This window comes from Triturus cristatus, chromosome 6 (assembly GCF_964204655.1).
Source record: "Triturus cristatus chromosome 6, aTriCri1.1, whole genome shotgun sequence".
NCBI classification, from domain to species: domain Eukaryota; kingdom Metazoa; phylum Chordata; class Amphibia; order Caudata; family Salamandridae; genus Triturus; species Triturus cristatus.
Genome location: NC_140589.1, coordinates 579678925 through 579751013, shown reverse-complemented (window position 1 = coordinate 579751013; position 72089 = coordinate 579678925).

Sequence of the window (72089 nt, the reverse complement as noted above, 5' to 3'; positions counted from 1 at the left end):
GGCCTGATAACAATGACAGTGGGACCGCCTCCAACAGCACGTCGGTGGCGGTCCCACCGCCGTCGTAATCGGGTTTTCTGCTCGCCACATTATGATGGCAGGAGGATGGGTGGCGGTCAGAGAGACTGACCACCATAGATCTGACAGGCTCAACGAGGCCGTCGGTCCATCAGAGGAGCAGCAATACCTACAATGGTGGTGGTGCCTGCCAGACACCACCATATGAATTACAATGTTCCCTTCTGCTGGCCCATTCAAAAAGGCACACAAAAAGGGACATTGGGGGCCCGTAGCAGGCTTCCTTTCCCACCAGGGCCTCCCCTTTGGGTTTTGAGGGGCACCATAGTATCCCTGCATCATGTGGCAGGCACCCCATGGTGCCTGCTAAGTAGTGCAGAGATATGTGTTATGTCGATATTTTGTACTGCAGCCGTACAAAATATGGACATTGCGACCGCCCTTGTGGTGGTTGCATCCTAATGCGCCCGGCGGGACCTCCAACTTGAAGTCGGGTGGTCTCATTTACAAAAGGATGGCGGTCAGACAAAAATCCGATTCTTTACAGTTTTTTCAAATGTAAGGCGGTATGATCTGTCCCTCATGTAACAATCCACCAGCCCAGGTATTCATCTAAAAAAAAAATTACATTGGAAGTACCATTATATTGAATGTTTTTGGATGGTCAAGTAGTCTCAAACCCAAAATTGCCTTAAGTTTCACAATAATACTAATTGTTAAGCAAACTATTTTGCCACAGATGACTATCGTAGACACTATCGTAGACACTTTAAGGGCCCTATTATGAGTCTGGCAGTCCGAGGACCACCAGACTCATGTTGGTGTGGCAAATCAAGCCACAGCTGGATCGGGGGTCCAGGCTCCTGCTTATGACCTGGGCAGTCGAATCGCCCTTGGGCTGTCGACTCCACCAGGTAACCGCAGTTCCCTGGTGTTGGAGCAGCGGTCAGAGGCCACAGTATGCCGTGTTCCCGCCAAGCATATTACGAGTTAACTCTCTGCCAGGGTTTTCATGGCGGTTCCGCCACCATGAAAACCCTGGTGGAGAGGAAACAAAGGAGGCCCTACATGGCCTGCTGTGCCTCCACTGCACGTGGATGCACACATGGAGGAGGCTTAACATGTTACCCCTGTGTGCATGCACATAGGTTCCAGCACGGCACGCCACCTACCTGCCGGACTACTTGTAAGTCGTGAACTGGCAGGAGGGCTGGCGACCTTGGGTGGAGCAGTGGAGTGGCGGTTTGCCCCGCCGCCAAAAAGTCAGAATCGGCCCCTTATTGGAAGTTGGCCACAAATAGCGGCAACTATGTTAGAAAAATGTTCGGTGGGGACCTAGACCCATTTTCAGGTAATTTGCAATGGAGTGGTGTTATGATAGAAAGGTTTGTTGTGCCCTGATGTTTAAACTTTGTATATAGTTTAAAAAAACATACTTTCTTCTGCATGACAAGGCAGCGGGTTGTAGGAGATGAGGGCTACAAGTTGATGCTCAGAGAAGGTCATAGTTGGTGAATGGATATTTTTAGACAATACAAGGTTGCAGCTTGTGTGGATTGGTGTGCAGACTTGCCAAGGTCATCCAGAGGACTGGAGACCGAAATTCAATGGTTCGCATGTCTAGTAGGAGCAGCCCGAACAGGAACATTGAAAGTAAACAGGACACCACAATTAACACTTGCGGGTAGGGACTCACCCCAAAAGAGTACACCATAGGGTAAACATTATGTTGACTTGTTAATGGTTATGTGGTGCTCAAGGTAAAAGTGCCCTTGCAGCTTCTATTGTGGATTTAGACACACAGCACATCACACAACTGACCCTTCACATCACTTCTTTTTCCTGCCTAAAACACTGCTAAAATTGATTAATTAATGTGCCCTCTGTGGTCAAGGAGAGCAGATCCTGAGCTGTATGTTTCATACTCCAGTACAGCAAGTGATATGAGAAAGTCTGTTGTGAATCAAAGGTTTGTGTCTGCCACTACTGATTATGTGTGGCTGTGTCTCTTGACATAAATGTAAACTAGGTGGTAAACATTTCCAGACTATCCCTTAAACAATTTGTGCTGCAGGCCCTATGTGTCATAAAGTAAACAATCACACAGTTACCCTCACTCTTTCAATCTAACAAGGCAAATGCATTTCCATTTATGGTAAACCTGGGTGGCCACACATATTTACATAGTGGAAAATAAGCATCAGCTCCAATTTGTTCAGTAGAAAGAAGTTCTGGGCCAGGTATTCTGACATACAGAAAAGAGCCATGTTCAACTATCATCCAACATGCTTGTGACAGAGGTGGAACCTTTTTAAGTTTAAATACTCCAGAGCTAATACAAAATTATCTTCCTACCACAGATAACAAACCACCTCTACAAACCCAGCCCTTTCTTGTTGCTGTGGAAGGAGTGTTCGTAAGTCATTTAATGTAACCCCTTTACAATTAAAGTGGATGAAAGGTTATGCAAATCAATTCACTTATGCATGTTGTGGTTGCCATAGTTCACATTATGTGGGTTGATGATGCCAAAGTGTCATTACCTGTGCGAATATCACAATTAAAGAGATGTGCTGGAATTATTATCTGTAACTCATAATTATCAATCTTTCTATCGGACTGAATGGAGCAATATTGCTTAGATTTGGATTATATGACATAGAAACACAAAGAAGCGCAACGGAGTCATTATTGTGAGTTTACTTCAAGGGCCCATTACATGGGGCGCGATTATGATGTCGTCTGGAAAGCAGTCCAACCGAATCGGTTACAAAATGCTTTCCGAATGACTTGAATCTGGGGAGTCCAACCGACCAATTATGGTGTGTCCAAACACCGTTCAGCCGGACTTCTATTGGCTTTAATGAGAGCCTGTGTTCCCAACAAGAGTACAGGCTCCCACTGAGAAATGGGTCGGTTGGGGAAAACCTTGCACCCTGTGACAGGCCCATGGTGCCTGCCACAATGCGCATGCAGGGAAAGGGGGAACCCATGGATACCCCCATGGGCCCAATTCGGAGGGCCGCAGGTGAAGGGGGACCTGCTATGGGTCCCCAAAGTCAGATTCCGGCAGCCGATCCTTGTTGAAACAACCCACTCGGGAAGCTGTCCGAATCCAACATCCTAATCGCTCCTCCGGAAACGTGGCCCATAGACCTGTAAGAGTCGCTCAGAACAACCCCGTTACACTGAAAGCCGCTTGGAACCAAGTTGGACAGTTCACGTTTTCAGGACATCATGATCGGTCATCCAGAAATGTGTCAGAGTCGATCGGTGACAAGGCTTCGGATTCGGTTTTGTCCGAATTGGATGCCATTCAGAGCCTTTCCGGACGGCATTCTAATCGACCCCCTATTGGTGGATGACCCTTTACATTCTACCATACATTGTGTTACAGAAATATTCCTATATACTTACACAGATTTTGAGGGAACCACCTCAGGCTCCAAGAGCCACTCAAAACTTGTAGCAAATATATATTTTCCAGGTCTTGTTCAAGTTTTGCATGTGTAAATCATCCTGCAGTGCACATAACATAAAAATTGGGAGAGGGCATAATGATTATATTTTGCACTATGTGAACAATTTATAGGACAACAGCTCTGCTTTATCTTACTCGCAAAGTATTACTCTGTGGTTTAAGTCTATTTTTTTCAGAATATGAATGACAAAAGTATGGAAGCCATGGGTGAGCCGAAGAATGCCACATATCTTATTAATTGATATGCATTTTAAAGTTGACACTTTTATACAAGACAGCACTGCAACTTGCCTTGCACCCAAAAACATCAAAATCATAACAGTAACATTTTCAACCTCCAAAACATAAGAAAGATTTAATTAATTCTTAGTATATGTAGTACTTTATAGAATGAAAACTAAGATTACAGTGATTTCCTAAACTATACATAGATTATTACAAGTGGAATTAGCAGGGTGCTGCTGTGACAGGCGAGGCAGGAACATGCAGCATTGCTGGAGCGACTGTGCTGCCTCAATTATACAGCCCACATAGTCAGGACACATTCAGAAACTGACAAGAAGGGTAAACTGTTGGCGTGGCTTATCTGCTCTGAGCGACCCAGGTGCCCCATTTTAGCCATACGCCAGGCCTCAGGTAACTGCGTGCACTTGCAGTGGGAAATTTACAAGGCTTTCATGCAATAATATATGTCCCAATATCAATCCACATTTGTGGCTGCACCAGAGGACATGCAAGCTTTCTTGGAGCATGTGTTGCTTCCCAGCGGTACATTCGATCAGCACAAGCAACTCAATGGGAAAATCACCCTTCACGAGATTCATGAGGCCGTTAGGGGACTAACCACTGGGAAAACTCTGGGTCCTGATGGAGTACTGCTTGATTTCTATAAAACATACACCACTTTATTGATCCAAAACTGAAAACATTATACAATAACTCCATGGCTGCCTCCCTCCTCCTGTCCTTATTGAGCGAGGCTCTCCTAATTTCGCTGCCCAAACCATGCAGAGACCCTGAGGAACCCACCTCCTACAGGCCATTAGTGCTATTCTACACAGATTACATGATTTTCGCTAAAATCATGGCTGACAGCCTAGCCCCTCTGGTTCCACAGCTGGTAAACCCAGACCAGAATGGATTCTTTCCAGTCAAAAACACCTCCCTGAATACACAGAGGTTCTTTTGGATCCTTGAATTTGCCCACCCTGATTGGCCATAGTCCGGATGTCTGGTGCTAGACCTGGAGAAGACCTTTGTTCCCTGGAATGGGCCTATCTCTTCGAGGAGTTCTCCCGCTATGGGCAGGGGACACGTTTCATCCGACTAGTCCAACTGTTGAACACAAACCCAACTGCCAGGGTCAAGATGGGACATCTCATATCTGACCCCGTACAGATTCACAGGTGCACCCACTGGGCTGCCCATTGGCCCTGCTACTGTTCTCCCTAGGAGTGGACCACTGGCACACATCCTAAGGGATGGGGACCTACGATGGGGGAATTCCCTTAAGCAATGGACAACATTCAGTGTCCCTCTATGCAGACAACATGCTTGTATATCTCAAGGAGGTCCAGAGCATTCCTGCCCATATAGCCCTTGCACTAGCCAGGTTTGCAGCAGTTTCTGGACTTAGGGTTAACTGGAAAAAGTCTTGCCTTTCTCCCTTTGTGGCCATGCCCCATTAGATCTACTGGATGGTCATTTGGACCGAGCAGTTACAAACCTGCGGTCACAAATGATGTTCTGGCAGTCTTTGCCGCTATCTGTGGCGGGACACATTGCTTTGTCAAAATGTTCATGCTACTGCGACTCCAGTATTACTTTGCCAACTTTCCCTTTTTTTGCACATTCAAACAATCCCTGGGAGAGTTTAATTGAATATGCCTCGCACTGTGGAGTGGCCATAGCACAACTATACCTCCCTCCTGATTGAGGTGGCCTGGGTGTACCAAACTTTGAACATTACTATTTGGCCTCTTAGCTGCAATGGGTGTACTGATGGATGGAGGGACGACAAATGGAGGACAGGGCATTTGATTCTCCCCCATGGGACATGCTTCAAGTATATATACCAGAGCCGTCCTTGATGTGTGTGGCGTACTGCTGCTTCAGATGAAGCCTCTTTCTAAAATACTCGACGAAGCCTTATGCACCAGTACTCCTGATCTTGGGCATGCCGTGTGGTGTGGCATTCACCTCACAGCTGGAACTTAAGCCTGATTATGAGTTTGGCAGGAGGATCGCCAGCCCACCATGGCAGAGGTCAGGAGCATGCCGTCAGGCCGGCAGCATCCTGACCGCCGTAGTACGACATCACCGCGGGGTTTGCGGTGTGTCAGAGCTGCAGCCACAGTAGTGGCATGCATAGGCTCTAGGAGAGAGACTGAAGCCAATGCCAGCGCATTGCTGCGACTCTTCCAAGTCGGGTGCACTGTTTCCATGCACCATCTCATGCATGGCAAACAGTGCGCGCATCAACAGTGCAGGCATTGGGGGGGTACAACATGGGTCCTGGCCACGGTCCACAGGGGCTTATTCTCCTTAGGTCCTTTTTGTGGCCCTTTACCTTTCTTTCTGCCGACCTATTCATGATGGTGTCCCTATCTTTAAAAGGCTGGCAGAAAGACAAGTCATAATTCCCACAGTGGTGCCCATGCCGGTCCGCTAACATTAACCCCCGCTGTCCCCACGGCCGCCACCAAGGGAGCTCAGATCTTGGCAGTGGCGGCTGTCGTTCCACCCGCATTATAATCCAGCAGTCGGACCGCCAGGTATGTGGGCGGTTGGACTGCTAAAAAGCGACATCAGTTCCGGAACTTCTAGTGTCATAATTCGACCCTACGTCATTGGCACGGTGCAGAGATACAGATGCTTGGTGACTTGTATGGTGATGGGGCCCTCCTGCGTGTGGAGGAGCTAATGGCAGACATCGGGCTACCCCCAGGACAATTCCTCTCATACAAATCCATCACTCTGTCACTGAGAGCATACTGGAGTGACATGCAACAGGAGCCAGTCATACACTTAACACCACAGGACATGCACGTGATTGGGACATGCCATAACCTAGTGCATTGGCTAGCCAGCTCCATGTGCTCCCACACCGCTACCTCCCTTGCTGCATTGCACCAGCACTAGGACACAGACCTAAGCGCCGACATACCGACCAGAAGTGGCAGCGCATTATAGAATATCCTACTCTGGTGCCTCGCAATGTTCACTTCCACTTTTTACAGTGTTATGTGTTACATAGTAGGCCTGGGCAAAAATTTCGTTCCGTTCGCGGAAATTGCGATAATTTGACATTTTTGCGTTCCGCGGAGAGCGCGAAGATGTCAAAAATTCCGGTTTCCGCAGCTTGGCGATAATTTGTTTCTTGCTCGCGCTGTAAAATGATACATTCTCGCGCGCGCGCGATCGCCTTACCTGATTCCCTGCGTTCGCCGACAAGTTTTCTTGATCCGGTCGCGTTCTCCATGAGATGTTGTATTGTTTTTAGCCATTTGCGCTGTCTCGCGACAGTTCGCGCCCGCAGTGACGTCATGCGTCGCGCGATCACGTCTTTCTTCTCGCGATCATGCACCGCGAGAACAACTCAAAACAAGATGGCCGCGCCCGCAAGCAGCCACATGGGTAAGTTGGCGACCCGCAACCATGCAGAAAATCGCGCGAACATGCCGGAAAAAAACTTCCGCATCTTCGCGATATTTCTGCTTGTTTGCGATAATTTTAAACATTCTCGCGATAATTTGCGAAGGTTAATTCCGCAAATTCCGCCCACCCCTATTACATAGGACACACCTCACTTCCCAAAAAATTAAGCAATACTTCCAATGTACTGATGCAACCTGTCCAAGCTGTCACACAGTAGATGCGGACTTCCTCTACATGTTCTGCCCATTGCTTTCTCAGTATTGGCATGAGATTACTGCCCTACTAGCTAGATGCATGGAACACGCTGACCTACATAGCTGGAGAACCTGCTTTTTCGGACATATGCACTGTACCAGGAGAAAAAGGACCACTGCTTGGTTCATAGATCTAGCAACTCTTCTTGCCAAGCGTTAAATCACACATGATGGAAGTCTCCCACTACTGTGGCTTTTCATAAGTACATGGACAAAGACGGAGAGCAGGGCACTACACTAGGGAGACACTAAGGGGCTGCACAAATATCCCATAGTGGCTGTGTGGGAGACCCCTGATAGAATTTCAAGCATTACGCAAGACAGCGATCAACCTTCTACACCTTTATCGGAGGTGCACACAAGTGCTCATGGATAGATGTTCGGAACCCAAGGCAAAGTGGATATTATATAGGCTTGTTCCCACATGCAGGTATGCACTGTTGGGGTACTGGAGATTAACCCCTGACTTCTGAAGAGAGGTGCAGGTTTATGTAAACTAATATAGTTGTTTAAAAAAAAGAAGATTTATATCTCTTAACTCATGTTCATGGATCCAAATATCTGGTATTATTCACACACCAATGCTCAATAATATCAGAATATTAGTCAGCAGCTTCTGAGGCATAATTAGGAGCTGGACTAATGTTGAGCCATGCTTATTACAACGTGACTATTGTTATGAATCCACATTGTTTCTGATTCATAGGAAATGTTGTACAATTTATTGTATACAAGAAACACGTAGTGAAAAGGGTTGAAAAGAAATTGATACAAGTGGAGTTAAGAATGTTGACATATCATGCACATACATATAAGATAAATGTAATTTATTGGACCCTAAAACAAAAATAAATTAACTGTTACCAATGCTATTTAGAAAACGGTCTAACAAATTTCTGTACGAATGGATTGAACCTTGTTGTTGTTTTAATTATTTATTAAAAGGAAGAGTATACCATTTCAAAATACGTTGGCCAAGAAACACATTTAAAATGTACTTCAAGACCAGTCTGCTAAATTTGCCGCCTATATTTAACAAGTGGCAAAATGTCCAGTTGATCAAATAGGAAACGATGTAGCAAAGCCAAGTTTACATTATGTTATTCTAATCAATATTGTTGTTAAAATATTAGACAAGCACCAGAATCTCACTTGTCTCACTACAGTGTGTCAATGATGATATAAAGATCAATTTTAAGAACATTGGTCTGTCATAGGTGGCTTCTTGAGGTATGTACAAGGCTATGGAGTCGTTGCGATGAACTGGTAATTACATTTCTTTATATTTTAACTCCAGGGACTTAGACATAACTGTTGTTCAGAAAGAATATATGTAACAGTGAAAATTAACTTTAAAATATATTTTTCAGGCACCAGCAATGGAGGTGAGCAAAATAATTATTCACAGTTCTTCATTGTACACTAGAATCTTGTTGATTCTTTACCGACATATTCTAGACTGTGGGGTCTACAATACTTGAAACAATAAATAGAGACAATAAACAACCAAGGTTGAGGTCATCTAGCCAGAATTAAATGTGCTCTGAGCCCACAATGAGCAGGAATCAATCATTTGATGAGACAAATATTAAAAACAATTCTGACACAAGCAAGATGGAAAATGACCATTCACAAATACATTACCATGGACAAATTAAGAATAACATTTTTATATGATCTAAAATGTTCATTTAAATGGAATATATTGATCGTAAGCAACCATGCTTTTGTTGTTACAATAAACACTTTGCAAAACATTGGCTTTACATTATAGGAACAGCAGAGACAACAATGTGGGTGGATTTTGATTGACAACATATTAAATAGGACAACAAATTAAGTGTACCAAACAACTACTCACATTAAAAAAAAATGTGAGATCTTTGAATAATGACATTACAATCAATTGGCGTGCACCCTAAATATTGAAGTTACAATATTGATGATACTAACAAATCAAAGACAGAATATCAAGTGTATAATTATATCAAGGTAAGTAATATCCTTGGCACGGTATACCATTTTTAGAATCAATATATTTATGAAAATGAATAAAATATTGTAGTTTAAAATATTGTTGTTTTGAAAATCATTGTTTATATATCTTTTATGTTTGGAATGTTTATTATGTTCATTTTGGAATTCATATTTGTAGTTTTTTTAAGACTTGTTTAATGTTTTTTAAAGTATATTTTTGGTTGATTGCTTCTACATTTTTACATTTTTTAATGGGCTATTATGAATATTTTGAGCTTGGGTGAGTATGATTTAGAAATTAATGTGCTTACATATAGTTGCATTTTTTTAAATTATGTATTATACCTATAATGTCTCATTTTTTGAGGTTGTTGGATAATATAGAGGCTTTGGGTAGGATGTATTTTAAATGCAAATCATACAAGTTAAATGGAAATTTCTCAATTAAACAAATATGAATTATAATTTCTTTTGTTAGGATTGTTTTTATTAATTTGGGGGATTTGGGTGCACAGTACTTTTTTTAATGTGTATGTGTTACAACAAAATATGTTTTGATGTAGATGAATTAATTTTATTTGTAATATGGTATCAAAAAAGAATTATATTAAAACATTAATTTGAGTGTTATTTTTGGGTAGTTTTTAAAAATGATTTTTTGCTTTTCCAAATTACATTCAGTATATTGTAATATTTCAATAAGTGATTTAAAAAAATTGCAAAATTGTACTTCAATAATACTTTTTAGCAAACTATAAAACATCTTTTATTATTTAAATGTGAATTGTTTTTAAAAATGGTTTATTTTATCTTTAGAAAATCTGATTTGAATGATATAATATATGTTTGCTTTTATATAATTTAAATTAAACCCTCAGTTTCCACCAATGTAGATTATATTGAAGTGGGGATAGTAAATTGAAACCTTTTCATGTCCCCCAATGTAGCTAAGGCTGTTTTTGACATCTTTCAATGGTAATATATTGAATAAATAAAATGCACAATTTATATTGTGGTATATACTTTTTGTTTTATTTATAATAAAGCAAAAATAATTGATTGCAATTTTTATTTAATTTGCAAGTGTAGTTCATTTTCATACACATTTATATTATTTTTTACATAAAGATATCTTTTTCATGTCAAGAAACAGATATGTGTGTATAGTAAAGATATTGAAAATATTTACATTTTATTAATGATACTCATAACACTTAAACATTATTCACACATTTATAATTTTAGATGGATCACATTAGTAACACATGTTTAGATTTTGGACAATGTGTTCCTTATTATACATATTTCTTTTAAATTTTAGACAAAAGTTTAACTTTTCCATTATTAATGTACACATACTATTTAAAATGTTCATACATAGAATGCACAGAACTTTTGTATTTAATACTGAAAAATAATACAACATCCTTTTGAAAATAATACTTTTATCTTTTATTATATTGCCATTGATCTCTATCAATTTTCTATTTTTTTATTTCTATTTCTATTAATATACCATTTCTTCAGCGTATCTATAGGGTTTTAGTCTTTTTTTTCATTAGTGTGAGTTTGGCGCCATCATGGTTGGAGGGGGTTCACAGTGCTGTAGCTTAAGGTAAGGTAAGACTTTTCTCAATTTTACTCGTCCATGTAAAAGTTTGTGATAGTATTTAATGTTAATTACTGTTTTCCAGTGCAGTTAGTTGTGCTCTGGATGTAGGTAGCCAAGCAAATACAAAGAGATGTTGGATGGAGCGCTGAAACGTTTCAGACACTAACCCCTAATCACAGATCTGGGTTGAATCCATCATTGGTATTTAGCTCACTTTGTCACCTGAGACCCAGCCATATACAAATCGGTCTTGACCCTGTTCCTTATGGGAACAGGGAACAGTCCAGCCCGAACTGCGAAGCCAGGTTTTCCCTGGTTCCTATACAACATGCATCTTGCCTTGTATTTTCTCAGAAACTTTTTAAGACTAAGGGGCTGATTACGATGGTGGCCGGACTAAGGTCCGCCCGCCATCGTAGCTGTGTTTGGGACCCCCCGCCAGACATGCGGAGGTCCCACCACTGTTGGCTGCAGCACCGCACGCAATGTGAAAAGTGCATGCACAGCATTTCCCTGCACTACGTGGCAGGTACCACACAGTGCCTGCCACTTGGTGCAGGGAAATGACGGGGGTTACCATGTGTATCCCCAGTGCAGCGACACCTCCCCCCCAAGGGGGCCCATAAAGGGCCTCCAAACCCAATCCCTGCCAGCCTTTCCATGGCGGCATCGCCGCCATGGAAAGGGCTTTCTGAACCCACATCCTGATCTGGTGGACGGTGCCTGACAGGCATGACACCATTTCAGGAGCCTTGCACCGTTTGCCAGGCAATCAGTGCGATTGTCTCTGGCAGAATACCCACTGCCATCCTAATTTGGTGGTGCGTAATGAACTTGGTGATGGCGGAAGGACCGCCATCATAATGACCCCCTAAGTTACAGGCTACTTATTCATCAGCTTAATGTATTATTGTCAATGTTGAATGTATATATGGGCATATCTTCAATTTTTTGTCTGTTGGGGTGTTTTGATTATTCACATTTGCTAACCAATTATTTCTGAAAATATGCCCAGCATTTTACCAAAAGGTGAACCTTACTAATGTTAAAAAACTATTTTTTCTAACCATAAATGTCCTATTTAATGCAAGTCCTGTTTCTGGATCTAGCTGCTACCCTTATGTTTCTCTATTGAATTAAATCTATGAAAACAAGCATCACAATGTATCAGGAAAAAGCTCTTTTTTTAAAATCTCAAACTGTTTTTGAATCCTGAAATAACTATTTTAAAATGTCAGTAACATATATTGCTGTCAATAATGTGCACATTCAATATGAGATAAGTGAAGGGCTCAAATATTGCTTAGAAAATATTATATTGCTTCAGTTGTGTTTTGGTAATGAATAATTGCATTGTGTGACAATAGAGGATCATCTTTTATCTCTGGTTTATCAGACATTATCTTTCAACCCTTCCCTCTTTCTCCACTGCCTCATGCCCCAGGTGGGTGGGACAGAATATCAATGAGCTGGGAGAGAGATTGCTTGTGGTGAAGGACCTTACTCTCCGAGTGGAATTCTCATTATTGACTACCTACATTTCTCCTAGAAGTAATTAATGCAGCTCAGTAGGTCTCTCAATAGGTTACCATTACACAGTATATACTCCCCAGGACATATTCATTCTTTCCCTTTTCATCTTTTCTCATGATGTGGCAGAGAAAGGCATTGCAGGCCAGTCAACAGACAAAAATGATTAGGACACTTGTTTGATAAATCCACCCATTTCTTTCACAGCTAATCCTCATTCTTAACTTGTATTCCTTCAGCCTACAAGTAGCTGAGGGGTGATAAAGGACTATGAATGGGATGAGGAAGAAGGTAGGTGGCTGGTTCTAGCCATCAGGAATGCTAATTTCAAGTCTCCAGGCCTCTAAAATGTTCCATATTTTTCTTGATACAGCTTTTCTTTGATTTAGGTGTCTAATGAGCAAGAGTATAGCGGCCAGCTCTCCCAGCCGTTTGGCTCCTCAGCAGGTGCCATGGCTCAGGCACTCCCTACAGCATCACCCCATGAAGCTTAAGACAGACACACTGCCTGCCATCCCATAGCCTTCTGGCTACTTTCAGCCTCCTGGAATACCCCTTGACAAGGGCACCTCCAGCCAGAACTGGTCCACAGAATTTATAGAAGAATCCTCTCTTCCAGAGACACCAGCATGTCTGCCTCTACTGTCCACAGAGGTTGTTAGGAGGACACAAAGCTTTCACTCCAGAGAGGGGTTTGTCCACATGAGGTCTCCTTCATCGTCTTCTATAGTTCCATTTTCTTCTACACGTTTCTCCCGTGTGCAATGGTTTAAATGTGAAGGCAATAGTTCTAGACGGTGGGAATCTCTTCCCAATACAAAGATGCCACATACCCACTCCACCCTGATAGACACTTTATAAGAGAAACCAATTGGCTACTACATCTATTTGGACTGCAAGAATCAACCTTTTGTTTGTAACAACTCTCTTTTGGACTTAGTTCTGCCCCTAAATGCTACTTCAAACTGGTTCCTTCACTCCAAAACTTCAGATGGGAGTTCCTGGTGTGAGTGGTGCCAGAGATCTGATGCCCCCTTTGTCTCTGTGAGAAAGGCATGGCCAGGCCTGCCAGAAAGGTAACAGTTAATCAGCCTATGCAATTTTCTCTCCCTTTTTCTTCTACTGGGAGAAGGCTTAATCCCCCTCCAAATGGCTCTGCTGTCTGAGGGTGACTTCAATCTCCCTGCTGGCAGTAGACTAATTAATTTGGCCGAACAGGTAGTTGAAAGTCTGAATCTGATTGAGGGCTGCAATTTACTGCAAAACCCAAAGTTATACAGGAGTGCACACATGATGAAATCAATAATACATTTCCACTCTGGAACGCTTTCAATTTATTGGAATGGACTTTCCTTTTTTCTCGATTTTGAACCAATGTAAAGTGAATCTTAGCACTCAGTTTTCACCTAGAACAGGGATACCCATTGTACGGCCCAAGGGCTGCTTTTGTCCTCACTGACCATTACATGCAGTCACCTGATGAATAGCAGCTCTGGGTGCCTGTTCACTTTAAGAAAGATGTTAAACTAATGGGCAAGCTTTTATTTACATCTTAACTGCAGTAAAGAAAATAAATATCACAAGATGTCCTGCTGCACTTATCATTAGCGACACAACTTATCATTTAAAGGCATTGTGCATCTAATGTAAAAATATGATGAAGTTTCTTCAAAATTCAAAAGTATTTTTCTTTAATATGTGAAAGCATACCACCTCAGTCCGTCAGAATATATCACTGCAGTAATAGACATGTATTAAAAGTGATAGCTTTCAAATATGAACTTAGAAGCATTCATGCCTCCCTTCACCCTGACCATGATGCCATTAATGAATCAAGAGGCACATCAGTTGTCATGTAAACCTTCTGTATCACCTAGGTTGTTATTATACTTGGAACAAGATTATAGCCTATTAAATGAAACACAAGAGAATGTTTTGGCCAACACACGTCCTGAATTTGACCTATTTCCCTCCTAAATACAGATTATAATGTTTTTACAAGGATCCTTGCAGACAGGCTGTGAGCAGTAGCAGGTAGACTGCTACATCCTGTACAGAAGGGTTTTATAAGAGGCAAAAGCCTATTCGACCTTACCCAGGATTTTATTGGAGCTATTGATTTGGCTTCTACCTTTTCTTTACCTCTGGTAGCAATGACTCTAGACGCCACCAAGGAATTTGATAGGGTCAACGGGACATACCTCTATGTAGTAATGGAAAAGTTTAACTTGGGAGAGAAATTATGCCGAGTTGTACAGCTTACATACGGAGATCCTTCGGCAAGACTGTTAGCTAATGTCAAACTGACCAACCCTTTTAAGATTACTAGGGGTACCAGACAGGGCTGCCCACTTTCCCCGCTCCTTTTTGATTTGTACATCTAGCCCTTTGCTCAGCGTCTGAGAGACGAGCTGAGTATTACATCATTTAAGTTTGGTGCGTGGGAGAGGAAGGTAGCCCTGTATGCGGACGACATCTTGATTTTGTCATCTGAACTAGAGGCGTCTTTTCCTCGGGTTATCAGGCTAGCACAAGATTTTGGGCGGGTCTCTGGCTATGAGGTAAATACAGGGAAAACAGAGATCATGGTGTGGAACCTGCTGGAGTGCCAACATCAGGCTAAGAGCGAGATGAGATATCTGGGGGCCAGGATTACACAGAGGGGCCGATTCCGATCCGGGTCGGAAAGCATTCCGACCGAGTCGGATCCGGAGTGTTTTCCGACCGAGTCGGACTCCTACAGTCCGACCGAGCGAGTACAATGCGCACGTATGCTGTCGGACTCGGTTCGGTCGGACTCCTATTAAAGTCAATGGGAGCCAGTTGTACGATGCGTACATGCGCTCCCATTGACTGAATGGGTACGTCTCGAACAAGTGCGCCCCCTACAGTGGGTACGCGTCGGTGCCATCCGCGCCATACATGCCTGTGTGGGGGAGACCCATGTGTCTCCCCCTGTGTGTGAGTCATACGGCTGCGGGTGTCGGGGGGTCCGAAGCGGACCCCCGAAATCTGACTCTGGGATCTTTTGTGAGCCGGACATTCTGGCTCGCATATGCTGTCCGATGCATGCATCGTACTGGCTCGGTTGTGAATCGCATCCATTGCACGCCACGGTTAGCTTACGACTGAGCCGTACGGAGCGGTTCGGACCCGGAAACGACTCGGTCGGTGAATTTCATGTAGCTCGCATCGTACTGGCTCGCTCGTACAGCTGTACGAGTCAGGCGGAAAACACGCGTACGGCTCGTAGTTTTTCTGGCCGGATCGCGTTTGGTGCACTTCCGACCCGGATCGGAATCAGCCCCAGAATGTAGACAAGATTGCTGTGACTAACCTTGCAAATATCTCTAGGGAATGTCAGAAACTTATGAAGTCCTGGGCCCAACTCCCATTGACCATTTTAGGTAGGATTAATCTAATTAAAATGATTATACTACCGAAAATTACATTCCTTTTCAATACAATTCCCCTACATTTTGAAAAACAGGCGTTTGATAAATTACAGCAAGCTATTAAATCATTTGCTTGGGCATATAAGGCTACGTGGATAGAGTGGAAGAAGCTCAGGCGTAGGAGGGAGAAAGGGGGCCTTACTCTCTCTGACCTTCAGTACTATGCCTGGCCCTTTTAACTATTACATTCAAGGATGCTGTTGAAATCCCCAGATAGCACAGACAGAGGAGTCATGTTCTCTGCCATGTTAAAGGGTGTCAGGCTGCCTTGTGAGGGGTTCCTTTTTATATATGGCTACCAAAAGTACTTCAAAAAGATCAGGTTGAAATTCCTTTTGGCAGCGGCCCGAATATGGGCTAGAATCAAGCAATGTATGGGCTTAAATCATTATTCAAGCTACGCTCCTTTGTGGGATTCACCAGGGGCTCCAGAATGTCTGAAAGACAAGTAAGCCATACCACTCAGAACAGCAGGGTTTATGGTGTGGCGGGATTTGGCTCCCGACGCGTCACTTCTACCATGGGTTTCTTTTTACAGTAGGCTAGAGGAGGGCATGTCTAGGTTTAAGTACCTACAGCTGCAGAGTTGGTCACAGAATCTTAAAAAATCGAGAGGTATAGGGAACACTTTAGAGGAGCAACTGGTTTCAAGACCTGGGGGGAGCAAAGAGGTCTCTTTCTTTCATTGGTCTATGGATGAAGCCGTAGATGATGACTTTAAACTGGCGCAAGAATTGTGGGGAACTTCTAAGCCAGACAAGCATTGGGAAGGTTTGTGGCAGATTTCTTTTCACACTTTGTTTGCCACTGTAAAACCCGCCTGGCTTAGGAGAAACCACTACTTCACCACCCACAGGGTCTATTTATCTCCAGCAAGACTTTCTAAAATAGCAAATGGCCCCCCAGTCAGTTGTAAGAAGTGCGACCTAGTAAATGCCTCTGATATACACATGTTTAAAGGCAACCCTGGGTTAACAGAATTGTGGGAGAGAGTAGGGGCAACTCTAGCTGACATTGTGGGAGCCCCAGTCCACATTTCTCTCACCCTGATTATCTTTGGCAATTGTGTTGGCCAGGAGAGAAATTTGTAGGAGATGGGTTGAGGCCACACCCCCATGTACTCAGAATGGCTGTCCTCGCTATATAAGACTTCCAAGTTAGATTTGGGTAGACTGCACAACAGTAAGAAGAAAGCGATATGGGACTGTCTGCTTAACTGGTCTCAGCGTTAGCCCTTTTAGGGTAAATCTGGTTTGGGGTTAGTGGAGGTTAGGGTTTTAAATTGCTTGAGTTCACACCACCTTCTGATTCTATGATTATGCCTCTCTGGAAACTCTCAGACTGGCTGGGCCTTGCACTTCCGTCCAGTTTCCATTCTGTGCGGCTCCGCACCAACTGTCTTCGGTCATAACTTACCAGAAGAGAGTGAGACCCCCCTTTTCTCATAAAGGGGCCAGCGGCACTCTGTGGGGTTGTTGTACACTGGTAGGCGGGCTTTGTCCCTAAACTCCAACTCAATTGCCTACGTCTCCTTGAAAACGAGAAACGGTATCGACACCCTACCTTATGTCGACTGTGGTCTGAGGCAAATGAGGATTAAAAAAAAAAGAAAAAAAAACACACGTCCTGAATTAAAGTATTTCAAAGTGCTCTTATATGTGAAAATGAAGAAAAAGATGGCAAAGTGGAATGAAACAGTTGCCTGTTATTATTCAATTTGGTCAAGCAGGGAAATCAGGAATGATCCCAGATTTTCTGGATACACACTGTGCGTTTAGCCACTATATGGGTAGATACCTATATAGTGGCTAAAACGCACTCCCATTTTGCATCAAAAGTTATTACTTTGTCTTTAATTTGTGGTGCATGGGAGTGGTCTATAACAGAAGCCACATTGAAGGCTTGGCTCATTTTAGGCTTGTGGATCAAAGAGATTCTTGAGCTGAGCCAAATTCAGGCATTTGGCTTGAGATTGGCTTAAGCCTTCAGTGGCTCGCCCATTGTAATCACTTAATGGCAATTAAGGGGCAAAGGCATAAAAGCGACATGATTTGACCTTCATTAAACAATTTGGTGAAACAGGCGTACCAACACCACAGTGCAAGACTCCCTGTTTCAAGGCCCATAACTTTCTCACTATGCAACATTTTAGTGTGTGGACTTTGAGACTGGGTGTTCTTCACATGTACAAAACTGAAGAGCTGTTGGGTTACAGTCCTATTTCCTTATGACATACTTACAAAATGTATTTAGTTTGTTGTCAATTCTTCCTATCGCTGTAAAATAAAAGCAGAAGTGAAATATGTTCAAAACAAATTTTCTGAATAGCACATCGTTTGTTACAAGGTGAGGTTTGGATTAATAAAAAACATGCATTCTTGTTCCATAGTTTCCTACTGACTCATTACAAACAACTGGGGTGTGAGCGGCTCTGATGGTGAGATTCAGGGACTACTGTCACCAGCGAAATTTTACTGTCTTGTGGAATGTGCCCAGAATTTATATGCGGAGTTCACAGCCAGTCTAATTTGTCATAGTGGTCAAGCTAAGATGAAATGTGAAGTCTCCCAGTGCCATTGATAAAATGTTCTCACTGTTCCATGTCTAGCGGTGGAGGGTAAATGGTTATGTCTGACAACTCAGTGAACTGCACAAGTTGTGGGGGGGTCTTTGTTAAGGATTTTTCATAGAACTCGCTTCCTTAAATGTGCCTGTTTCTAAGCACTCCAAATGTTTACAGATAAGAGACTAAAGTCATAATGAGATTTTGAGTCCTAAGATTCATTAATTAAGTTACTTTCTTTGTAACACTTAACTCATCAAGCATGACAATAGCAAGTAAAGAAGGCGTACTCCAGGTGCGGAAAAGAGATAGCATCCCAGATAAAGCTTAACACAAAACTTGTCAAATCTATGGGCCTGATTTAGATCTTGGCGGTCTCACAGCCAACCTGCCGTGGTGGCAGTCCCAAGTAATCCGTCAAGCTGACCGCGGTCAACCTCGCATATTTAGATGTTGCCCCTGATGACAGAAGACAACCACTGTGGCAGTCTTGTCTCCTGGCTGACAGTACTCCGCCACCATAAGGCAGGCAGTATTGCAATGAGCCAATTTAGATGCTCCTGTTTTGGTGTCCTGGTGGCTGAGTCCTGACAGAATGAGGTTCATGGGGGTGTGGGGACTGGTACGTACAACTTTTTTTACGTCAATATACATATGTGTAATTTTTGCTTGAAAGACATATGTAGGCAATGTGTTATGTCCCTTTGTTTTATGTCTTGCATGCCACTCACACAACATACAAATGATACATTGGACAATAGTAAATTTAATTTACCTTAGGTCTCGGTGACAACTACATTACTTGGTGTGGTGGTGGTGTTGGAGCGGCAAAGTAGGGACCTTGTAATGAGGAAGAAGACACAGTTGCCTCCTCAAAAGGCCCATTGTAATCAGCTAGGCGGTAATCTTGGCTGGAGTCCTGCCGCTATGCTCTTCTGGCTGTTGCACAATCGACACGGGAGACGATTCCTGGCGGAGGCGGCGGGATTGTGCCAGTGATCCCTCCAGTGACCAGCCAACATCTAAATCGAGCAGCCGAACCATTAAGTCGGCGGGCGGGGAGACTGCCAAAAAAGGGACATTGGGACCGATTCCACCAAGATCTAAATCAGGTCCTATGTCTCTATGGGCTTCATTCAGAGGGTAGTCTGGAAAGAAACCATCAAAACTCCACGACTCACAGTCCACACCATATACATGATTTGCTCCCCCTATGCTAACCATACAATCTGCACCCCACCCTGCTGGCATAAGTGCCGTCATCAGTCCCAACATAGGCTATTGTTTGTGGACCTTGGGAAAATGTTTGTGAGTGCCTATGACCTAGAATCGGAATAGACTTAAGCTCTACATATTAATAATCTTGCCCAAAAAAATAAATGAGGATATTTCTTTTTGGCCATGATAGATTTACTGAAGGTTCCATCTGTGGCAAGCTAACTGTGCGCAGATATTGGGCCAATTTCTGCATTAATCCTTCACACTCAGCTAGCACAAATTTCTACACATGGCTGCATGTAACCAACGCAGAGCCTCTTACAACAGTGGCACAGTAGTGAGACTTATTTTAATAGGTGGGCATTTGCGATTAGCACACAAATCCATTTTACAGAAGTTAACTGTTGCAACTGAGTTCTGCCCATTTAGTAGGCCAGGATGTTTTGCATTTGGATCACCCATTTTCTGGACATATATTGTGTGTGAGTATCACTACCTCAGTCTCGCTCCCCTCAATTTCATGGTAACTGGACTGAACATGTTTACCCCCCGTGTCTGTCTTTTAAAATAAAAACAATTGGTTCTGTCGGGTACAAATTATCTCTTTAAATTCGATAGTCAAGTCATTTGTTTAGTCAAGTCATTTGTTTAGTTTACATGAGAATAACAAAAGAACAACACACATAAGACGACCATCCAGGGTATTCAAAAGTTTTATAAATTACCTCATTTATAAATACCCACATTGATTTGTGTGGCTGTCAGAGACAAAACATACAGGGCATTTATATTCTGTGACAAGGTGAATATAGTGCTCAGTGACGTAGTGAGGGTGCAGTATATACAAAGTGAATTCTCCTAAACTGTTATTAAAAGGCCAGAAAAAGAACAATGTTTGAATAGCTCTGTAGGTTGAATGAATAAGTCTTGAAACAGAGGCTTTCAACTGGTCCAAGGATTTGTCGACGTTTCAACCCAGGGGGCATTACTAAGTCAGTCAATGCGGGTCTTCATCAGGACAAGTGGCGGACAGCCTAGAAAGCCCAGTTTCAAACACAGGGCGTGTGTATCTTCAAGATTTCAAACAGTTTCCAAGTTGTACTGTACTTCCAGGATTTAATCCAGAAAAGGGAGGGGGGGTTTGGGGCCCCTAGGATGGATCAGTCATCCACGGTTACCACTGATAAACATTAACCGGCAAATGAAGAGGTAGCCTGTCCTTGCATCTCTCAAGTGGAGCGGTACAGGCAAGCGTCCTGTTACGTCCGTGGACGTAACAGGACGCTTGCCTGTACCGCTCCACTTGACCCCCGGTTCTACGAAAGGAATCTAGACCAAAAGAAACACGCATTCGACTGCATTAGAGATGCAAGGACAGGCTACCTCTTCATTTGCCGGTTAATGTTTATCAGTGGTAACCGTGGATGACTGATCCATCCTAGGGGCCCCAAACCCCCCCTCCCTTTTCTGGATTAAATCCTGGAAGTACAGTACAACTTGGAAACTGTTTGAAATCTTGAAGATACACACGCCCTGTGTTTGAAACTGGGCTTTCTAGGCTGTCCGCCACTTGTCCTGATGAAGACCCGCATTGACTGACTTAGTAATGCCCCCTGGGTTGAAACGTCGACAAATCCTTGGACCAGTTGAAAGCCTCTGTTTCAAGACTTATTCATTCAACCTACAGAGCTATTCAAACATTGTTCTTTTTCTGGCCTTTTAATAACAGTTTAGGAGAATTCACTTTGTATATACTGCACCCTCACTACGTCACTGAGCACTATATTCACCTTGTCACAGAATATAAATGCCCTGTATGTTTTGTCTCTGACAGCCACACAAATCAATGTGGGTATTTATAAATGAGGTAATTTATAAAACTTTTGAATACCCTGGATGGTCGTCTTATGTGTGTTGTTCTTTTGTTATTCTCATGTAAACTAAACAAATGACTTGACTAAACAAATGACTTGACTATCGAATTTAAAGAGATAATTTGTACCCGACAGAACCAATTGTTTATATTATATGTTGTTGCCCAGGTTCTGAGGGATACTGGGTTACCCCATTGTTACTATATCCTGTCTTTTAAAATAAGGCTGCTGCAATGCAGCTAGGGCAAGCAGCACTGGGCGGCTTCCATATTAGCAAGTGCATATGCATGTGTGCATGGGTGCAGCTGTATGTGAGAGACTATAGTTGTGCAAAGCCAGGTAGCTGCACAAATATAACTTGCCCATAGCAGTTTTAAACTGCAAATTAGACCTGTCAGAATACTTTTCTGACAGGCCGAAACCTTCCTTTTAAATATTGACATGTCATCCATGTGTAGACCTCACTGCCCATAAAAGTAGAGTGCATGATATTTAAGAATAGGGCATGTAGAAATGAATGATGAACATGTCTTTATAGTCAATATATCCCCAAAAGTGATTTGAACTGTAGCAAGGCTGGATGCTGCTATTGGGAGTCATTGAGCTACATTGTAACATTTAGTAAATGCTACATTCGGATTCTACTTTAAACTTCCCTTTATTTATTGATGTGGTAACCGCCTCACAAAGCCAATAGGCCTGTTTTATTTAAAATGACATCCCCCATTTTGTGATGCTCTACCTAGTGTAGGTTGTGGGGGTACTGTGACTTTGGGGATCATGACCCAGTAGTGGGCCAATGTGATTTCAGAATCTCACCAAATGTACTGCCACCTTACTGATGTGTATATTTGTAAATTGATCTGTGGTATTAACCCCTTCGCTGCCAGGCCTTTTCCCCTCCTGTGCCACGCCCTTTTTTGGCTATTTGGGGTTGTGCGCGCTGAGGCCCCTGTAACTTTTTGACCACGTAAGGTATCCACGCCAAATTTGCGTCCTTTTCTTCCAACATCATGGGGATTCTGAAGGTACTCAGGGTTTGTGGATTCCCCTGGAGGGGTCACAGAAATGAGCCAAAATACAGCAAAATTTAGGGTTTTTTTGGGAAAATTGGAAAAACGGGCTGCAAATGAAAGCATCTGGGTTTTTCCCTGCAAGTGTTATCAAAAAAGGGTTTGTGGGGCTGAAATCACCATTTTCCCAGCTTTTAGAGGATAGCAGACTTTTGTCAGAAACCCAACATTTTTTACACAGTTTTGGCATTTTTCTGGGACATAGCCTATTTTTGCTATTTTTTGTGCTTTCGACCTCCTTCCAGTTAATGGTTGAAATGAGTACAAAAACAATAATGGATCCTGGAAAGCTATACATTTTAGAGAAGTAGACAAAATTCTGAATTTAGCAAGGGGTCATTTGTGTAGATCCATCAAGGTTTCTTTATAGAAACTAACAGTTAAATATAGGATAAATTGAAAATTTGTTGAAAAAAAGCGCCTTTTGTGTCAACGTTTTCACCTGTAACTTCTTTTAATTTTGACGGCTCTTTGAAAGCAATATACTGTTACATCCGCTGGACATTACTGGTTGTGGGGATATTTAGGACTTGTAGGTTCACCAAGAACCCGACAAACCCAGAGCCAAAAACTGAGCAGCAACTTGCAATGGTTTTTTATTATGTACCGGGTATATAGTAATTATTCTGTAAAAATGTGTACATGGAAAAATCGGTATGAAAGACATCTATGTATTTCTGAAATGGGAACAAAATATAGAGTTTAGAAACAGTAGATATTTGCACATTTCCGAAATTGCGAATACTCATACTAGCATGAGAATTATCAGCCATTTTTTAGAATGACTTCTTTTTTACACAATGTCTTTCATTTGGAAGGTAGAAATGCATCGAAAGTCAATAGGTAATAACAGTTCCTTTACAAATCTGAATTACCCTAAGTCTCTCGATAAAAATGGTACCTCACTTGTAGGGGTAGGCATAGTGCCCACGACAGGAAATAGCTCAAAACCCAACGTGAACACACCACATTTTCACAATGCTAAATTACCCTTTTTTAGCAAAGTGCCTAGCTGTAGTTTTTTAACCCTAGCTCTGCCGGCACCTAGGGAAACCTAGCAAACCTATACATTTTTGAAAACTAGACACCCAGGGTAATCCAGGATGGGGTGACTTGACTGCCTCCCACCAGGTTCCCTTGCAAACCTAAAAAATTGCCAAATACAAAAACTTTTTCCCCACATTTCTCTGGTGGAAAGTTCTGGAATCTGCATGGATCCACAAATTTCCACCCACCCCGCGTTCCCCAAAGTCTTCCAAGAAAAATGGTACTTCACTTGTGTGGGTCAGCCTAGTGCCCGCGACAGGAAACGACGCAAAACGCAACGTGGACACACCTCAATTTCGCTGTGAAAAATGACCCTTTTTTGGCAAAGTGCCTAGCTGTAGTTTTTGAACCATAGCTCTGCCGGCACCTAAGAAAACCTAGCAAACCTATACATTTTTGAAAACTAGACACCCAGGGGAATCCAGGATGGGGTGACTTGACTGCCTCCCACCAGGTTCTGTTACCCAGAATCCCTTGCAAGCCTAAAAAATTGCCAAAAAAACGCGTTTTCCCCACATTTCTCTGGTGGAAAGTTCTGGAATCTGCGTGGATCCACAAATTTCCACCCACCCCGCGTTTCCCAAAGTCTTCCGAGAAAAATGGTACCTCACTTGTGTGGGTCAGTCTAGTGCCCGCAACAGGAAACGGCGCAAAACGTAACGTGGACACACCTCAATTTTGTAGCGAAAAATGACTCTTTTTAGGCAAAGTACCTAGCTGTAGTTTTTGAACCATAGCTCTGCCGGCACCTAGGGAAACCTAGCAAACCTATACATTTTTGAAAACTAGACACCCAGAAGAATCCAGGATGGGGTGACTTGACTGCCTCCCACCAGGTTCTGTTACCCAGAATCCCTTGCAAACCTAAAAAATTGCCAAAAAAAAGACTTTTTCCCCACATTTCTCTGGTGGAAAGTTCTGGAATCTGCGTGGATCCACAAATTTCCACCCACCCCGCATTCCCCAAAGTCTTCCGAGAAAAATGGTACCTCACTTGTGTGGGTCGGCCTAGTGCCCGCGACAGGAAACGGCGCAAAACGTAACGTGGACTCACCTCAATTTCACAGCGAAAAATGACCCTTTTTTGGCAAAGTGACTAGCTGGAGTTTTTGAACCATAGCTCTGCCGTCACCTAGGGAAACCTAGCAAACCTATACATTTTTGAAAACTAGACACCCAGGGGAATCCAGGATGGGGTGACTTGACTGCCTCCCACCAGGTTCTGTTACCCAGAATCCCTTGTAAACCTAAAAAATTACCAAAAAAAACAGATTTTCTCCACATTTCTCTGGTGGAAAGTTCTGGAATCTGCGTGGATCCACAAATTTCCACCCACCCCGCAATCCCCAAAGTCTTCCGAGAAAAATGGTACCTCACTTGTGTGGTTCGGCCTAGTGCCCGCGACAGGAAACAGCGCAAAACGCAACGTGGAAACACCTCAATTTCGCTGTGAAAAATGACCCTTTTTTGGCAAAGTGCCTAGCTGTAGTTTTTGAACCATAGCTCTGCCGGCACCTAGGGAAACCTAGCAAACCTATACATTTTTAAAAACTAGACACCCAGGGGAATCCAGGATGGGTGACTTGGCTGCCTCCCACCAGGTTCTGCTACCCAGAATCCCTTGCAAACCTAAGAAATTGCCAAAAAAAACCACATTTCTCTGGTGGAAAGTTCTGGAATCTGCGTGGATCCACAAATTTCCACCCACACCGCAATCCCCAAAGTCTTCCGAGAAAAATGGTACCTCACTTGTGTGGTTCGGCCTAGTGCCCGCGACAGGAAACAGCGCAAAACGCAACGTGGAAACACCTCAATTTCGCTGTGAAAAATGACCCTTTTTTGGCAAAGTGCCTAGCTGTAGTTTTTGAACCATAGCTCTGCCGGCACCTAGGGAAACCTAGCAAACCTATACATTTTTAAAAACTAGACACCCAGGGGAATCCAGGAAGGGGTGACTTGGCTGCCTCCCACCAGGTTCTGCTACCCAGAATCCCTTGCAAACCTAAGAAATTGCCAAAAAGAAACACATTTCTGTGGTGGAAAGTTCTGGAATCTGCGTGGATCCACAAATTTCCACCCACCCCGTGTTCCCCAAAGTCTTCTGATAAAAATGGTACCTCACTTGTGTAGGTCGGCCTAGTGCCCGCGACAGGAAACGGCGCAAAACGCATTGTGGACACACCTCAATTTTGCAGTGAAAAATGAACCTTTTTTGGCAAAGTGCCTAGCTGTAGTTTTTGAACCCTAGCTCTGCTGGCACCTAAGGAAACCTACCAAACCCACACATTTCTGAAAACTAGACACCAGGGGGATTCCATGGAGGTATGGCTTGCATGGATCCCCTAACGTTTCCTTACCCAGAATGCCCTGCAAACCTCAAATTTAGCCAAACAATTCACCTTTTTCACACATTTTTGTGTGGGAAAGTTGTGGCATCAGCGGGCTGACACAAATTTCCTACCACCCAGCGTTCCCCCGGGTCTCCCGATAAAAACGGTGCCTCACTCGTGTGGAAGGCCCAAGTACCCGCGACAGGCAAGGGCCCAAAACGTATTGAGGCGACATGAAAATTGCCTACCTCAAAACGACCTGGTTTTGCAAGGGGGTCACCTGGGTTTTTGGCCCGGTGCTCGGCGGCCACCTAGGGGAACCTACCAAACCCACACATTTCTGAAAACTAGACATCCGGGGGATTCCAGGGAGGTATGGTTTGCGTGGATCCCCCAACGTTTCCTTACCCAGAATGCCCTGCAAACCTCAAATTTAGCTGAAAAAATCACCTTTTTCACACATTTTTGTGTGGGAAAGTTGTGGCATCACGGGGCTGACACAAATTTCCTACCACCCAGCGTTCCCCCAGGTCTCCCAATAAAAACGGTGCCTCACTCGTGTGGGAGACCCAAGTACCCGCAACAGGCAAGGGCCCACAACGTAGTGAGGCGACATGAAAATTGCCTACCTCAAAACGACCTGGTTTTGCAAGGGGGGTCACCTGGGTTTTTGGCCCGGTGCTCGGCGGCCACCTAGGAGAACGTACCAAACCCACACATTTCTGAAATCTAGACACCCGGGGTATTCCAGGGAGGTATGGTTTGCGTGGATCCCCCAACGTTTCCTTACCCAGAATGCCCTGCAAACCCCAAATTTAGCTGAAAAAATCCCCTTTTTCACACATTTTTGTGTGGAAAAGTTGTGGTATCACCGGGATGACACAAATTTCCTACCACCCAGCGTTCCCCCGGGTCTCCCGATAAAAACGGTGTCTCACTCGTGTGGGAGGCCCAAGTACCCGTGACAGGCAAGGGTCTAAAACGTAGTGCGCCTCAACAGGCAAGGGTCCTAATCGTTGTGCGCCTCACTACGTTTTGGGCCCTTGCCCGTGGCGGGTACTTGGGCCTCCCACCCGAGTGAGGCACCGTTTTTATCGGGAGACCCAGGGGAACGCCTGGTGGTAGGAATTTTGTGTCAGCCCGCTGATGCCACAACTTTCCCACCCAAAAATGTGTGAAAAAGGTGAATTTTTCAGCTAAATTTGAGGTTTGCAGGGCATTCTGGGTAAGGAAACATTGGGGGATCCACGCAAGCCATACCTCCCTGGAATCCCCCGGGTGTCTAGTTTTCAGAAATGTGTGGGTTTGGTAGGTTCCTCTAGGTGACCGCCGAGCACCAGGCCAAAAACCCAGGTGACCCCCTTGCAAAACCAGGTCGTTTTGAGGTAGGCAATTTTCATGTCGCCTCACTACGTTGTGGGCCCTTGCTGAAGAACCAGAAACCTTATGAGTCTGGCGGCGTGGGGAACGCCTTAATCTCCTGGGTCCACTTGCTTTATCTAACAGAGACACAGGACACTCTGTTGGGCGTAGAAGATCAGATTTATTAGCTGCAGCTAAGTACAGTTGTCCCAGAAGTACACTCGGTATGTTCTCAAGAGACTGCCACTTTACTCCGTGGCGCACAATCTCTTATAGTACATGGATGGCATATAGATTAACCAAGAACACTCCGAAGATATATAAAAAGAACCAATAAAAAAAGCACAAAAACAAGGCTTTACCAATGAAAAGAACTTGAGAAATAAAGTATCGAGTAACCCGAAGAAGCCTCTCCTCCAACTGTGTTTGTCGTCCCTCCCCACCGGTTAATTCATTAACGTGTCCGCAACTGACTTGCAGGTGGCGAGATACGTTTGTGTGTTTTGGAGGACAGTTGTGAAATGAGAGAATACGGGCAGAGGACGGCGAAGGCCAAAGGATAAGATAAAGTCAGGAAAGAATGGTGCGAATCAACAGATAGTTGAGACAGGGATTAGTCAGACCAGACAGGGATTAGTGAACTCGGCCAGTCCCTGACACCAGTTCGTAAACAGAGGCAGAAGGCTATTTTGACACGATGCTGTAGGAAAAGCAGAAAAGACCCGTTTGCCATGCTGCCTGAGTGAGGGCAACACAAAATGGCGGCGGAACACAAAATGGCGGCTCGATACGATCGAGATCGAAATCGAGTTTCCTCAGACCCTCCTTTTGCCAGAACTCAACAGAGACTCATGTTAATCTGAGTCGATGTCGATGGCCATGAGGTCATCAAGCTGTTGCTGTAACATCATTTTAATGTTCTCTGTTCTCTGTGATTTAGGTTTTGGGATGCATACAGAAGCACAAAGGCCGCAGATGGCGGGGCCACAGTACAGACAGAGACAACAAGAGAAAATGATGGCCAGAACCATTCCAAGGAATGTTAATACCTTCCATCCCCATTTTGACAGTAGTCCCCAAAACCATCCCAATAACGGCCAGTCTCCTTCGTCCTGATGAATCGATTTAGAGATTACATGTAATTTAGAGATGGCTTGGTATACCGTCGGAGCATCGTCAGGTATATAAATACAGCAACTAGATCCGATCAATGTACAGACTCCACCACAGTCCGCAAGAATAACATCTAAGGCAACTCGGTTCTGTAATGTCATAAGACGATCCGCCTGTAGTTCAGCTGTAATATTACTTAAGGCTCCTACAGTGATGTCTATAGTAGTCTCTACAACACAAACCAGTTGTCTCATGTTTCTGCTATTGGCCATTGGACCCCAAAAAGGAAGAATTCCTTTGAGGAAATCTCCTCCCTCTTGTCCTGCTGTGTCCTTGGAATCAATAATTCCTCTGCCATATCTGTTTCTATGGTGAGTTGAAGAGGCAGTATATGTAGGGGGAAGAAGGAAAGCTGTATAGCATGTTCCGGAGAAACCAGTCGGCAACCACGTATAAGCTCTATCTTGGCAGATAAAATACGTGCCCTGAGATGGTACTAGCGACGGCGAATTCTGAGAAGTGTAGATGTATGTGTGGGAACAGAAGCTCTTCTCTTGTTCAGCGTTAGCAGTATGACCATTTATCTGTAAGCAGAAATTACCTTGATGAGGTACAGTCCAAATTGGTGGAGATTCTCTTTGTTTAACCATATCACTAAGGCTAGTGATGTAATGAGTGACGTTCCAATTAGTATATGCTTTTCTCTCGTCAACAGAAATTTTACTATTCTCCATGATTTTAGCCATAGCTACCATTCCCTTTATCAATCAACTATGGCTAAAATCTGGACCACCAATATATGAATTGACAGGTCATTTAAATCGGCTCTGATATGCGTTAGAGAATGTTACAAAATAAGCCCAAGCGGAACCTTCATAGGAGAACGGAAGGACCAAGTATGGCATCCCTTTTTTGGTGGTATGAGGCATAAGTCCACATACCCAACAATCGGTTGTATTAATTACTAATTGGTGTTGGTGCAATAACTGAACAAATTAATTATTGTAGTATTCGGTTCTTCTTATGAATTCATGCTGAGGAAGTGTATGAAATAGATGTGGAGAGACAGTAGAATAAGAAGGCAAAGAGATAGAAGTAGGGACATCTTTTTGCTGCATAGCACAAACAATCCATCCTATACACGCCAATAAAATACACAATAATATAAAAACACATAACGTCACACCACAACTACTGTACATTAGTTTAAAATATTTCTCTCTTATTTTATTCTTCTTCTATCTTTCTCCTAATGTAGTCTCCATCTTCTAAGTGGATGCTCACGGCAATCTTCCTCAATCACTTGGTTATGATTATCTGCCGTCCTATGACACTGCACGTCCTGCAGGCCTATTGCCACTACTCAGGTCACAATCAAGACTCCTACCGTGACCCTGCAACCGGGATAGAAACTACATGGAAGAGAGAATCTCAAGTTTTCTTAATTAGTCTTGGCCTGAGATTATAACGGACTTTGTCAGGTGCAGTCTGATCTCGAAACAATGTTTGTGGGGTTGTAGTGTTCAAGCGGAGATGTGGTGGTACAGCTTCCTGAAGAATATTGTCGTCTTCTTTCTCCGAACGAGTTCCACTCAGGCGTGCATCGCTAAAAGGTAGGAACCTAGGAACCTTTTCGTTTTCAAAGTCACTTATACCCTTACGGACCCACTGATCAAAGGGCAAAGGCAAAGGCACCTTCTTGCAATGCACGCCGTGTATCCAGTTTTTCTTTCCTTCGACCTTTATTGCTGTTCGCGTCGCCAGGAGGACCTGTCGAGGTTCCCTCCAATGAGGCTCCAAATTCTTTGTCCTTTGGAAATTCTTCACGCAAACCCAGTCACCTGGTTGGATGGAATGACCTGGGTCTGTGGAGGCCTCTGGCAAAGCGTTCTGAACCTGTTGATGGAGAACACACAATTTAGTTGTAAGGTCGTGCCAATAATCAATCAGCATTGGGTTTGGTATATCAGAATATTTTCTAGGGCGAGGGACTCCCCATACATTAGCTGGGCGTCTGAAAACTACCTCGTATGGGCTAAGTCCCAAACGAGAATGCACAGCTGTTCTGGTGGACAGAAGAGCCAAAGGTAAAGCATCGGGCCAGGCAAGACCTGTGGTGGCTTGTATCTTGGCAAGCTTCAGTTTAAGGGTACCATTATAACATTCTACTAAACCCGCTGACTGTGGATGGTTTGCCGCCTGGAACTTTTGCTTTATACCAAGACCTGCACAAACTTTTTGCATAACTTGGCCCACAAATTCACTCCTATTGTCACTCCAGACAATGCGCGGCAAACCAAACCTAGGAAAGAACTCTTTCAAAAGGAATTTGGCAGTAGACAAAGCAGTGTTGTCTTTCAGAGGATAGGTCTCTATCCATCCGGAAAAGGCACATACCACCACTAGAACATATTTGAGATTGTTGCATCGCTCCATGTGAATATAGTCGATTTGCAACACCTCAAAAGGATATGTCGGGGGAGCAAAATGACTTGCCGGAGTTGGGGTTCCCTTTCCCGGATTGTACATCAAGCAAATGATACAATGCTTTACCACATTATCTGCACATTTTGGAATCCCTTCATTCTGCCATACTGGAGCCAGAAGTTTACATATTCCTTTTGCACTGATGTGGGCTGGACCATGCGCCATAGTAACTACAGGCAGTACATAGGCGTTTGGTAACAGCCAACATTGGTGCTCTGACAATTCTACCCAACATCCCATCTCATCTAACATTCCAGTACTTTCTTTCCACTTTCTCAACTCTTTCTCTGTAGCATCTTCCTGAATCGATCTCACATTTTCTATTGTGTCCTCACACATCCCTCTTTCCATGACCCAATTTGCAGGGCCCGCCGCATACATGCGACTCGTAGCATCTCTGGCTGTTCTTTTCGATACCTCGTCCGCAAAAGCATTTCCACAACCAACATCGTCAGAGATCTTCTTATGCGCACTACATTTCACAATTGCTATCTGGATAGGCAAGGCAAGTGACTCAAGAAGATCAGTCACCAATTGACCATGTCGTATTTTAGTACCATGGGAGGTAAGGAATCCTCTTTCCTTCCACAAACGACCGAAACTATGTGCCACACCGAACGCGTACTGGCTGTCGGTATACACATTCACTCTCTTTCCCTTAGACAATACACACGCTCTGGTCAAAGCTATCAGTTCGGCCGCCTGAGCTGATTTATGTCTGATGCGTGCTGTCTTCACAATTGTATGCAAAGTAGTAACAACATAAGCTGAAGTTGTCTCACCATTTGGGAGTTTGAAACAAGACCCATCCACCCATCCACCCATAGGATCCCATCTGGATCCGTTAGCGGTGTATCTTTCAAATCAATTCTACCTTTTGTCTCCTCCTCAGTACGGAGAAAACAATCATGTCATTCTTGAATACCGTCCTCTTTCGGAAGGGGTAACAAAGTGGCTGGATAAGTGTTACATCGTTTGATGTGCACATGATTAGCCAAAAGTGTCAGCTCATATCCAGACAAGCGAGCACTCGTAAGATGCTGCGTTTTTGTCCTGTTTAGCAAGGTATCCACTGCATGTGGTACCATAACAATGAGAGTATTATCTAACACCACTCCAGCAGACTACGAAAAGAAACCGCTGCTGCTGCTGTAGCTTTAAGACAACTAGGCAATGCCTTGGCTACTGGATCTAACGTAGCTGAAAAATAGGCACATGGCCGCTGTTTATCTCCAAATCGTTGTGTCAGGACTGACAACGCACAACCTTCTCTTTCATGGACATAGAGCGTGAAGGGCTTACTGTACTGTAATACGGAGTACCCAACAAAGGAGCAGAACACAGAGCAGTATGTAAATCAGTAAAACTCTTCTGACATTCGTCAGTCCAAGGAAGGGGTTGGGGTGTATCTTTTAAAGTGAGTGCCAACAGAGGTTTGGCCAGCAAGGAAAAGTTCGGGATCCACTGCCTACAATAAGAAGTAATACCCAGAAAGGCACGCACCTCTCTTTGTGTGGATGGCACGGACATTTGCGCTATTGCTTGAATTCGTTCTGGGGTTAATCGCCTTCCCTCCTTTGATAAGAGATGACCCAAATAGGTAACCTCTCGACGGACATATTGTAGTTTAGAAGGCGAAACCTTATGATTAAGATCAGACAAGTGGCGTAACAATGCAACAGTCACATTCCTGCAGACATCCTCTGAATCAGCAGCAATTAACAAATCATCCATATACTGAATAAAAGTAGCACCTGAGGGCAAAGGGAAAGCATCAAGTTGACATTTCAGAGCTTGACTATAAATGGAGGGGCTTTCACAATAGCCTTGGGGTGCGGGCTTGAACCGGAAACTTCGGCCTCCTAGAGAGAAACCAAAAATATCCCTACTCTCTTCGGCAATGGGAATGCTGAAGAAAGCATTCTTCAAATCAATGACAGAAAACCAAGTCGCTGAGGCAGGTATCATAGTTAACAAGGCAGTAATATCTGAGACAACAGGATACTTGCGGTACAACAATTTTGTTAACCTCCCGAAGATCAAAACGATAAATAGGAGGCTGAGAAGGGTCGGTGCGTTTAAGAACAGGAAGAATAGGACTATTACATAAATTTCCTCTCGTTTCCTCAATCACACCCTTCTGAACTAAATCATAAATGATATCCAAAAGCGCTCTTTCACCTTCATTGGAAATTCTGTATTGAGGAATGCGAGGCAATTTAACATTGGGCTTGAGAGTAACAACATAAGGCGGGATCTCAAGACAACCAACATCATTTGGACCCGTAGCCCAAAGCGTTGCGGGAAGAAAGAGCAATTCAGGTGGGAATTGATCTTTAGACAAATACATTGGAGAAGTCAGTTTCTGCCCCAAAGTAAGATGTACATCAGAAGGTGAACAATATATCATTGCATGCAATCTTTTCAATAGATCCAAACCCAACAGATTCTCGCCGCAACCCGTTGTTAAAAGAAGAGGAGCTTCTAAGTCATAGGGGCCAATTGAAATAGGCAGAGGGCTAGAGACTGGGTTACAAACCGGGGCGCCAGAAAATCCTACTGATACATTCGTTGAGCCAGACAAAGGTGCCCCAGGGAGTTTAGAGCGAATGATAGAACTTCTCATCGCACCAGTATCTAAAAGGAATGGCTCTGAAACACCCATTGTAGTGACATTAACATAAGGTCCACTCTGATCTACTGGAATCGAAACAACTCCCTCACTTTGTCTATGGCTGTCCTAGTTAGCGTGAAGGCTTTCATTTTCACCCTCAACATGATAATCATCATTGTAATACTGTGTAGACTGAGTATTCTGTTGATCAAAGTAGTTCATAGAATTCGGAGGAGGAAGGGAACGCTGTTCTTGGGTCAGCACACCTCGACCTCTACCCCTGGGCACTAACTGTTGAATACCTCGACTTCATGAAGCAGATGATCCTTCACTTCGCTTGAATAAAACCGGGCAGTTATTCTTAAAATGACGTTCCTCTCTACAATAGGCAGATTGGTTAGCACCTAATAAAGGTCGCGGAACAAAAGGCTCGGGCTTTTGATACACCCTCTGAAACTGTGGAGGCTGTTGAAACTGACGCTGGGCAAGACGGGGAGGATAAGCCTGTTGCAGAAGAACCTTCGTTTTTAATTCTTTAGTCTTTTTCTCTTGCTTATCCTTCTCTTCTTTATCCCTGTTCTCATAATATTGAGCAGTAGCCAATATCTGCGCAGAGGAAGAAACAGCCCATGAACTTTCAGAGTCTTTCAACTTATGTGACAGCTCGGGAAGCAAATTAAATACGAATTTGTCTACAAATAATCAGTGTCCACTCTCTGTAGTCATATCCTGACCAATGTGATCAATAAACGTCTCTTCAAAACGAGTGAAGAAATCAGAGACACTCTCATCTTTCTTCTGTTTACATGCAGCTAGTTTATCCCAATTAACTCGTAAGGGAGGCATCATCGTTTTCATTAAAGTAATAATCCTACCAGGTAGTTCCGAAATCAAAGCATCAGGCTTAGCACCCCCCACTTGGGCTGCATCTGCTGCATTTATAGCATTCCAATCAGCACCTAATTCCTGTGCGTGATTCTCTCTCCGAATTCGAGCCCATAATGCTTGTGGGACTACATTCCCCATTAACATATCAATATCAGCTAAATTCATAATGCAGGCGTCAACAGTCTGAGACAATTCTTTATAATAACCAGGGTTTATACGGGGATCTGGTAGAGACTGTTTAAGAGCCAAAACTTCAGATCTTTTCCAGGGGACATGTACCCATATACGCTGGAAGTGTGCGGGAATAGCTAGATTAGCACCTGCTGCTGGAACCTCTTCTCTCCATACTGGAGGAACCTCTCTCATCGGATAATGTTTGGATGTCAGCCTAACAGCAGGATCGGAATCAAAGAAAGTCTGCGAGTAAAATAAGGATCTGAAAGAGACAAGTGTTTTTACAGCGTCCTCAATCTTAGGACCCACGATGAGTCCTTTATCGAAATTAGCCTGAACATCCAACAGACCCTGAGGAACTGAACCCAAATCCGTATCCTCCCAACCTTTAACAAGAGTGCCACACATAACATTAAAAACATATCTCTGTGTTGGCGCTTCCCACTGATGAAGGGTAGCCAAAATATCGTTCGCACTATATAAGGGACCTTTCTCGATCCATTTACGAGCGAGAGAGTCCAATACCACTCGTTCATCGATGGTTGGAAGCTGACTACGAGACTGTCTTCGAGAAAATGCCGGAGACATATTAAGAGTCTCAAAGAAAGGAGACAGAAACCCAGAGACAGTATCTGTGATCAATTTACGGACAGTAGGAGAATTGGACATAAGGACAGGGGACAAAGTATTGGGCGAACTAATAGGAGAAGAACTAACAGTTATAAGAGTAGCCGAAGGCAAAGGAGATTGTGGCTCTAGGGATGGAGGTAAAGCAACCGGTGGCAAAGGAAGTGGGGGCGGCAATGCTTGAAGGGGCAAATGCGGAAGAACCGGAGCAGGCGGAGGCGCAACTAATGGCTGAACCGGTTGTAATACTGGGGGTGCGTTAGCGCCTTGTACATAGGGAGGAGGCAATCTCAATAGGTGAGACATCAAAGGGTCTTCCTCCAGTTCCCTACTTTTATCAGGAGGGGAAGTAGGCAACACCGGATAGCATTTATCTATCGCCATACGATGCCGTCTCTCTGAAATTTCTATTTCACGATCGATCTCATTAAACTGGGCACAGTGCGACTGTGCTCCATGACGAGTCCAGCTCGTCATGGGCATACAAGGGGTTAAGGTGTGTGTGTGTGTAATATGTGTACTTTGTCTTTTTCAAAGAAAAAACAGTGACTGGATAATCAACTATTGAGTGTTTTTATTGTTTGCCAGTGAACTGCTATTACTAGTCCACACCATCTCCCCAGAGGAGGCCTTAGACTGCTCTGCTTCGGTACCCTGAGAGAGTCAAGTTCTACAATCTGGTGCTTGGTTCACAGTAAAGAGACAATAGGGGACCTATTTCTTGCGCTGGCCTCACATTCAGCACAATAATCCAATTTCTTACACTTACAGTGAATGAGACAATCAGTGAGACTCACTTACATTAGAGATAAAAAAAAACAGATGTTCCAAAATCAAACCAAGCATTGGCAAAGCTCATAAGTCTTTCCGTTATAGTGTGAGTGCTCAGATATTGACTTCGCTAATGATGTTTCTAAAATATTTTTAAAAAAGGAAAAGGAAAAAAACTTTGAAAACACTGAAAGAAAAGCAACCACTCATCCTATGTACCTTAAAAAAAGAACATTGAATTCAATATTTTCAATCTTTATATTTCATGCAGTAAACTCGAAACAAAAGTCCAAAAAGCCTTTTGCTCTTAATCTAGTGAAAGTAACACAATACTTAAATGAACATGACATCTGTCTGAGAAGGAGTCAAATTATAAAGGAACGCACTTACCTTTTACTTTCCACAAGACTCAGACCTGAAAGAAATGCTCAGGGCATTTATTCTCTGCAGCAGTTCAGGAAGTACATTTATGGATTTATGGCTCTCTGGGAGGAGAGATATAGCCTATTTAGTCACTATGTAAATCTTCTGCTACAGATGCAACTGAGTAAATGCGGCAGAAGACGGCTCTCCCTCACTCCATAAAGGCTGCTTTTGGGAACCATAGCCTGGACTTTCATGTAACATGTAGAAGGCAAGCGGTAAAAAAAAATCGACCCAATAAAGTATGGGCCTCATTTATGAAAAGTGATGCATCGCTGCATAAAAACAGCGATGCATCACTTTTTATTGCGCCCTCCTTGCGACATGCTGGATGCGTCATATTTACAGCATCATTCGCAAGGAGTTACAGATACGTCAGTATTTCTGACGTATCTGTAGGCGCAAAAATGATGCATTGCTGCAGTGTGGCACGAAAGTGACACAACTCCATCAATGGGTCATTTCACATGGGTAAGTCCCATTTCAAATGTGCCTGTGTCAGTCTTACGCCGCTGTAAGGCAGGAGTAAGATATTGACACATTTGCGTCCTAGAAGTGACGCAGTGAAATCTCATATATTTCACTGCGTCACTTCTACTAGGGTTACTTGTGTCAAAACACCGACCCTGCATACATTATACCTGGTGCAGGTATAATGTGTCACAGGGGTTTAGAAAGTGACACATCTACCTCGATGCGTCACTTTGTAAATATGACACAACATGGTGCATTTTTTACCCTGCTAGTGTGTCACCAAAAGTGACGCACCGGCGGCGCAAAAGTGACGCAAGGGCTCATAAATAAGCCCCTATGTTCTTTATTCAAACTTGGGAAAATATGAACGTTGCTGTGCTAAAGATTTTTTCCCTGATATGAGGTTTGTATGCATACAAGACATCCAATAAAAAGAATGATAAAGAATCTATTCTTCACAGAAGGGACAGAAATAAGGAAAGGAAGGAAATACATCCATTAAGAAGCAAGCAAATGAGAGTGAAAAGAAAGCCAACCTGTGGTAAGCGATGGGCTGTACGCATTGGTGTTGTCCGCAATAGATCTTCAACATACAGTTAAAAGATATCTGTAGCCCAAACCTAAAAATCCAATGGAGTTTAAGTCTCAAGCCCATTCTCTTACACCCACCCTGCTGTATCTGTATTTAACATATGCAGTATGATCAGCCAACATTCCGTGCCACCCAGAATACTGTTTGTGTTTGTGCATATGCACTATATTCAATTATGAATTTTGCTAAATACAGTAAAATACACGTTGGAAAGTGAGGAGTGTAGATTTTACTGCTAGCTAAGGAAATGTAGCATATCACCCTTATTAGTGAAATGGTAAGCCTGTAATGCCTCCTATTAATCACAGTGTCGAAGGACGAGTTAATAAAGGGTTTAGGGTATTTAATAACAAGCCAGCAGGGAAGTAACCAACTCTTCAAGGGCCCACAAACCCTTCAGGGGCCCCCATTTTGCTCGGGGCCAAAGGATTTCTGTGGAATATGGGATATGTTGGGGCCACTGATCCGATTCTACAAGGGAGCAAATCATTTTGTGTGCTACCCCACTGCAAGGAAATACTAATATTGCCCAGACCTTTAGGGTGATATATGTAAAGCCGTATTATTAAATACATCACTCTCTGAAAAGCATTAATGAAGCTACCGTTATCCCTCTGTCAAACTAACGTGTTCATATTAAATAATAGTTATTAGTCACCAGTGAAAATATATGATGTAAAATCGCTTGACACATCAGATTCTTGGCATTGTAATAAAGAGCATGGCACTTTGAAGCATATGTTTTGATTGTCCAATTATCTTGAAATTTAGGTATGATTTTTGGTAAAAAGATTCACAATTGTTTAATTTTTATGTCCCTTGGGATCACTGACAGAATATCGGAAACACAAATATCAAGTGGACAGGATATTGTGTTAAAGATTTTGAGGACCAAAATATCAAGAAGGTAAGAGCAAATAGGTAAGTATAGATTTACTATGCTTAACTCCACATTTATGTACCTTGAAGATATATATATATATATGGGGGTCAATTCCGATCCTGTAAAAAGGCCCTACGAATAGTCGTACAGAGCGTTTTCTCCGCACGACTCGTACCTGGTAAACTCATTCTACAACCTACGAAGTACAATTCGTACAGAAAGCCTTTTTCTGTACGAATCGTACAAAATACCGTACAGCAAAAAAATACCCCCGATCCCGATCCGGAACTGCTTGTACGCGACGTCCGTACGTATTTCAGCAGCGTTTTCCGGCCCAGCAAGTACTATTCGTCCCTACGTCACTCCGTACGGCTCTTTTTTTACAGGAGCCAAACACAGCCGGAAAAGCAGAGTCCGACGCGAACCGCTACGCCACGGAGCCCCGGTAGGCGACGTACAGCCATGAACCCCATCGTACTTGTCATCCCGGTCCTCTTGGCCTACGACCAGGTGCACCGCACCCAACGCACAAGCCACAGAAGGTGAGAACAACATGCGTGGGTACGGTGCGTACCACACGTACCCCTAGGCACCATGACAACAGTGGTATGGACCGTACCCACGCATGAATGCGTGGGTACGGTGCGTACCACACGTACCCCTACGGCGCCATGACAACAGTGGTACGGACCGTACCCACGCAAGAATGTGTGAGTACGGTGCGTACCACACGTACCCCTACGGCGCCATGACAACAGTGGTACGGACCGTAACCACGCATGTATGCGTGGGTACGGTGCGTACCACACGTACCACTACGGTGCCATGACAACAGTGGTACAGACCGTACCCACGCATGAATACGTGGGTACGGTGTGTACCCTTATGGCCCCATGAGTACTCAGGTACGGTAGCAGGAAAATTTGGATACGCCAGGAATATGGGCATAGAGGACTGGCCCAGCATGTTACCTTCAAATTGTTGTCTGTGTAGGTCCTGGCCAGCAGTGTACAGCTCCAAGGGGGTGCGTGGGTGGGTGCAGAGGCCTCCCAGCAGTGGACAGACATATGAGGGGTGGGTGCAGAGGACTCCCAGCAGTGGACACACATATGAGGGGTGGGTGCAGAGGCCTCCCAGCAGTGGACAGACATTTGAGATGTGGGTGCATATCACTACCAGCAGTGGACAGACATATGAGGGGTGGGTGCAGAGGACTCCCAGCAGTGGACAGACATATGAGGGGTGGGTGCAGAGGACTCCCCGCAGTGGACAGACATTTGAGGGGTGGGTGCAGAGGACTCCCAGCAGTGGACAGACATATGAGGGGTGGGTGCAGAGGACTCCCAGCAGTGGACAGACATATGAGGGGTGGGTGCAGAGGCCTCCCAGCAGTGGACAGGCATGAGTGGTGGGTGCATATCACTACCAGCAGTGGACAGACATATGAGGAGTGGGTGCATATCACTACCAGCAGTGGACAGACATATGAGGGGTAGGTGCAGAGGACTCCCAGCAGTGGACAGACATATGAGGGGTGGGTGCATATCACTACCAGCAGTGGACAGACATATGAGGGGTGGGTGCAGAGGACTCCCAGCAGTGGACAGACATATGAAGGGTGGGTGCATATCACTCCCAGCAGTGTCCAGACATATGAGGGGTGGGTGCAGAGGACTCCCAGCAGTGGACAGACATATGAGGGGTGGGTGCAGAGGACTCCCAGCAGTGGACATAGATATGAGGGGTGGGTGCAGAGGACTCCCAGCACTGCCCAGACATATGAGGGGTGGGTGCAGAGGACTCCCAGCAGTGCCCAGACATATAAGCGGTTGGTGCAGAGGACTCCCAGCAGTGGACAGACATATGGGGGTGGGTGCAGAGGATTCCCAGCAGTGGACAGACATATGGGGGTGGGCGCAGAGGACTCCCAGCAGTGGACAGACATATGAGGGGTGGGTGCATATCACTACCAGCAGAGTCCAGACATATGAGGGGTGGGTGCAGAGGACTCTCAGCAGTGCCCAGACATATGAGCGGTCGGTGCAGAGGACTCCCAGCAGTGGACAGACATATGGGGGTGGGTGCAGAGGACTCCCAGCAGTGGGCAGACATATGAGGGGTGGGTGCAGAGGCATCCCAGCAGTGGACGGACATATGAGGGGTGGGTGCATATCACTACCAGCAGTGGACAGACATATGAGGGGTGGGTGCATATCACTACCATCAGTGGACAGACATATGAGGGGTGGGTGCCGAGGACTCCCAGCAGTGGACAGACATATGAGGTGTGGGTGCAGAGGACTCCCCGCAGTGGACAGACATATGAGGGGTGGGTGCATATCACTCCCAGCAGTGTCCAGACATATGAGGGGTGGGTGCAGAGGACTCCCAGCAGTGGACAGACATATGGGGGTGGGTGCAGAGGACTCCCAGCAGTGGACAGACATATGAGGGGTGGGTGCAGAGGCATCCCAGCAGTGGACAGACATATGAGGGGTGGGTGCATATCACTACCAGCAGTGTCCAGACATATGAGGGGTGGGTGCATATCATTACCAGCAGTGGACAGACATATGAGGGGTGGGTGCAGAGGACTCCCAGCAGTGGACAGACATATGAGGGGTGGGTGCATATCACTACCAGCAGTGGACAGACATATGAGGGGTGGGTGCAGAGTACTCCCAGCAGTGGACAGAGATATGAGGGGTGGGTGCAGAGGACTCCCAGTAGTGCCCAGACATATGAGGGGTGGGTGCAGAGGACTCCCAGCAGTGCCCAGACATATGAGGGGTGGGTGCAGAGGACTCCCAGCAGTGCCCAGACATATGATGGGTGGGTGCAGAGGACTCACAGCAGTGGACAGACATATGGGGGTGGATGCAGAGGACTCCCAGCAGTGGACAGACATATTCGGGGTGGGTGCAGAGGACTCCCAGCATTGGACAGACATATGAGGGGTGGGTGCATATCACTACCAGCAGTGTCCAGACATATGAGGGGTGGGTGCAGAGGACTCCCAGCAGTGGAAAGACATATGAGGGGTGGGTGCAGAGGACTCCCAGCAGTGCCCCACTCCCAGGAGGATGGATGTCATTCAAACACTGCATGACACACCACATGTGGGTGTGAGGACATACAACACATGCATACCCACCATACACACCCTGATTTTATGCCAACAGACTGTAAAGTCATGGAAATGCATACTAAAATATGTTAGCCAAGGGGAACACACACTGTCACGCACATCACAGGAGTGATAGGAATGTCCAGGTGCTGGTCCAGCCACCCAGATGTTGTCTCTCATGTAAGGAATAGGGTTCACTGCGACTAGATACAATGCCCAGAATTGTGAGTCAGGTGCCCAAATACCCTGCATTACACGTGCCATTTGTGTGTTAGGCCGTGATTACACACATGCATAGTGCTGAAAAGGGGCAATTGGTCCCTGATGCCATTCCTACATACACAAAGCACAAGTACAGTGGCTGGCAAGGATGGCACATACAATTCAGCAGGAGACATCGGTGAGCATGCATGGCCATTGGTGAAGGGATCCGTCACCAACAAAGGATATGTTGACACAGGTCAGCACAACAATTGTGCAACTGTTTGCAGGGAACATGTCAGGTGCCACAGAGGAAGGAACACTCCTTGGGTCAATGTCTCACAATCCAAAGGAACACACACTACCAATTAATATTTTCAGAGACATTGTGATGGCACACAGATACCATGGTCCACCTCATGACCATCATACTAAAACATTTCTCAGAACCCTAATACATTACCAGAACACCAACTTCATGGGCCTCATCACCAAAATCAAGTACCTGAAATGCAATAGTGTGGAAACTAAATGAAAAGGCTTTGTTCAGCACACCCAAAAAGTTTTGTAAGAAGACACTATTTAGAAAGGCCAATGGCCAGTCCATAGTTCGAGTCCATGGGTGGACGTATGCGACTGTGTCCACCCATACCTTGCCTGTACAAAGTCACCTCAAGTTTTGTCGACCGGGCTGGGGCATCATCAGTGGGAGTACCAGGCACCGCAGGGACAGGAGTGGGTTGGGTAGTTGTGGTGGGTGCAGGGCTGGACGTATCCACCACTGGGGTTGGGGCAGCGCCAAAGGTGGTGGTGAGAAGCTCGCCAAAGGTGGTGGTGAGAAGCTCGCTGCACACTGCTGCCAGGGCGTCCAGAGGAACCCCTGCACTGGAAGAAACACCAGGGCCAACAGAGGGGGGTGTCCGAGGGTTGGGGTGCAGTGCTCTTGGGGGAGATGTTGGACATGGGGGGGACTCAACTCCCCTGGCCGGAGACTTCCTCAACCACTTGCAGGGTGGTGTCACAGTGGGGCTGAGGGACAGACTAGCCATGTAGGTCTCTTTGAGTGACATTTTGGCAGGGGAGCTAAGGGGAGTGGATTTGGAGGAAGTGGGTCGTGAGGACGGCAGACTGTGGCTGCGTGTCTGCCGTTTGCCCCCTGACCCTGTTGGTGTGACTACATCCCCCTGAGTGTGCGTGCCAGGAGGTGTGCGCTGTGCCTTAGTTGGGGGTGTGCTGGATGTGTCTGTTGTGGTGTGTGCCTGTGACTGTCTGTGTGTGCTTTGGACAGGCATGGGAGAGGGCAGTGTGGATGGGTCTGGGGTAGGGGGGACGGTGAGCCACAGGAGAGACACTGCTTCTGTCAGTGAAGAGTCCATGGACCGCAGAAACCTGCGTTGCTCAGTCATCGTTGATGGCATGCCCTCCACGAACGACACCAACTGTGTGAGCAGTCTAGTGTGTTCATGGAGGACATGCAGCATTGATGCCTGACCAACCTGCAACTGCCGCAGTGTGTCCACAGACTCTTCACTGAGGGCAGCAGGGGTGACAGGGGCAGGGGCTGCGGTGCCTGGTCCGAAGGAGACACGGTGGGACCCTGCACAGACAGAAGGGACGGGAGCAACTGGGAGGGCGGAGATGGCAATGTTTAACAGGGCATAGGATGCTGACATGAATAGCCTCATTCACAACATGCAATTGGCCTGTGTGCAAGCGCCAATGCAGTACATGGCATTGAAAGTCTACAGGTGGCATGAGGGGTGCAAACACTCAATGAACATGCCACACACTGTGCAGCACATGCAACAGCAGGCTGATGGGCAGCACGTGCCATGCAGTCACATGTCCCACTCCACTGACGCACCCTCAGCATACTAGACAGACACACCCAGCCACTGATCACTGGCCTGTTATTGACAACAGCAGATACAACCCTCACTTTGCACATGTGCCATTTGCCAGGGGGGAGTCACAGGTGTCGTGCTAGCTCTGCAAGTCAGACACAAAGCACGGCTCACTTGTCACATCAGATGGTTAGATCAGTAGCCTCCAACATGCAGCTGTGGTGCAACACTTCACATAGACACTCACCCACATGACAAGGAACATTCAAGCACATCAATGTCCATGAGGTCGTACACGTCATTTGGACACTCTCACCACAGGTCCACCCAACTCATACACATCAGTGGGTACAGTCACCTGTCACACCGGGGGGACCACTGAATCACCTCAGGACAACATGAATAAAAGCCCCCAAGGATTAGCCAGGCTGAATGTCTCATGCACTATGCAGTGAAAGTCACTGTAAGCACCATGCAAGTGAGGAGTGCACACAGGAACTACATGATGCACTGCATGAGAGACATAAGCATGCCCCCCCTCGGGGACACCCTCTGAACAACATTGCATGTCAGTCCCACGTGGACACAATATTGACAGTCACACAACAGGTGCATAGGAAAAGGTAGTGGACTCAGCACTAACCTGCTCCCCTGGTCTCCCATACAGGCTGGTGTACTGTGGGAGGAGGACGTCCAGCAGGGCCTGATTCTCCTCCAGGGTGAATGGCTGGGCCCTCTCCACAGCACGAGACATGGTCCAGGGAAGCAGAGACAGCAGCAATGTTGTCGACAGGAAAGTTGTGCAGGCAAGTGCCCTCTCATGGCTTCTGGCTGCCTTATATCTGTCTTGCTGAGGGGCATTCATTTTGAGGAGTACATAGTGATTGGTCAGAATCATTTGCATCTTACTTTTACTCCAATCCCTTTAAACATACAACAGTGACAGCATTTGCATCGTTCAAATTTAGAGCATCATGTCAAGTCAACAACCACTTTGCAACATTGTATTTTGTGGCCAACTGACTTTTCCAGGACACCTGATGGAAAAATTTGAAGAGAAAACTCGGTATCCATGACAACCATCATGCATTTAGGGCCTAATACTTGTCCCTTATGTGTCTCCTATGTAATTTTGAAAGCCACACACAGGTACGGTGCGTTTCACACGTACCCCTACGGCACCAGTTGCACAGTGCGTTTGACATGTACGTGTAGGCACTGGTAGTACACGTACGTGTATACACGTACTTGTACACGTACGTGTAGGCACTGGTAGTACATGTACGTGTACTACCAGTGCCTACACGTACGTGTACAAGTACGTGTACACACTGGTAGTACACATACGTGTAAAACCAGTGCCTACATGTACGTGTACAAGTACGTGTACGCACTAATTGTACACGTACATAAGTACACGTACGTGTAGGCACTGGTAGTATACACACGTACGTGTACTACCAGTGCGTACACGTACTTGTACACATACGTATAGGCACTGGTAGTACACGTACGTGTACTACCAGTGCCTACACGTATGTGTACAACTAGTGCGTACACGTACTTGTACACGTACATGTAGGCACTGGTAGTACACGTACGTACGTGTCCATGAGGTCGTACACGTCATTTGGACACTCTCACCACAGGTCCGCCCAACTCATACACATCAGTGGGTACAGTCACCTGTCACACCGGGGGGACCACGGAATCACCTCAGGACAATATGAATAAAAGCCCCCAAGGATTAGCCAGGCTGAATGTCTCATGCACTATGCAGTGAAAGTCACTGTAAGCACCATGCAAGTGAGGAGTGCACACAGGAACTACATGATGCACTGCATGAGAGACATAAGCATGCCCCCCCAGGACACACTCTGAACAATATTGCATGTCAGTCCCACCTGGACACAATATTGACAGTCCCACAACAGGTGCATAGGCAAAGGTAGTGAACTCAGCACTCACCTGCTCCCCTGGTCTCCCATACAGGCTGGTGTACTGTGGGAGGAGGACGTCCAGCAGGGCCTGATTCTCCTCCAGGGTGAATGGCTGGGCCCTCTCCACAGCACGAGACATGGTCCAGGGAAGCAGAGACAGCAGCAATGTTGTCGACAGGAAAGTTGTGCAGGCCTTTGCCCTCTCATGGCTTCTGGCTGCATTATATCTGTCTTGCTGAGGGGCATTAATTTTGAGGAGTACATAGTGATTGGTCAGAATCATTTGCATCTTACGTTTACTCCAATCCCTTTAAACATACACCAGTGACAGCATTTGCATCGTTCAAATTTAGAGCATCATGTCAAGTCAACAACCACTTTGCAACATTGTATTTTGTGGCCAACTGACTTTTCCAGGACACCTGATGGAAAAATTTGAAGTGAAAACTCGGTATCCATGACAACCAGCATGCATTTAGGGCGTAATACTTGTCCCTTATGTGTCCCCTATGTAATTTTGAAAGCCACACACAGGTACGGTGCGTTTCACACGTACCCCTACGGCACCAGTTGCACAGTGCGTTTGACACGTACGTGTAGGCACTGGTAGTACACGTACGTGTACAAGTAGTGCATACACGTACTTGTACATGTACGTGTAGGCACTGGTAGGACACGTACGTGTACTACCAGTGCGTACACGTACTTGTACAAGTACGTGTACACACTGGTAGTACACGTATGTGTACTACCAGTGCCTACACGTACGTGTACAAGTACGTGTACGCACTAGTTGTACACGTACGTAAGTACACGTACATGTAGGCACTGGTAGTACACACACGTACGTGTACTACCAGTGCGTACACATACTTGTACACATACGTGTAGGCACTGGTAGTACACATACGTGTACTACCAGTGCCTGCACGTACGTGTACAACTAGTGCGCACACGTACTTGTACACGTACGTGTAGGCACTGTTAGTGTACTACCAGTGCATACACGTATTAGTAGGACACGTACGTGTACTACCATTGCGTACACGTACTTGTACACGTACGTTTAGGCACCGGTAGGACACGTACGTGTACTACCAGTGCCTACACGTACGTGTACAAGTACGTGTACGCACTAGTTGTGCACGCATGTGTACGCACTGGTAGTACACGTACGTGTACTACCAGTGCCTACACGTACGTGTACGCACTAGTTGTACACGTACATAAGTACACGTACGTGTAGGCACTGGCAGTACACACACGTATGTGTACTACCAGTGCATACACATACGTGTACTACCAGTGCGTACACATACTTGTACACTTACATGTAGGCGCTGGTAGTACACGTATGTGTACTACCAGTGCCTACACGTACGTGTACAACTAGTGTGTACACATCCTTGTACACGTACATGCAGGCACTGGTAGTACACGTATGTGTACTACCAGTGCATACACGTACATGTACACGTACGTGTAGGCACTGGTAGGATACGTACGTGTACTACCAGTGCCTACACGTATGTGTGCTACCAGTGCGAACACGTACGTGTACAAGTACGTGTACGCAATGGTAGTACACGTACGTGTAATACCAGTGCCTACACGTACGTGTACAAGTACATGTACGCACTAGTTGTACACGTACGTAAGTACACGTATGTGTAGGCACTGGTAGTACACACACGTACGTGTACTACCAGTGCGTACACTTACTTGTACACGTACGTGTACAACTAGTGCGTACATGTACTTGTACACGTACAAGTACGTGTATGCACTAGTTGTACACGTACGTGTACGCACTGGTAGTACACGTACGTGTACTACCAGTGCCTACATGTACGTGTACTACCAGTGCCTACACGTACGTGTACAAGTACGTGTACGCACTGGTAGTACACGTACGTGTAATACCAGTGCCTACACGTATGTGTACAAGTACGTGTGCGCACTAGTTGTACACGTACGTAAGTACACGTACGTGTAGGCACTGGTAGTACACACACGTATGTGTACTACTAGTGCGTACACGTACGTGTACTACCAGTGCGTACACTTACTTGTACACGTACGTGTACAACTAGTGCGTACATGTACTTGTACACATACGTGTAGGCACTGGTAGTACACGTACGTGTACTACCAGTGCCTACACGTACGTGTACAAGTACGTGTATGCACTAGTTGTACACGTACGTGTACGCACTGGTAGTACACGTATGTGTACTACCAGTGCCTACACGTACGTGTACTACCAGTGCCTACACGTACGTGTACAAGTATGTGTATGCACTACTTGTACACGTACGTGTAGGCACTGGCAGTGCACGAACGTGTACTACCAGTGCTTACACGTACGGGTACAAGTACGTGTACGCACTGGTAGTACACGTACATGTACTACCAGTGCGTACATGTACGGGTACGCATTTCACACGCTTACAATGGTAATACAGCCGTACACATGCCAGGAATGGAGGGCTACGAGTCGCACATGGATGTCCATCAAATACTTGTCATTGCATACTTTCATGTGCAGGCCCTAGGTGTGTTAGCCAGTGATATTGCACAGGTCCTCTCATCTAGTTGCACAATTGATGTGTTCTGACCTGTGGACACATGTCATGTGTGATGGGGCACGATGTGGCACACATCACCTCGACACTTGCCACATGTGTTTCTGTAGTCTAACTGTGTCATGCATAGCAGCAGTGGGTGGCACAGTCATCAACACCCGCATCTGTCTCCTGATGCCAGGGACAGGGACACTTTATCAACTGACCTGCCACAATCAGCGTGCCCCTTTTGGACTATGTCGGGTGTGTGTCATGTGTTCCCATGAGCTTCATGTCAGTGTCCCATCAACGGCATCTGCTGTTGGTGCATCCAACGGGTCTGTGTGGAGATGGGCATGTAACACATCTACGCACACCATGCCACATGTGGATTCCCAAGGCTGTAGGGTCTTTGTGCATGGGACATCATATATTTTCAGTCATACATGTGTTTGTCGTCTCAATGACTGTGTCTTTGTGTTGTCACGTGTACCCCTTCATCGCACTGTGTTTGATATGTACATTTGACATTCCATGTGACCTGTGCGTGTGCCTTGCAGTCAGCTGTCTGGATGAGATGACATCCTTCAAATGCAGCTATGTGGTTGTGTGTCACTCCAGTGATATCTGTGGCTCTTCACTCAGACTGGCCCACAAATCATTTCAGGGCATGTCATGTAGACTTGACAATCAACAGGTGTATCAGGCTTTTTGTAGGAGTGCCAGCAAGTTGCCATCTGTGTCCTGGATGTATTGTACACACCCGACTCCATAGTTACCTGATGTGTATTAGCAGTGTAGCATGTGCTATGTTCATTGACACTGATGTTTGCCGACTCTCAATCTTCATTCTTCAAAACAATGTTTTGCAGGGCACCACCTGTCCCAAGACTAATGCCAGACTTGGGTGCCATGAGGGAACGTGCCTGCATCCGCCGTTACAGATTCACTCAACAGTTGATTGAGGACCTGACAAACAAGCTGGCACCACACCTCCAACCGCAACACAGGTATCCTACTGCGCTGACCCCCAAGATGAAGGTGATGGCAGCCTTACATTTTTTTGCCACAGGTACGTTTCAATTGACCATAGCTGATGTGGGTGTGATGTCCCAGACTATGTTCAGCCATGTCCTGCGTGATATTTTAGCAGCCATGTTGGAGCACCTTGATGAATTCATCAAATTTCCGACTCCAGAGGGGTTGAGGGATGTCAAGGGGGATTTCTATGCCCTGGGTGGGATGCCCCATGTAATTGGGTCCATTAATGGTACATGTGGCTTTTGTACCACCACAGGCATAGGAACAAGCCTATCGCAACCGCAAACATTACCACTCGATAAATGCCCTTGTGGTGTGTCTTGCTAACATGCTGATTTCACATGTCTGTGCACGTTTTCCAGGATCAGCACACGATGCCCACATCATGAGGCGTAGCAGGGTGCCACAAATGATGCTGCGGCTGCACAACGAACGAGCATGTCTTGTTGGTGGGTATAGTCTTTTTGTCCTATGTGTTGCGGTATCTTTGTCTCTTACGGCATCTCGTGACCCACTTATTTACATGATGTTTCCATGTAGGGGACTCTGGCTATCCCAACATGCCATGGCTGCTGACACCTCTACGCAACCCAAGAACAGCTGCAGATCACCGGTACAACGATGCACACGGCCAGACCAGGCGAGTGATTGAGAGGACGTTTGGACTCCTGAAGAGCCAATTCCGGTGCCTTGGCAAGACAGGCGGGTCCCTCCCTTATGCCCCAGAGAAGGTCTGAAAAATCTTCATTGTGTGCTGCATGCTGCACAACATGGCAGTTGAGAAGGCAGTGCCACTTATCCTGGATCCAGATGAGCAGGAGCATCCACCCGTGGAGGATCAAGGGCTTGGTCACCAGGCTAGTGATGATGAGGAGGAGGGGGATGATAACCGGAGTCAGCTCATACGCAACTTCTTCTCATAATGGTGAGTCACTGGCTATGAGTGTGCAAGCGTGTAGCATTGATTGTCATGTGTTGCAATGTGTGTGTCCCGCTGACTGAATGCAAAGTGACTTGGATGTGTGTTCTGATGTGTCACTCGAGTGATGGTGTCATGCAACACAGTTTTGCGGAGAGACTTGATTGGCAATTTACATGTGTCCAACATTGTTCATGTTTTGTACACCTCCATGTGTGCGTTTTTTTTAGGTGACTTCTCGTGTGTCTGTCATTCCCAGGTATTTTGCACCTGTTGTCTGGTCGTGTCATCGCTGTCCTCCTGCTATTTCTCGTGTGGATTGCAACGTGTGCTGAATCAGCATTCCATGCACATACATGTGGAAATGTCAGTTTGGGTAAGTATTGCAGCAAGGCTTTTTGGTGGTGGTACAGGTTGGGAATGTGTGGTGACTGCTTCTGTGCATGTTATGGTACCATGCATACATGTCTTCTCACCATGGAGCATATGACATGTAGCATCACTCCCATGACATGCTAGTCAGCCTTCTTGACAGTCATCTGTAGTGGAATATGGCATCTGATGAAGGCATCAATGTGTGTGTACCTTGGCTCTGAAACATTGCAGATGCTACGGGTGGACATAGTGGGGGACATCACAACAACATGCTCTATGGGGAATTGCAGCCTCTCCGTGTGCAGCAGGATGTCTTTTGCTCATCCCCTTACCTTGTGTGCCAGTTCATTGGGATTGACATCATCCGTGTTGTGAAGGGGGGGTCCAGCGTATGTCCCACATGTTCTGTCTACTGACCTGTGAGTCTGTTAATATGGAGGCATATCCCTTTGTGTGTGTATGTGGAATAAAGGTGTTCAGCACAATCCAAAGTGCCTCATCTCAGTCACTGCAGATCTCTTACCAGTTTGCATGTGCCATCTATGGCAGAATTGCCAAAGATTGAGCATATGAGTGTATGTGTACTTTGGCAACATGCATGCAGTGCTTCATGGCTAACGATCTCTATTGTGCATGAAGTACCTGGTTGTGTATGTGTTTGTGCAGGTTGCTGCCCACAACGGGACGTGAATGCCTGCTGATGGTGTGTCTCCTTTGCACATCTCCGCATTTTGTTGCCTGACACAGTGGCTGTAATTTATGGTGATTGATCATACACTTTCTGGGAGTGACCCATGAGTGAGCTGACACTCCTTCCTTGACATACACCTGTTGCACTGTGCCTTGCAGACCTCCTTGTCTTTGTGTGTTGATTTTTGCATGATTTCTAACCCCTTCCACCTGCTGCTGCCTCACCTGCGGCCCCACCACTCCGAGTGCCCTGATTCTGCAACCCCCACGCCTCAAAAATGCTCAGCCCTTCCCCCTCCACCCATTTGAAATGCAGCCAGCAGCTTTTCTGTGCCACTGTAGCCCCAGTGCCGTGCCAAAGGCCCAACCGTCTGCGCCTGCAACATGCACAGTGCACGACCCTCTAGTCTTTGCATGACCCACGTCACACAACAGGCTCATGCTGCAGCCACTCTTCAAGCAATGTCCTCGTGACAATCATCCTCCTGCCATCAGGCAACCCCTAAGCACACACACGACACCTTTGCATGCTGAGTGTGCTACTCCAACTGCCTACACAGCTCTGCGCAGCCTACCAGACCCTGTCAGTACAACCAGGTTATGTGCCTCCTACTCCACACCCGCTCCATCCACCAGCAGGCCATTGGACTCTGTTACCTCCTCAACACTACAGACCCACACATCACCTTCATGACAGTAACCTGGACAAAAGCATCGTCAGCACATGACGTCTTGATTGCCATCTCAGACGGATCCAAGATCACCCGCAGGGATGCCAACACCAATCCCGGGGGCTAAATTGCTAATTATTCACAAGTACACCCTCAGAGTCACAAGTCCGGGTTCGGAGCCACTCCCTAGCAACCCTCGGATGAACACTCATCTACAGATCTACACATCTACATCCACAATTCCGCTAAGCCATCAACATATACATCTGCACGCAGGCCCTCACCTCCACAGGCTACATGTGGCTGGGGGCCAGTAACTTCTTGCTGGAGGGGACACACACCACCATCCATCATTGGTCCATCAACATTTGAATCCACGTCTCCAACAAGCAACACAGTGCCACACACCCCGCTACCGATCCCTCAAAGATGCTTGATGTAAGTCGCCACAGAAAAGCTGTGTGGGACACTCAAAACAACACCACCGCCACACCCTGCAAACTCACAGACTGGATCAGCAACTGATCCAACAATCTTGCCACATTTACGGACTGTCCTGTGAAGCACAACAACAGTTAAGGCACCTGGGACAAGGCAGACCTACTGGACTCCTACAAACCTAGCAGGACTCTTGTGCAAAACTTGCAACACAAAGAGACATCATTTTCCTTACAGCCCTGGAAAACACCACACACAGCCATCACCATATCATCAGCAAGGACAAGTGGAGATCCTTCAGATAGTGCCGAGACACCCAAACACACGACATCAAGGAGCTCATCAGCATTGTGAGTGAACTGACAGCAGATCTCCATCCAAGACACCCCACCCTTGCAAGGCAGATCCCATCCCTTGCAACTTTGTACCACTGCAAGCTCATGGCCATACACAACAGCCTTGGCACACAGAGGAAGATAGCACTATTATCCGCTGGACAAACCCCCCTCAGGTCATGGACTCCCGTCAGCAGCAAGTACACAACCGGGATCATGTGCACCATCCACTCTGTCTCTCCATCAGGCCCCTTCCCACACAACATCTCAACCACATCATTCGCCATCCTTGAAGCCAACGTCCTGCGCGTCATGAATGTCTCCTTTGAGTTAGCCACATTCCATGGCTGCAGGAGGCATGCAGAGCCCCAGGCCCTTCTTAAACAACAGACGGCAGTACCGCAGGCTCTCCTGGTACATCCCCTACTTCCCTACCCAGCAAATGTCACCAGGAAGACACTCAACAAGCAATTGACCAATTTCCTACATGCAACCAGCTCCAGCCAACCGGCACCAGACCGTTTTACACAGTAATCACACCACTTCAACCGTCATCATTGCCACCACCAACGACTACTTTGCCCTGCTCAACAATGGTGAGGCCACCACTCTTGACCTCTCAATGGCATTCTACACCATGTGCTACCACACTGTCAGCTCACACATCTCCAACACTGGTATCCAGAGGAGGGCCCAGGATTCAATCAGGAAGTAGCTCACCGGCAAGGCCCAGGGGGTCTGCCTCCACCCTGCAACATGTAGTACACTGGGGTCATCTGGACGATGCCACAGGGCTCTTCTCTCAGCGTGACGAACATCAATGTCTCCATGACCCCCCTCTCCACCATCACATGCGCACACAACCTCATCATCATCTGGTATGCCATTGACACCCAGCTGCTCCTCAAACTCACCAAAGAGCCAGCCATTGCCAGATCCAAACTTCAAGAAGGCATGAGATCCGTTGATGAATGGCTGAACATCAGCCATCTGAGGCAGGAATTGGACAGGACAGAGGTCATCATCTGAGGATTGTCCCCTTACGGCTGGGTCAACTCCTTGTGTCCCACTGGTCTGTGCACCGCACCAGCACCCAGTGGCCACGCAGGCAAGCTGGTGTTCATCATGGACCCATCGTTCACAATTAACATGCAACACACCAACATCTGTACCTCATGCTGCAACACCCTCCACATGCTGCTGATGACCCCCAGATAGATCCACTCCAAGGCAAGACAGACTGTCCCCCTGGTCCAGGACACCAGCCGGCTCAAATACAGCACCGGCCTCTACAGAGGACAACAGCAAACATGCAGGAGAACTTATCCACATCCAGGGTGCATCCGCACACCTCATCTGCAACATCCTCCGCCCAAGCCACATCACCGTCCACCTGAGAGAAGTACAATGGCTCACTGTGTGTTGCAAGATCACCTTCATACTCCTCAACCACACTCAGGAGGCAGTCCACAACCCCAGACCCAAACCGACCTTGGACGTGTGTTATCCAACACCCCGTTGGCCCTACTCCATGCAGCCCACCTTGCCCTGGCCACAATTCATCACATCCACATAACATCTGCATGCAGGAGATAGTTCTCCCACCTCGCAAAACAGACCTGGTACTCCCTCCCCGGGCACATAAACAGGACCCATGACCTCTACACCTTCATGTAACTCTTCCAAATTGGTCTGTCAGAGCAATATAGCAAGCCCCCCCTCAGCAGCTTGAGGCCATCACGGGTGAGTGTTGGGCTCCATGTCTGTATTTTGTGATACATTGTGAGCCATATGTGTCCTCGACCGGACTCAGATCCAAGTGTATGGATGGCTGGAGTTAGTTCCACACTCAGGCATACTTTGACATATCCCCACACGTATGTTGTGGACTGCAACATGAAATTTCAATTATTAATTTTTTAATTTCGAGCTCTGGGGCGTGATTTGTGCACAGAAAATGGGGAAATGCAGGGACCATAGAATCCAAAGTTCACAGGGGGAGATGGGATCCTTGCCATTTGAAGTCATCAGAGTGCAGCCCACAGTGTTTGGCATCATTGGTCAGACTGTGACCAGCAAGTCCATGTGGCAGATGATGTCAATCAATGAGGTGATGCTGTCGCACATGAAGGCCAGGTGCCAGGCCAGGTGACCTGGGAGATGTGGATGGCCGCTGCCTCTCACGGTCTTTTCCATGGACGACCAACCTTCCTCCGGGGACCCTCAGATGCAGGCCTTGACGATGGTTGGGATGCTCCGTCGGACGAATCCTCCTCCTCCTCCCTCCCTGTGGCAGGTGCTGGTCTGCGCCTGGTGTCACAGGGAGGGTTGCCCATGTTGTCGGCAATCCGACGGAGTGAATGGCTTATGTCCCTTTGCACCGCCAGGAGCTCAGCCAGTCTTGCCTCCATCCGTCCTTGGTGTTGTTGTTGACAGGTGTGTTGCTCGGCCTGCTGGTCTTTGATCTCTGTGAGGGTCACCACTACCTGGCTGATCTCCCTGGTGTCTCGCTGGTATGCCCCCATGATGTTGCGGATGTGTGACATACCGATCCCTTCAGCTTGCTGGTCCGGTTCTCACCTCTACCTGCCTCCACTCCCGCCACCCCTGCCCACATGAGCCTGGCCTGCCGTTGTGGGCACATCGGGTCGACGGGACCCCTGAGGGATGGCAGTGGTGGTGTTGTCTGCCTCCTCCTGGGTGCCTGCCGCACCTTGTCCCTCCTGGTCAGACTGGCTCTGTTCACTTCGGGCAGGGCTCCTGGGTGTCTCCTGTGATGTGGCAGGAATGGGGGTGGTGGTTGGCACAGATGTTCCTGAACCAGGTGCTGCAGGGGCTTGGACACCAGAGGGTCCAGGTCGGTCGAGGGTCATCCGCAGAGTGTTGAGAGGTGTCGCTGCTGGTGGGATCCGGTTCCTCCCGAGCCTGTGACTGTGATTCTTCCCCCCCATTGTTGGGGGGATGTTCATCACGATGTGTGTGAGAGAGACACAATGTTAATGCTGTTTCATGCAACATGCATGTTTCATACACATTCAAGTTTGTACTGTTTCTCCAGGTAGTTGTATGTGCCTAGCATTCTCCTCAATGTTCACTTGTGTATGGGTATGTTGCGGGGGACAGATTGATATGTTCTCCTGAGTCTTTGACATGTCCATTTGTGGCTTGGGGTAATTCTTCGGCTATGTATTGGTCTTGTTGTGTTACATGTCCATTGTGGCAGTGGGTAAATCCATTGCCTGTCCTGGTGGTGTCTGCTTGTGTAAGGGGTGTGTGTGACAGGGCCTGCTGGTGGGTGTAGTGTGATTTGGCACTGGGGCTCCCAGGTGATGTAGCTGTCCCCCCATGGAGCATGCTGCCATGACAGTGAGTGTGAGTTCCTGTCCTAGATATCTGACCTTGTGTTGGTGTTTGTGTTTGCACTGGTCACAGGAGGGCCTTGTGCTGCCTACACCAGGGCCAAGTGTGAGCTATATTGTCAGCACTTTCCCAATCCCTGGGCATTGCGCATGGTGCATGGGTATGTAGCTGGGCCATATGGGATGAGGGCAATTGTGTCTGATTTGGAATTCAAACATGCGTTTTGGTGCACCTACCCTCCCAGCATATCGGACATCCATTCTTGGGTTGGTGCTTCGTGCAGCATGGGACATAGCATGGCCTTGCTTTCTCAATGGGGCATACAAATGTTATTGGCATTCGCGTTGTTTGTGACTGTGGTTCTGGCGGGTGAGGGCTTGGGGGTAGTTGCGTGCATTTGGGGTGTGGATGCCATTACCCCATGTTACATAAGTTGTTTGTGTACTCACCAGGCTCTGGAGGTCCTTGGAGTCCATGTACTCCCACCGGCGGAAGCATGGCCATCACCTTCTCCTCCCAGGGATGGTAATGTACTGGTCTGCGAGGTGCACCACCTCCAGTGATGTTGGTCTGGGCGTGCTCTTCATTCATTTTTCTCTTGACCGCCCTCCGCAGATCGTACCACCTGGCTTGGCATTTATTCCTGGTCCTTCTGATGGGTGCAACAGCATTCCCCCTCTCGACAATCCTCTGCCACAGGTGTGATTTTTCAGCTATGCTGGTCTGTCTGACCAATGTTCCAAACAGCTGTGGCTCGACTCTGATGACTTCGTTGACAAGGATCTCCAGCTCCTCCCTTGTGAACTTTGGATTCTTGTCGGTGGGCATGGTGTGGGGTGAGGGTGTGGATGGTTGTGGGTGTGTGGGTCTGAATGTCACGGTGTGTGTGTGTGAATGGGGAGAGGGGGTATGTGTGAAGAGGTGTGTGTGAAGGTGTATATGTTAAGGTGGATGGGTGCAGTGGTTTGTGTGTGCTCTGTAGCAGTAGTGAGTCTGTTGCAAAGGCTCATGTTTGTGTGTGTGGTTCCTTTTTATTGGTCCATTTGTGGGTGGGGCTCAGTTTGAATTTTTGGTGGGTTTGTTATAAGGGGTGGTTGTGAGGTTGCTCCTCTGTTTGCCTGTTTGGATGTGTCCAAGTCAGTCCTTTTCATTTTTTGTGCAGTGTAGACGTGTTTTGTGGTGTTGTGCGAGTCGAATAGGCCCTCCTTGTGCTGTTTTACAGTGTCCGTGGTTCAGTACGGTACAGGGGTACGAGTCGTACAGCCACACACCCCCATGCGTAGTGGATGTGAGGTGCGTACACGGACATTGCTATGTACGGTGCGTACACCCCATTGCTTCTGTACGGTGCGGGTGCGTAGACTGCCATCGCGTATGTACAATGCGTACCCGCAACATCGCGTGCCCGCAACATCCGTCGTACATACGTGATGTTGGGGGTACGCACCGTACATTCACAATGGGGGTACGGTGCGTACATACGCGCTGGGGTTACGTACCGTACATACGCGATGGGGGTACGGTGCATACCTACGCGCTGGGGGTACGGTGCGTACCTACGCACGGGGGTACGGTGCGTACCTACATGGTGGGGGTACGGTGCGTACCTACGCACTGGGGGTACGCACCGTACATTCGCATGGGGGTACGGTGCGTACCTACGCGCTGGGGGTACAGTGCGTACCTACACGCTGGGGGTACGCACCGTACATTCGCACTGGGGCTACGGTGCGTACCTACGCGCTGGGGGTACGGTGCATACCTATGTGCTGGGCGTACACACCATACATTCGCGCTGGGGGTACCTGTGCGTACAAACTTCACTTCATAGTGGGCAAAGTTATTCCCCGTGTATGGGACGTTTTCCGTACGAATCGTAAATTGTAACGCCGGTCCGGATCGTACTAGTACTGTCGGACTTCATTTTTACGATTTGTACGGAGAAGTGTCCGGGTCCGTCTCGTACTAATTTTCCCGCTACGATGTACTTTTTCCCGTACGGATCGTACTTCACGGGTCGGACGTGACTTGTACGATTCGTACGGAAAAAAATACGGATACGAGTCGTACGGGAAAAAAAATACAGGATTGGAATCGACCCCATAGTGTTAAGGTACATATATGTGAAGTTATATCTAGTAAAATGTTGCTTACCTATAGAAAATTGTGTCCTTTTTAAAAAAAAAATTATTTGGAGATAGCTCATCTATTCATAGTACATATACATTAAAAGATAGTTGTGTCCTTGATGCACTTGCCACAATATTTTGCCCCACTATTATATATCTGTTTGCATTTTTTCTTATGAAATTATGATGGATAAATATTCTCTTTATTTTAACATATGGATATTAAATTATTGATGTTTTAATTTATTCAGCTATCAAATACATTACTATGAATTGGAAGTCTGCTAATGCGCTATCTGCTCATGCTTGATGGGAATGGATAATGTATTTTAGAAATGATACCGAAATATCTTTTAATAGGAACAATAAGACATCGTCAGTTAAAATGTTATGCTGGAAAACTCTTGAAGAATATAGGGGCATATTATCAAGACAGGCGATAAAATTATCGCCGCTATAGCGGCAGAAAACTGCAGCTAAAACGGCGATAAATGGCTTGATAATATGATCTATGGAATTCCAATTGAAGCTCAGGTTAGATGTGAAGGACATCTAACATGGGCTTCAATTATCGCCTGTCTTGATGATATGCCCCATATTGCCTATTGTTAATTTATCTTCTCAACTATAAATTTGCTAATTATTGAAGCATAAGTAAGACATACGTTTTATAATTTATTTTTATTTAGGTCTTTTGCTATTTACTTGCATCTTGTTCTCTGATATATTATATTTAAAAAGCAACATGTTAATCTTGCTGAGCAAAATATTTTGGGGTTAGTTTCAGTTTGTCTATTGATATTGTAGTCAGTTAAATTCAATAAAATGTTCTGAACTACAAAACGCATCAATGAACAATAGCCAATTGCTTGCCTTCTAGGGTTGTTATTTTTTATTTTTCACTACAGATTTGAATTATTTATGCTAGTATTATCCACAGAATGAGGTGAATTACATAGTATTTCCTAGTATCGCCCCTGCAAAATGAATGAAATAAATTGATTAAATGTCGCTCAAATAATCTTTCAGGTCCAGAATGCAGTATAGGGTTTCTGCAGTGCTTTAAATCGGAGCAATTTAAGCCACGGAGAAAACAGAATGTCTGAAAAGCTTCCCAGTGGCATTCTGATAATGTTCGGAAACACAAGCAGGCAAGCTGCGAAAAGTTAATCCATCACCAATCTTTCACTTCGTCTGACATCTGCTAGCATCCAGATTTTAACCCTGCTCTTTTAACTGAAACTGAAGCTGGTCTTTAGCTTAATGAGAAGAGTTTTCATCTCAACACAATAGCCTCACTTGCCCGTATCCGTGCTGCAAGACCTCTCTTTTCTCTCAGGAAAATAGAATGCTGAACCATTTACTATTTGAGCTAAAGCATAACTCGCATTTACATGTTTTTGGACTTTTTCACTGGAATCATCAATACATTCAGGAGTATATTTATATGGCCCTTTTGCCACCGGAACATCACTTTTCGTGACGCTCTGGTGGCATAGCGGCATTCCCCATATTTACAAGGTGTCGCTAAGCCACTTAACGCCACCATGTAAATATGCCCCCTTGGGCCGCAGTCCTCTTGGGCCAAGGGGTATGCAATGGGTGTTGCTGTGGGCATTCCACCGCAACACCTATTGCTTTTTGACCCTGCCCCAGATTTAAAAGGCTAGGGCAACGCCAAAAACTAAGGCCAGGGAATACCAGGTCTTAGAATGGCGATATGAGGAGATATTACTAGTATTAATATTTGTTTAATCCTCATTTTTTGCTATTTCTATGTGTGCTGCAGAATGCACCACACATAGAGCAAATCAGCATTATTGATTGTTTATGTGCAGGAAGGTGTCCCTTCCTGCACATAAACAATTGCCCTGCAGAGCAGGAAGCCTTGCAACTTGGCAGCAGGGTGCCTGCGCTTACGCTAGGCAGCCTTTTTAGTGCCAGCACTAGGGTAAACATAGGGACGCGCCGTATTCTTGTGAATAAAGCGCATCTCTGCATTTTAAAAATGTCAGAGCACGCTGTTGCCAAATTTGGTGTAACACCGCACTCAGACATTAATCAAGTAAGCCCCTCACAGTTTAGGAGCTGGATAAATAGGTAGCATCATGCAGTTATAATGTGTACTGTAATCCAATAATAATATAAATCGCCACAGATGGAGGAGTGGTGCGGAGGCATCACTATGCCATCAATGCTATTGCACTCCAGCTGATCAAACAAGCTACACTCTTTGACCATTTGACTCTCCAGTGCTTCAGTGTTTAAAGCAAACACTCATATGTCCCTTGAAAATGAACATTGAATTCAATATTTTCAATCCTTATAAATGGCATGGTTTCTTTTTTTTTTCCATTTCATACTGGAAACTCGGAACAAATGTCTAAAAAGCCTTTTGCTCATGATACAGTTTAAAAGTAACAAAATACTTAAATGAACATAACATCTATCTGAGAAGGAGTCAAAATATAAAGTAAAACACATAGGGCCTCATTACGATGGCGGTCGGAGTTTCCTCCTCCAGACACCGACTCGGAATCAGGACCAACCGACTTGCGGTCGGGGGTTCCTCCCAACCGATTACAATGCTTCCAAACACCGTTCGAAAGGACTCCTATTGACTTCAATGGGAGCCTTTGTTCCGACCGACAACACAGGCTCCTATGGGGAAATGGGTGTCTGCGGAAAACCTTGAACCATGTCGCGAGCGCCTTGTGGTGCCTGCCACTTTGTGCATGGTTTTACAGGGGGCTCCCCTTTGACCCCAACCGGAGACCTCAGGATGAAGGGTGGCCTGCTAGAGGACCCTAAAGTCAGTTTCCGACAGCCTTTTCATGTCGGACAGTCCGGCTCTGAAAGGCTCTGAAAGGCTCTCACAATCAGCCATCGTAATCGGTCGGTCGTAAACTCTGTCCATTGAGCTGTACGAATCGGCTCCAACCTACTCGGATTCTTTGAATACCCGTCAGAACAGATTTGGAATTACCAAAAAGTTCCCCTTCTGACCATGAGCCTCGTAATCGGTCGGTCGGAATTGTTTCCAACCGAGTCGGGCTGATGGGTTCCGACACGGTCTAGGGGAACCCGACTGTCAGTTGGAAGCTTTCCAACTGACCTCATAATGAGGCCCTTATCTTTTACTTTACACAAGACTCAGAACTGAAAGAAATGCTGAGGGGATGTGTTCTCTGCAGCAGCCCAGAGAGCAGATTTATGGCCCTCTGGGAGGAGAGATATATCCTATCTGGTCACTCTACATAACTCTTTGGCCACAGATGCAATTGTGTGATTGCTGCAGCAGCCAGCCCTCCCTCTGCTCCATAAATGCTGCTTTTGTGGGCCAAAGACTGGGCTTTCATGTAACATGTGTAAGGCATTAGATTCAAGAAAATCAACCCTATAAAGTGAGCTCTTTATTCAAACTTGAAAAAATATGCATGTTTTGTTTGCTTTTTACAGATAACCTGTGAGGAATGGGGATCAATACAGAGAGCACTCTTGGGAGGATGGAGAAGAAAGTATAATAATTCATGCACTCCAATAGAGTGCTAAAAACACCTGATATGAGCTTTGTAAGCATAAAAGACATCCAGTTGAAAGGATGGTAAATAATCTATTCTCCAAAGAAAGGACAAAAATAAGGAGAAGAAAAAAAGCCATCCAATAAAAGCAAGCAAATGAGAGGAATAGCCAACCAATGGTAAGCGATGGGCTGTAACCCTTGGTGTTTCCCACAACGGATCTTCGACAACAGACAGTTAAAGCTGTCTGTAGGCAAAACCTAAAATTCCACATGAGTTTAATTACCAAGTTATCCTCTCGCACTCTCTTACACCCACCCTGCCTGCTGTATCTGTATTTAACAAATGCAGTATTATCAGCCAAAATGCCAGGGCACTCAGAATACCTTTTGTGTATGTGCACAGTTGATTTGTTAAGGTTTACTGTATGGCAGAGGACTTACACCATTGTCTAATAGAGTTGACAAAAATGTCTACAAAGGCTCTTGAAACATAACCTGATAACATCTTTGTTTATTGGTTTGATTTATGGTGGCTATCGATTACTGATTGCACATTGTCTCAAGAATTTAAAATGTATTTCAGTCTATCCCAAAGATAGCACATTAAATGTGATGTTCAGTGGTGTATGTCTGTACTCCCACCCCAAACTCCAAATATAATAGGTATAGAGTATCCAATAGGGGATACAGCAAAGGCACCAGTGTAAACTTCCTTCATACATGTTGAACAGCCACAGTGCAGTCAGGATCAATGTAAATGTCACTATCACTCTGTAGGAAGGTAGAGTATTATGCGGTGATGATTGTTAGGCTTTACTATGCAATACTCTCATAGGCCCCAAAGATGGTCCTTGGATTTACCAATAGAAATCCTTAGCTCAGTCCTGGTAGTGTGGCAAAGAGCAGTCAGGCTTTACTAGAGGAACATGCGTTAAGCATTTCAGAGTACCAACATGGGTAGATTTTTATATTATTTAAGACACCAAAACAAAAATGGTCAGATACATGTAACCAGAGTTGTGGATTTTTGAAGAAAATATAAATAACAACAATTCAATACTGCAGAACTTTTGCATTGCGGTAAATACGAAAAAATAGAAGTGACAATCAGCCACTTGCAGGTCAAGTTAGGTGGATCCCAAAAAGGGTAAATGTGATATGGGTCCCAGAACTAAGCCACAACAGTCAGTTCAATTTTACTTGCCCCATGGATCCCAGGCGCAGAGTTTTCCTGGTGCAGAACAAGAGCTGCAAGACAGCTGGTTTTACCACTTACACGGTCCTGCGGGGCAACAGAGTGTAAAATCTCAACAACTAAGCTACTGCTGACGTCAAAAGAAGGTTTTGTGGAGATCCCTCCATATTCAGCATCGAGTAAAAGGGTCAGTTGCTAGACTGGTGACCAAAAAGCCTTAGCAAGGATACGTACAGCAGATTGCTTTATGGAGGGCAGGACTACCATTTTCACAATGCACTAGACCATCTAGATTTGTGCGATCCCTCAGAGGGCCTGATGGCAAGTGATTCTTCAGATTCAAAGAGTTGTTTTACCTGCAGTTTGCAAGGGACTAATGCCACTAGTCCAGGGGAGTGTTAGGGTGCTTCTGGCTCATAGAGGTGTCCCTCTATCTGGGGGAACTGAGCTTTAACCTAGGATGAGTCTCTGTCCTGCAGTTGGAGGAGTGTTGCCACAGGTGTGGAGTTTCCCTCTCCTAGTGTATACAAGTCCTGTTGTGACAAACTCGGGTCTCTTCTTTGTCCTCTTGGTGCAGGTTGGTTCAGAACTGAGGTTCTGGTGTTAGGGCTAGTACCTAAGTCCTAGATTTAGAGACCTTAGGGGTGTGGGTGCAAGTGGCCAATGGGATTCTAAACCCAGCAGCTAATCTGTTCCTGAATTGACCACACCTGTGGTGTATGTCATCTTTTCTACCCTGAACCCAGTATTCTACCCATTTTCTCAACTGTACAGGCCAGGCGGCCTACCCTAGAGGTGTGCCTAGCCTTCTGGTGATGTACAACTCCTGACTAAGTGATTGTCCTTCCTGCCCAGGTGCAAATGTGCCTGGAGGCAAAAGGAGGGCAGTTTCCTCCTTTGGGAGGCAGCCTGGTTGCATAATAAAGGCAGTGCATCCTTTGAAGTTCCCCACCTTGATGTGCCTCTTCACAAGCCAGCCAGTCAAGGAGAGAGGTGTGAAGTCCTTCCTTTCCAGGCCATTGTTTCCAACTCCTAGGAGAGTTCACACATCCTGGCAGGGGGTCAGATTCATATCTTGATGGCAGCACGTGTGGGCTTAATAATATACACACAGTGGATCTCCAGTGATCTAAAAAGCCAGGTAGGTACTGATCCCTTTGAATTACTAAATGACACATAAGGAAAAGGGGGGTGGAAGTAGTGTAATACTAGAGAAAACTAGAGCAAGAAATCCTTTCAGGAAGAGAACCCTCACTCCCCGTTAGATGACATGCCTCATCATATGGGTTCCCTCCTCACACCCAGGTGTGAGCTACAACTCCCCAAAGGGGAGGAGCTGAGGTGTTTTCTCAAGATGAGCGGTGAAAATAGGCAAATGAGGGGCAGAGTGCAAAAAGTACAGTAATGTGGTGACTAAAATTGTCTCTGTGGATCCACTAAATCTTTATTGGGTGGTCTCACTGACATAATTAAAAGAGAGGACTAGGTATTAAACCAAATATATCCCTAACAATGGTCAACATTTTTCTGTCATAGATCGGTCCCCTATAGGTATGCAGTGGCATTTGTCAGGACATTAATTGTAAATATTCACTCTGCATGTGTGTTTAGAAAAACATGACTATACTGGCCACCACAGGATCAGGGTGGTCAGGTTGTCAACGACCCCTGTGCTACTAGGGGTTCGTCTGTCTATAAGTGGAAGTGAAAAGCCAATTCTACAAGCTCTAGGTACGTCTCATTGTGCCCAACTTCATTGGCCTGCTGCACATCTAACAGACGTCCCGGCGAGACTCCATTAGATGTGACAGCCCTGATCCTGTGGTGGCCAGTATACTTATGTTTTTCCAAACACACATGCAGAGTGACTATTTACAATTAAGGTCCTGACAAATGCTGCTGCATCCTATAGGGGACTGATCTATGGCAGAAATATGATGACCATTGTTAGGGATATATTTCGTTTAATCCCTAGTCCTCTCTTTTAATTCTGTTCCGGAGACCACCCAATAAAGATTTACTGGATCCACAGAGACAATTTTAGGCACCATATATTAAAACTTTTTGTCCTCTGCCCCTCATTAACCTCTTTTCATTGCTCATCATGAGAAAACACCTCAGCTCCTCCCCTTGGGGAGTTGTAGCCCACACCTCGGTGTGAGGAGGGAACCCACATAATGAAGAATGTCATCTAAAGGTGAGTGAAGGTTCTCGCCCTGAAAGGATTTCTCCCTCTACTTTTCTCTAACATTACACAACTTCCACCCACCATCCCCACACATAACCAGGTGTATATTATGTGTTCTATAGCAAGTGTGGGCTGTCAGCCAGAGCACAGAAAAGACTGGAGAAACCAGGTAGGCAACCTGTAAGGTAGGCATCTGGGTGATTGCCACATCGTCTTCGATACAAGATTCATGTCAAGGGTGATGACGCATGTTGTTTGATACTAAACACAACATATTTAGGTGGCAGCATAGTGGAGCTGCCAACCGCCGGGTTTGTCCTGCTGCCAGACCTTCTACCACTTATAGTGTCCTTTAGTGGTAAAGGCCACTATAGGGACATATAAGCTTGTACATACATGACCACACCTTTACTATAATGTACCCTGCCTCCTGGGCTTTAGTAGGCCTTCCTTAGGGATGACTGGCATATGTTAAAAATAGTGCATTGACTTTGCCACATATAATGAGGGCAAAGTCAAGTTCAGCCAGTTTGCACTGCTTCTGCAGTCTGCAATGGATGTCCTGCTGTCAGTAGTTTCCTTGGGTCACTCAGGGTGACACAAACAGTGCTTCAGGCCCTGGTGATCCCTTCAACACCCATGCCCTGGGTATCACTGGTACCATATACTAAGGATTTATCAGGGGGTTAAAGTCCTTTTCCAATTGGGGTTACCAATTCACACACATCAGTTTTAGGGAGAGAGCACTGGCACTAGGGCCTGGGTCAACCAGCCCCAGTGCACTTTCAGAGTCATAAGCATCAGCATTGGGGCAAATAGTGGGAAAGTGGGGGGGGTGACCATACAAAAAGGGCACTTTTCTACACACAGAATAACAGATACATGGATTTGCTCATGCACACAACAGAAAAAGTAGAGGTAGCTGCAGTGTGATTTTCTCTCACACACACAATCGGTACAGTATGGGTAGCAGCAAAGTAATATTACCTCACATACAGAAATATATAGTGCTAGCATCATAAAGCTATGTCTAGGGGGCAGGAGGCTGCTGTAGGTGATCCTGTTCACATCAAGGTATCTAGACATGTGTATGGGTAGGGACATATTACTGGGCCCATTTGTCCTCGGGGGTGTGTACCTGAGAGAGGGATAGAGCTAGTCCAGTCCAGGATCCTCTGCCCCAACTGTGCAGAAGGAAGGATGTGGGGAGGAGTCTGATTGTACTGTTCAAATTGGAGACTTCTCCTTGAAGTCCTGTCATACCTCTATAGGGCGTTAGACAACGTCTGCTGGCTCCTGCGAGTCTCTCAGCCTCCACCAGTTATCCTCAGCCAGCAGCTAAGAGGGCTGTCAATTAGCATTACAGATCATCTACTGACTCTCAATCACATTATGTCCACAACACATCACAGACTATCGAGCAACTTCAGCAAGCCTTGGAAGAACTTCAAAGAACTCAGAAATGTCAAGCTAGATCTCAGCCTACCATACGCTAGGCCTCTGCCAATCTGAGACACTATCTTCTAGTCCTAAAACACCATCAGCCAGCCCTCAGACAGTTCTCGGGGACCAGCAGTCCACTAACAGACAACAGCAGCTGCAACTCTGATGTTCCAAGGGCCAGCAGTCACATGCGGCTATAGATCCACTCAGTGCTTTACCATAATCCAAGCCAACAAAAATATTTTAAAAATGTAAAGAATTTCAACATTTACATAAAATAGAGAAAAAAGATGGTTCACACAAATCAAACATGTGAGTGACTCTAACAACTACAAGATTATCATGTATGCAAACACAAAATGCTAATGCAATGCATAATCAGCTTGTCATTCAATGTGATAAGTAGTCAATACTAGAAGAGAGAAAAAATAACAATATGATTGAAACGTGAAAATTGCTACACAAAACATGATTGACATGATTAAAAAAATACCAATATTGTAAACTAATCGTGTGTGTGTCTTTGGTACACATAGAATAATATACATTCATACATAAAAAAACGCTTGCCATAAGTACAAGTGCAAAAATCGTCAAGTTACGCCACACAATGATTGCAACATATTAAATGATGTACAAACAATAATGCAACAAAGTGTTCCCCAAGCTGGCAGCCACACATGTGTACACTTCTGAATCATCTAACGTGTGTTACATATTTATCCATAGTGTTGGCTGCCAAGTTGGCTGATACAGAAAGACACATATCTTATGGATAAGTCCCGTTTGCTCTTTTTTCATTATGGTAATTAACATGACATTGTAGGCATGTAAACACACTTGCATGGCTTCAGTTCGTACAGCATTCCATCCACACACTGCACCACCAAAAAGCTAAACATTTAGTGGCATATTATCAAGAAACGGTGTTACAATTATCGCTGCATTAGCTTCAGAAAACTGCTGCTAAAGCGGCGATAATGGGCTTGATAATATGCCCTTGAGAATTCCAATAGAAGCCCATGTTCTGGTGTCAACATGGGCTTCTATTGGAATTCTCACGGACATATTACCAAGCCCATTATCGCCGCTTTAGCGGCAGTTTCCTGCCGCTAAAGCGGCGATAATTTTAACGCCGTTCTTGATAATATGCCCCAATTTTTGTTAAAAAACGCTGGGGCATATTATCAAGAAGGGCGTTAAAAATGATCGCCAGTTTAGCGGCAGAAAACTGCTGCTAAAGCAGCGATAATGGGCTTGATAATATGCCCTTGAGAATTCCAATAGAAGTCCATGTTCTGGTGTGAACATGGGCTTCTATTGGAATTCTCCAGGGCATATTATCAAGCCTATTATCGCCGCTTTGCGGCAGTTTTCTGCCACTAAACCAGCGATAATTTTAACGCCATCCTTGATTATATGCCCCGCTGCTCTCAAAACGTTAGGAGCAGTCTAAGGGGCATATTAACAATGCGGCGCTAAAATATTATCACCGCTTTTGCGGCCGTTTTCGGCCGAAAAGCGGCGATAATTTTATCGCCTTATCAGCAAAGACAAGCTATCGCATGTTTTGATGATTTTGCTCCCGTTTCCAGCACGCCTAACTTCGCATCGCTAATGAGATGCAAAGTAGGTGTGTCTGGTGAAACCACATGGGTAAATATCGCAAAGGCAGCTTCGTGATATTTACAATGCGAGGAAGCGATTACTTTAATTGCGCTAAGTATGCCTTAATGCAAGAATTTAACGTCTGTTAAATTCCTGACCAAGGCATACCTAACATGGGAGGTGGATTCATGTGATACGACCACAGTGTCGTATCATCAAGCATATCGCCGTTTCACGTGGAACATCGCTGGAAAACCAGCGATGTTCCATGGAAAAGGGCGCTATCCCTGGAATATACATCGCCATGGCGCTAAGCGCTGTTAATACAACGCTAGACTGATGAAATATTCCAGCGATAGAAAAAAATGCGTTATACAAGGTCAGCGATAATTATCACTGCCCGTTGCAAATATGCCCCTTAATAAGGGCGAAAAGAAAAGTGCTAAAGAGACTTTATTGACTAAAAAAGACAAACATCAGTCAGCCTGCTGTGAACTTTCTGTGTGCTCATTGAATTTATATCAGATATATTTTAAATATCGCTATATTTCACCTTGATCTCTACATATCTACAAGCAGTGCCACTTGTTAGTCAAATGTTCTTGCTCCTTTTTCAGCATCACCAAAACTTAGTGGTTAATCCTCTATAGACTCTGCCAGGAGTCCCCAAAACAAAAGAATTGTGTTGTGGTCTTTCAACTCACTTGCACGTTTCTTGTAGAATCCTAAATAAAAAAAAGATTTTTAACATAACTTATAAGTCTTTACCACCTTTCTAGAGACAAAGGGCAGATTTACAAGCCCCTTGTGCCACTTTTGCGTCACGTTTCCCATGTTAAAAAATCTGCCCCAAATAATCTATCTACAACTCACCAGTCTAACGTAGCCCTCCAGATCAAGGTTTGGGCTGAAACTCATTGTCTTGAAATGTGTAACAAAGAAATTAAACACACTAAAGGAGAAAATAACTTACAATAAAGTTAAAAGCATTCGATTTAATTCAACACTGTCTAAGAAACATGGTTTAGATGGCTTTGTGAAAAGATTATTGTAACCCGGTTGCACGAAGTTATAGGTGTGTTTGTATTATGAAAGTACAAGTTTGTTTGACCTAATCTATAAAAATACGTTTCTTTTTTTATATAGCGATAGATGTACTGTATATAACAATGCAGAAATTCACTGGGGCATAGTGTCACAAACAAGTTTACTATGGATACTGTCAATGGCGTACATACTGTTAAACTAAAAATCCACATGGTTGATGAATTACACGTTATGTTTTCTAAACCTTTCTCCAACATTTTAAAGTGGGAACATTTATCTTTTTAATATAATATTAAACCACTCATTCCTAAAGGAATACAGGAAATTCTCTGCATCTGCTTAACAGATCCATTCTGCCAGCACTCAGAGTTTGTGAAACTCCCTGTAATGTGTCTCAGCCTTTCCAAAAAACCCCATCCTGTCATCCGCCCATCACCGGTCACCCTCTGCTTGCTCTCAGAGAAACAAAGAGACAATTGGCTGTCTGTACAATACCATTACTTAATAGTTACAGTCCCTTGACTGTCCCTAACAGAGAAGGGGTGTGGTGCAGCGGCCAGGGCGGCTGACTCCGGAACACGGGGCTCACAGTTCGATCGCCGGTGGTAGGTTAGCCCAGCACCTTGTGACTGGGCAATAGCTAGCTTAATCTTCCCGATGGCCCCCAGCGCCAGGACACCTCTCCGAAGGTAGCTGTGCGCTTTACAAATGTTGGCATTTCATTTCTTTTCATTTTATTCCCTGAGTTGACCTTCCTGATGCTTAGCCACATCTTGACCTCTTCCTCTGCTATCTATAGCTCATCACCCACCCCAAAGAGCCCCTTCATCAGGACAGACTGTCTCGCTCTCACGACCCTCTTGTAGTCAGAAAGTACATCTGACCTTCAATTTCGGTTGAATAGGCTTCTACTGGTTTTGAAACTGATAGCTCTGAACCAACCCCCACAGCTCCTCCCAACCACCCCATTCCCTCCCATAAACTCACCCAAAACCATGCACCCCCCTTCTGCCGCCCTTCCCTCCCATCCCTGCTCCACATTATAAAAGATATGTCGACAGCCCCCAGGAAATTTATGGACTTCAATGGACTTCGCTGGTCCTTACGATGTTGTCACCCTGTTCACATCAAAAGGGAGGCACAAGGTAAATAAACATGATAATAAATAAGGACATAATTAATGTCTTAGGGGCATATCTACAAGGCAGCGATACAAAATGATCGCCGCTTTTGCAGCCGTTTTCGGCCGAAAAGCAATTTTATCGCTATATCAGCAAGGTCACGCTATCGCGTGAATCCTTGCCTTAGCACCTGTTTTCTGAACACCCAGCTTTACATCTCTAATGAGATGCAAAGTGGACGTTCCTTCCTGAAATAACTGGAGAAATGTGGCTAACCAGCACTAGGGTAAACATAGGGACGCGCCGTATTCTTGTGAATAAAGCGCATCTCTGCATTTTAAAAATGTCAGAGCACGCTGTTGCCAAATTTGGTGTAACACCGCACTCAGACATTAATCAAGTAAGCCCCTCACAGTTTAGGAGCTGGATAAATAGGTAGCATCATGCAGTTATAATGTGTACTGTAATCCAATAATAATATAAATCGCCACAGATGGAGGTGTGGTGCGGAGGCATCACTATGCCATCAATGCTATTGCACTCCAGCTGATCAAACAAGCTACACTTTTTGACCATTTGACTCTCCAGGGCTTCAGTGTTTAAAGCAAACACTCATATGTCCCTTGAAAATGAACATTGAATTCAATATTTTCAATCCTTATAAATGGCATGGTTTCTTTTTTTTTTTCATTTCATACTGGAAACTCGGAACAAATGTCTAAAAAGCCTTTTGCTCATGATACAGTTTAAAAGTAACAAAATACTTAAATGAACATAACATCTATCTGAGAAGGAGTCAAAATATAAAGTAAAACACATAGGGCCTCATTACGATGGCGGTCGGAGTTTCCTCCTCCAGACACCGACTCGGAATCAGGACCAACCGACTTGCGGTCGGGGGTTCCTCCCAACCGATTACAATGCTTCCAAACACCGTTCGAAAGGACTCCTATTGACGTCAATGGGAGCCTTTGTTCCGACCGACAACACAGGCTCCTATGGAGAAATGGGTGTCTGCAGAAAACCTTGAACCATGTCGCGAGCACCTTGTGGTGCCTGCCACTTTGTGCATGGTTTTACAGGGGGCTCCCCTTTGACCCCAACCGGAGACCTCAGGATGAAGCGTGGCCTGCTAGAGGACCCTAAAGTCAGTTTCCGACAGCCTTTTCATGTCGGACAGTCCGGCTCTGAAAGGCTCTGAAAGGGTCTCACAATCAGCCATCGTATTCGGTCGGTCATAAACTCTGTCCATTGAGCTGTACGAATCGGCTCCAACCTACTCGGATTCTTTGAATACCCGTCAGAACAGATTTGGAATTACCAAAAAGTTCCCCTTCTGACCACGAGCCTCGTAATCGGTCGGTCGGAATTGTTTCCAACCGAGTCGGGCTGATGGGTTCCGACACGGTCTAGGGGAACCCGACTGTCAGTTGGAAGCTTTCCAACTGACCTCATAATGAGGCCCTTATCTTTTACTTTACACAAGACTCAGAACTGAAAGAAATGCTGAGGGGATGTGTTCTCTGCAGCAGCCCAGAGAGCAGATTTATGGCCCTCTGGGAGGAGAGATATATCCTATCTGGTCACTCTACATAACTCTTTGGCCACAGATGCAATTGTGTGATTGCTGCAGCAGCCAGCCCTCCCTCTGCTCCATAAATGCTGCTTTTGTGGGCCAAAGACTGGGCTTTCATGTAACATGTGTAAGGCATTAGATTCAAGAAAATCAACCCTATAAAGTGTGCTCTTTATTCAAACTTGAAAAAATATGCATGTTTTGTTTGCTTTTTACAGATAACCTGTGAGGAACGGGGATCAATACAGAGAGCACTC